Genomic DNA, 72,089 nt, shown 5'->3' with positions numbered 1-72,089 from the left:
GACAAGTGTGCCCAGGCATGTAGGAGATATATTTAACCGGCTGTTAGGAACGTGAGCATGTAGTGTCAGTATTACTGTAAGAGAGCATATTTATTTTGCCTTTGTCACCGTCCTCTGCTGTCTCGCTCTTCCTCACTGACTTCAAGGTGGTTGATGCTCCAATGCTCTGGGAATGTCATTCATTACTGCCTGTGATGAATAGCTGTCCAGTGTCAGACCGTCAGAATTAATGATCCACAAAGACATTTATCGGAAAAGCTTCAAGCTTTCAGGGAAAACAGAAACTTTGAGTTAATTAAACCTGCTAGGTGGGCGGCTGAACAATGTTTGACTAGCATGCTACATACATCATTAGTATGGCCTTGAAACCATCTTCGCAAAGGAGTAACTAAGCTCACATTCATACAGAGAGATGTATGGACAGAGACTTCATATGGATTTCAATTGTAACTTTCCATGAAATACATCAGCAAGCTAAATTCTTTCACAGAAAATGTTACATTTTACATAATTTTAACTGTATAAAGTCTATAAAATTTAAACAGCTTCTTCAATAGGGATGCACAATGTATCAGCACTATTTTTTTTATTTATTGGCTATAGTGCACACTACACAAACTGTATTTTTGCATTTAGATTAACATTTGCCGTTACATCTAACACTCTCTTAAAGTTACAGTATTAAAAACACTAATAACTTAATAACACAGTTAAATATAATCTTTAATGATGTAAAAATGAGTATCCATGAGTGTACATTACACTACTTTAAGGTAAAAGGTGCATTTTAGTACCTAAATGATGCATATTAGAGCCTTCGGAAAGGGTACCGCCCTAGTGACAGCCTTTGTACATTTTGTTTTTTTCTGAGAGTATGTAAATTTGAATTTTAGCAATTTAGATTCTGATTATTGATTTCGATTCTTAACGGTTCCCAGTTTTTTTTTTTTTACCCTCATACAATCACTGATGAACACATTTGATTTTTATTACAAAAAAAAAAAACACAATGTGACATGCTTAACAATATCTACCACCTGAGTATTATTCGTCTCGCAAGCTCCCAGAGGAGCTGAGTACATCACTGTCCTGAAGAATTTGTACTAGACTATATAATCATTTTGATGTATGGGTGTAACTGTTGCATTAAAAACTTTTCTATATGAATTCCATATCAATAAATTAAACTCATTGTCCTATTCAAATTGATTTTTGATGTCATATATGCTATTTTTGGCTTGTTTCACCAAGTGCAGTGTAAAATGCACACATCAGATACGGGTCACTTTTAAAAGAAATGTAAGCACATTGTCCAAAAAATCAGATATAGTCACAAAATCGGAATTGGTCATCAAGTCCTGCAGTGCAAATACAGCCTTTAAGACCTAATGCATGGATCCAATATACTGTTATGCATTTTCTTTCTCAACGGTTTACATTAACTTAAGAAAAAACGGACTGTGTTTATAAGGATATTTTGTGCATTTGTCCGTTAAAGCACAAGAAAATGCCAAAAAGTTCAGTATTTGTGCACTATATGAGAGGTGGCTTTTTGTGGGTGCACTTTGGTACCCAATCCTAATCATAAATGTTGTGATGACTAAAATCACTAAAATGACTGGTTTTAGTTTTTTTGTATTTAATTTTTTTCCTTTATTAAGACAAAATAATACAGTATTTATAATTATTTATCAGCCATGAAAATATCTATGAGCTTATCGTATTGGCTAGAATTCTAATATTAGTCCATCCCTATTCTTTAAAGAGACAAAAAATGGCACAAGGTGAACAGTGACATTATAAATGTCATTTATAATAAAGAAAATCTGTTGTTACGGAAGCTTTTCGGTAATCAGAACATTCCAGACAAGCAATAGGCAATTTGCCATTGACCCTGGACTGTGATCAGGTGGCAGGAGGGGTGAGCGGCTCTGATGAATTACACCTTCAATAAGACCTGACTGGAACTCTAGATTGTCTGTTTGCACAGAAGGCACCTCTCCTTTCTGTGAGCCTCCCATGGGTCTTTGGGCTTTTGGCACAGACCAGAAGTGACAATGGCTGCTTTTATGTGCCAGTCACCTTGAGTTTACAAACCCTTCTGTTGGAAAAGGATAGCAAACTCTACTTGTTTCAACAACCGGGCACAATTAACATCCGCTCTTTCTGGGTCCGTGGAGGCAACAGATGGGCTCTTTTATGGGAAATGATTGAAAGTGCAGCCGTTTACCCGATGACTCCCCAAACAGGAGTCACGGACATCCTTATCAGACGTTATAAATTACAAAGATTATAGGCTAAAGTTTGTTTGGATACACCTACTCATTCTTTGGTCATGAGTACCAGTACTTCATTACCAAGCAGATACTTAGGTGAGTCATTAAATGAGAAAACTAATTTTGCTTGAGGTCTTTGTATCATTAAAACATATTGCGAGTAAGCGTTTATTTAACTAAACTCTAAACATGGCTTATTTGGATATTGGGGGATATGTGACATCACATGGGCAAATGTATTTGCATATGATCTCCTGACATCAGTAAATACAAATAACCAGGTCAATTTAGTACCCGAATTTGTTTTTTTGAAAAATTGAGCATTTTGTTTAGCATGAGCTCTGCACACTTGTAAATCGCTTCATAATGTAAACACAATGTAAATGAGATTCATTGTGCAGTGTAGACAGTTTCATTGGTTATATTGGGAGTTTTCGCGAGAGTGTAGAAATCAGTGAGCCCCAGCTGAACTGATGTCATTGACCACATCAGTGCTTACAAAGGGAGCACGTGATTTGAGATCTTCAGTGATTTTGTCTACAGTGTGTCCAAACTTTTGATTAGTATCATATTTTGGGTTCGTATATCTGAAACCATAGCCAGGGTTTCAGATATACGAACCCATACGCCAATAAAACCTGCCCAAATACTACTCAAAACTAGCCCAATCGCGTTTTGAGGGGGGTCCCCCGGTAGAAATCCCGTTCCGGGAGGTAAAATACACATTTCCTGGTGGAGTTCCCCTGGTAAAATTTGCATTTTAGGGACTAAATATCACATTATTGGGGTTGCTTAAACTCGCAGACATGGAAAACAACCCACGGAAACAGTGTTAGAATAGCCCAATTCCCACGGACTTGGCAACACTGACCATAGCCGAATACGATGTTTACATCGATTGTGGCCTATATTAAATGTTCATACTTATAAAACAGATGCTCACAAAGAAGCCTTGGCATAGTTAACCCACACACAAAAGAACCTTACACCACAAAAGAAAAACTGTTCACTGGTTCTCTTGTGTTTTGTGAACATGCCAAGGTGCAATATGCAGAGGCATGAACCAAATCGAAAAAGCAAGGCCCAAAGGCAATATTCTCAATGAAGAATATTTAAAGCATTGACAATTGCGCTCACCATCCATATTCAAGCAGGCCACTCTGGTTGAGTCTGAAAGCTGAAAAATGCTGCATCTGCAAGCAAGGCACATCTGAATGCAATGATTGTGTCACACAGTGTCTACTGAAATATCTCCATCTGATTGACTGTTGAAGGCAGCATAGATGTATACTATGATATTCCACTATCCTGTATGTTCAACTTTGTGACAGTCGAGCTAGATGTTGTCTGAAAATTGTGGTCGGTGTTAAGTTTGTGTAAATGCACATTTTTGATTAGATTTCCACTTTTGATATTATTTCTAGTGAAAAAAATAGTATTGTAATAATTAAATATTTGCCTAATTTTCAGCAAAGCTCTCTCTATTTGGTTATCAATCAATAAACTACTTTTCCACCTCAGAAGTTTGTCTGAAATCAGTTTCAGAGGTACTTTCATGCTTACCTGAAAAGACAGCAAGCCTAAGCTTTCAGATGCTGCATCTGTAAGACTGCCTTTCAAAAAACAAACAAAAAAATGTTTCAACTGGCATCAGGATGAGCAGATGATAACAGCTTCCTTTATCCTATATGCAACGTATTATCAGATACAAGAGCAGCATGTGTGACGCAAGAACATGTGTCTGAGGAACGCCAATAAGTGCATCAACATCTCAACGTGTGAAGCTCAGATCATCCCGCTGAATGTCACCATCCAACCCAAGCCGTCATCAGCAGCTGCGTCTAAATGACTGACATGAGCTCAGCGCTCCAGCTGGCAATGAAAGCCACACGATCCTTATGAATTACAATGCAGAGGCTGAGATCTGGAAATGTCAGTTCACACTTATCATATTGCAGCTGGTTTGGTCTGAATGTTTTTCTCTTTAAAGTGGAGAAAAGAGTTATGGCAGCTCTGTGTCACTTTAAATACAGTGCCTAGAAGCTGCAATCATGCATGACTTGTTGGAAAAGCCCTTGTGATTAATTGAGAAGATCTTGGCGATAAAAGCAACGATGGTTTTATTTGGTGTTGCGATAACACTGCAGCTGTCCTGTTACCTTCTTGATAGTGAACGGTGTGTATATTGAGGCATGTAGAAGTGTTCCTGTTCTGAGTGGATGGGTGGTATCTGTCTTTGAGTATGTACGCATGTCCGTCTGTTTGGTCCGCATGTGGGCGTATGGTTGGTGTGCTTCTTTTTCCGACAGCTCTGGTCCATGTTAAATGAAAACATACGATTCAGTCGACAGGTGACAGGTCTCGTCACACCCACTCGCCTTTGGGTATTTGGACAGATGCTCCTCGTCGCTATGGAAACAACCTGGTTCCTGTTCAGCGGCGTTCGATCATGGTGGCCAAGGAGATTGTGAAAGTGTTAGTCCATCTGAAGTGCTGTGAGGAGCACAGCTTATCTCAGAGGTAATTCCTAAATAGAAACTCCAGACACAGACATGCGCGAAAAAGTGTCTGGAAGCATTAATAGTATTTACTAAAGCAAGCTCATGATTTCTAGTTACTTTTTCAATATTTCTTTTCTTTTCTTTTGCTTATTGTTTTTATTTATCATGTTATTTATTTATTAATGTTTTTATATTCTTATGTTTTATAATCATATATATATATATATATATATATGTATATATGTTTGAAGGGTGCTATATAACAATAATAATAATTATTATAAGTTTTACTGTTTAATAATAATAATAAGTTTCTAATTCTAATTAATTTCTGCTTTTCACCTGATGACATAAAAAGAAAAAATCCAGTGAACTGGCAGAAGATCATGGCAATTATTATTATTCATATTATTATAAAATTATTATTATTAATCTCATCACTTTATTATAATTATATAATAATTATAATTATTATAGTTTTCTAAACAAACGTAATTTTCATTTAATGATAAAACCCCAGATTTGCTGCTATTTTTTACCTCTGCTATTATTATTTTTATCAACTTAATTTTTATTATATTTTTATAAACCTAATTTTATTATTACGTATTATTGTTACTATTAACATATCTGTTTGTATCATCAATCTGAAAATGTTTTAAAACAAGTAAAAATATTGCTATTTAAGTAAAAAAGGCAGCTTATTACTTTGTTGTTATAAAACAGAATACATATGGGTAATAATATTACTAATAATAATAATAATAAAGCATAAGAAACTGATTTGCATGACCAAAACATTATTAAGAAAGGTTTTTTGTTTTGTTTTTGGATTTGGAAAACAAGAATCCACCTGACAACGGCTCAGAAAGTCCGACGTAGCAACCACTTAGCAATGCACTGACAACCACTTTGAACACCTTAGCAAGTAACTGTTCATCTTTTCACTAAAACCCGCCATATTGCCATGTGGAAACAAGCATTTGTGTCACGCTTCCGATACTATCATGTGTGACAATGTGAGAAAAACTACATTTGTGAGCAGCATTAATGCGTAATTACAATGACGGGACTGATCTATTTCCACCATTATAGCTGATAAGACCACAGCTTCCCTTAGGATACTATATGCTGGCATATTTCTCTTTTTCATTCTCTCTTTTTCTACACAAATCGCAGCTTTGATTTAGTAAACAGCGCTCTGGGGGTAAACACAGACACGAATGGCACAAATTCAGGATGTAATCCAGCTCTTGGACAAAAGCATGCCGTTTGAATTAGCTCAACGCCTACATCGCAGCCAGAGCACTGACGCTCACAATGAGGCTTAACAGCACCCAAACCTCCAAGCTCCTGTACTCCTAACATATTATTCCTTCAGGACCTCAGAAAGCCACAAAAAAGACAATTGTCAACAACAAGGCGATCTACAGTCATGAAAAATGTGCTGTGACATTGGCACACATAACAGGCATTGTAATATGAGAAACTAGGCCTGAGTAACAATATATTATTTTGATGGAGCTAACAAACTGAATATCCCATCCCGTCCCTGCTGGTTCTACCCATCTCCAAGCCTTCTGTGTCTCCTCTCCCACCTCCTCTTCTGAAGATAGCCAGTTCCTTGGCCTCCATTGCTTTCCTTCAGCCCTTCGGCTCCTCCTCTAACTCTATTCTGTGGCGTGGATCTGCCTCAGGTCTTCAGGGCTCCAGCTCCGCCTTGGCAAGAGGGTCCACTGGCTCCACTTCAGTCCTCTGAGCCCTGGATTCCACCTCAGCCCTCCAAACTTTTGGCTCCCCCTGGGCTCCACGCTCCCTTTGCTCCACTAGGGTCCTTTGTCCCTCCGGCTTCACCTTGGTCAGTCGTTGACCTCCCTCCACCACGGTCTTTCACTCCTGTGGATGTGCCTCCATCCCATGTGTTATAAAACTGAATACATATGGGTATGTATTTAAGTCTATGCATATACAGAGAACATGCACAGAGATATACATGCATGCACAGAGAACATACATCATGATTTGAGTTAAAATCACTAGCCTATATAAATGTCAAACAATCTCCAGTGTAGCCGTAACACCAGTTTTAGTTTCAGTGGATGAGGACAAAGCCGCAGGACATTTGCAAGTATCCTTCTCAAATGCACCCCCACCCCGTGCCAGCTAAGCCTGCAAATTGATTGATTGCATACTCAAAAAGAGAAATGGCAGGATGACAAGGTCAATAAGAGTCATACAAGCCAAAATAAAACCATAAACCACAGCCAAGAAGAACAAAAGTCACAAGGGGTTCTGTTCATGTGGAAATACCAATGGGCTGATTCCATTATTTAAAACAGTGACTGCTTGTCAATCGTTGCTAAATCTTGAGGACAGTGTATATTTTTAGAAGTGAGCTAAATAGATAACATCTGTAATTGCACATGTGAGTGAGGTCACGGGAATGTCTTATTCACAGTTAAAAAAAATGCAATTTAAAAAAATAAAACACTGATTTAATACTTCAGTGTTAATATTTAATCAGAATATCGTATACTGTATGTCCCCATATCCTGACATATATTTTTATGATATTACATGCAACAGATGAACAACGAGTTGTTTACGCCAGCTGAACAGAGAAAATGTGTGTGTGATTGTGTCCGAATGCATGTTCACATGCACTTGTGTGTGTGTGACTCTGAGATCAAGGAATGGAGAGCCTTATTAAAGGATGCCATGTTCTGGTGGACATCTAACAAGCCTCTCCTCTAATGTCTGAACCCGTTTAATCGCCTGCACAGCAGCTGAAGATTTAGACTCCGTCTGAGCACAGAGCGCCCCAGCTAAAGACCGTTTACACTCACAGTTCTTTCACCACTCTGCTATCGCTCTGGAGAGACAGCAATTACTCGCACAGATAGGGAGTCAATATTCAGACACACTGCAGTTATTTCTTGGGTACATGCTCCAAGATAGGAAAAGCATTCGCTGAATCTACTGGCACTCGGGGACTTGTCTTTGCATCCAAATTTCACATACTATCCATCCTAAAGCATACACACTATGTGTGTGAGTTTCGATCTCACAATTCTAAAATGACATTTTGCAATTTATGAAAATTTAATAAAAAAATTATGAGTTCATAATACACAAGTCTGAGACTATATCGCACAGTGTGAATTTCACAGTGCGATACATATCTGATTCAGTTTCTCGCATTAAGTCACACTGCATGACAAAAATTCAGAACTGTGTGTTATAGACCATTTCAACGGATATTCGGCGATATAAGGAAGTGACGTCTTTGTTCCTTGGACATTTCCGGTTAGCTTTTGAGCGCATTCAAAACAATGGCGGCAGGCACTTGATGCACAGTGGGATTGCGATTAATTTATTTAATCCTGCTGTTTAAAATGTCGAAATTAAAATAGATCCTTGTTGCTTGGGTGATCCCTCTGGGCTGGAACTAACATTAATTTATAAATAATGGGAAATGAAAGGGTTAGATGTCCGATAAACGTGCCTGGATTGCAGCAGTGAAGCGAGAAGAAGAATAGACACTAGCAGCTCTAGGATATACAGCGCACATTTCAATTCAGGTATGGAAAAGTTCTTGTTTTTTCCATTTGATTCTTTGTATTTATTTACGTTAACTCTTCAAGTATGATGCAGCATTGTGTTTCCGTCATTGTTGACATGCGCCTAGCAAATATGAAAAAGTTTTATATTTCCATTTTATTGCAAGTGTTATGTGGGTTGTAATTAAATATGAGTTCTCATTAGTTGTCTAGCTATCTTGTCAGCAGATAAATGCAGTGAGTAACACGTTATAGAAATGTATTCTCTAAACTTGAATGTGGAATAGTGAAACAGTTAACTGCAGTAGTTTACAAAAGCTAACGGAAAACATTTTTCATCACTTATGCTTGTCTAATGTTAATTCCAATATGCACTGATGTATAAAACAATAATAGTATTATTTGTAAATATGGTGCATTAAATAATTTTTTTTTTCTTTTTCACTTTTATCTTTAGGAAAGCCATCATCTGTAATGTAAGACACCTAAGACAGTGACTGCTACAGGGAGACAGGACATTGCCAAACCACATGTGACCATATGAACACCCAGATGTGTTTGAGAACTTGAGGATGAAATGCAATGTAGTACTCAAAGCTGCTCATGGTCAGCCTGCTGCTTTTGATATTGATCACATGTTAATAAATATGCTGGAAACAGTCTGTCTTTTGTTTATATGCAGTACTGGTCAAATGTCTGGACACATTACTATTTTTTATGTTTTTGAATGAAGCCTCTTGTGCTCGTCAAGCCTCCATTTATTTGATCAAAAATACAGACAAAATCAGTAATAGTCAAATATTACAATTTAAAATATTTTTTTGTTTTAATATTCTTTTTGTTTACTTCTGTGATGCAAAGCTGGATTTTGATCAGCCATTACTCCAGTCTTAAATGTCACATGATCCTTCAGAAATCATTCTAATGTGTTGATTTGATATTTGGTTATTGTCAGTGTTGGAAACAATTGTGCTGCTTAATATTTTTTCTAGAACCTGTGATACTTTATACAGGATTGATTGATTGAATCCTGACAGGGATTTTCAAAATTATAGAAATCTTTCCTAACAGTATGTCTTTACTATCACTTTTTAAAATCAATTTTAAAAATTGCTGAATAAATGTATTCATATTCTTAAAAAAAAACAAAAAATTAAAAACTGACCCCAAACTTTTGAACAGTAGTGTATGTTGTTACAAAACATTTCTATTATAAATAAATGCTGTTCTTTTATTCAAAGAATACTAAAATTATCTCAGTTTATAAAGAAATATTAAGCAGCACGACTTTTTCCATCACTGATAATAAATCAGCATATTAGAATGATTTCTGAAGGATCATGTGACACTGAAGACTGGAGTAATTATTAGAGGTCGACCGATATGGGTTTTTCCTCTGGCCGATGCCAATATTTAGAAATCAGGGCAGCCGATGGCCGATATATAATGCAGATTTTTTGGCCGATTTTCTTTCTCAGGTATGTTCATTTTTTTTCAGTAATTTATCAAAATATTTAAAAAGGTTTGCTGCATGGTTAAAATATGCTGTGCATATTAGGGGTCGACCGATATGTGTTTTTCAGGGCCGATGCCGATTATTACAGACCAAGTAGACCGATAACCGATATATTGAACCGATATATATGTCTGGTGTAAAAATGAAAATGAATGTCAAAATTAAGAATAACAAGGGCTCTGACAAAAACGGCCTTCCCTAGTGTTGGTTGCACTTCTTACTCTTGTCTTCCCCCATGCATCCATCTACAATAAGGGTAATATATAAAGAGAGAGTTAAAAGTGGGGCCACTGCATGCTTCAGGATTAAGCCTATGAATACTAAATACTACAGCTAAACAGCTTGGGGAAATGTAAGTATTTGGCTTCAATAATTTACATGTTAGAAATGTATGTGTAATAGCATAACCTCTCATAATTCTTCATTAATTATTTTCGGTTGACTAAATCATAACCTACAAGAGGTGACTATTCAATTCATCATCTAATGCACATCAGTTGATTAATTTAAAAAGCGCAATGTATATAATACGTGTAAATAAATTAATTGTCTTCATAGCTCCATTGTAGAAGTTGCGAAGAAGACCGCAACTATTTTAATGAAACTATAACACTAATAGCCTGTTATAGGCTCACTTGGTTCAATAGCCTATTGAAATGTCCCAATTTCCGTCATCATAATCTTGGCCTATGTGACAGTAACTTAATCTTGGCGTATGTGACAGTATCTTAGTCTTGGCCTATGTGACAGTAATTTCCATTAGTTTTCATTTACAGAGCAGTGCAAATGAAGGCATAAAACATTAATTTAATTTATCTTTTAATCAAATGAGAGTTGAACTCTATTTTTTGGCAAACAAATGTGTTTACTATTAAAATTAAAACATGTAAGAAATAGCGTATTGTGTGATTGTTCTTTTAAACAAAAGTTGTAATAATTGTAGTAGCATTAGTAAATAAACCGAACTTTTATTTTGACGGGTTGCCATGAGGACCTCTTAAGTTTCTGTAGCCTATTTATGATATGACGATCGTTTTACTCAAACGAAACAGTCAAATGCTCATGAAGTAACTCTCAGAGCAGTTCTTGGGATGATGTTCATGTATTTATGTCCTCATTTAGTGACATGGCAGATGCGGAAAACACCGCGAGCGTCGCGCACTTCAGTGTGTGTGTGTGTGTCAAAACCGCGCGTTTGTGCCTTTCACATATACAGAGACACGCCGAACATGCAGAATTCATATTTAAATAGTCTTTTAGCAGCTTGTTTACAAATAGTCCATATCATGAGTCGATTTAAGTGTACTGACCTACTTTTGATTAATTCATCCAAACTTTGACTAATTCCGTGACTCCGCCTTATACAGTAAATTCCATATGACTGGATTCGAGTCTGTCCTCGCTGCAGCCTGTAGCACGATGACGTACTGGATCAGATCCAATACGTAGTGGATGTTTTACGCGCATGCGCAAAGTGGGGCTGTCATTAATGCTAGTATTAAATATAAATTAAACTGTAATTACGAGATGTATAGGTGTTTTACAGGCTTACACAAAATATAGTATACTGTGATTTTAAACCTGTAGTGCAGGCTATTGAAACTTTTTTTACTCAAGGATGGAGTAGTTTTGAATGAACGAGTTTATTTTTTATTAGTTTGATTCGTTTTGGGAATACAAATCTACTAATTACAATGTTGTTTCTTTATGAAAAATGGCTTCTATTGTCTTCTTTTTTTCCATAATCGTTTTATAGTTCTGTCAATAATTCGTTCATAAATCAAATATTATTTTTCGTTCTCACTCTCTGTGCTATATAGACCTACGTGACAGAGTATAAAAGTTATAGGCCTATAAAATATGCGGACATCCTTTTTTATACCGTATAAAAATAAAAAGAAGAAAAACAATCCTGTCAGTCGGGGTTCCGTTAGCCAATAGACCCGTTATCCCGGATTATACCAGGTTTTTACAGTCAATCCTATGTCCTACAAATAAATACACACACGGCGTGGACAAGGTAACAAAGCTGACCATTTCTATTTTTTTGTATGTTATTCATATGCAAGTTAAATCCCTGGAGATAGATCTATTAAAGACATACCATCCATTCCGTTACGAGAGCTCTCTCTCTCTCTCTCTCTCTTTATGAAGGCTTTTTTTTTGTGTTTTGTGTTGTATCATCAGACGATGTGTGAAAAGCAACTAATAAAACATTTATGTTACCAGACTGAGGCGTTATTAGCGAGGTAAAGTCTTGTTATAAATGTAATGGTTTTTAAAAAATTATTATTAGCCTATTGAAAATGTATGTAATAGCTATATAAACAAAATGGATCGGCATTAATTTAATATCCCCTATGAAATTTAAATAAACATGACGGATACAATCAAAAAGACATTCAAGCTAACTCTGTCAGACTGATGTATATCTTTATAATTGGCTATTTACAGTGCAACATCTGCATAATGAGTTAATTTGCAAAAACAGATAACTATGTTTTTAACAATTCTCAGAAATCATGTTTCTTCATTGTGCATTAAAATTAATCTCAATCAAACTGCAGTTGGGTTATTTTGACTAAAAAACAAAACAAAAAACAGCTAATTAACAACAAAACACAATACAAATTTTACATAATTAAAAACGTGAGTTTTGAAAAACGGAAAAAAGGTTTAGGTATCTGTTTTTGCAAATAAACTCTGCATATCATGTTACAGTGCTTATTGTATCCTTCTAATAATGGATACAGCACTGATGTGGGTATCCTGGCCATAACATATGAAATAATAATAATAATAAAAAAAAACGTTGAAGTCGCCAGTAAAGACAAAAACATCGTGGATGAATTTAGACATTAAAGTTTTTACATTGTAATGTAATGTAGGTCATCGCGTATTGTAGTGTAGATCAAAAACCCTTAATTGCTACATACTGTTAGAATTCACTTAGACTAAGTCGCTTTGGATAAAAGCATCTGCAAAATGATTAAATGTAAATAAAAATATGAATTTATTCGTGACCTATACAGCGCATGCGCGTAAAACATCCACTACGTATTGGATCTGATCCAGTACGTCATCGTGCTACAGGCTGCAGCGAGGACCTCTTGCTGGATTCCGCGATTCCCCCTGCGTTTCCCCCATCTCGGAAATCATAAATAGATAATATTGAGGTTTTTACAACTTCAGTGTAGTGGATTGTAATTTATTGCAACTTGAGCAACGTCTGCTGCTGCCTTTGAGAGATAACTGATGCGTGATGAAGCAGCACCAGTTAGCAAGCGCTTTCGGTGTGAGAGTGCCTTTAGTCTTCCACGTTGATTGGTCGGACTCCTGACTCTCAACAAATCAGATGCGCGGTGGGCGGAGACTGCTCTAGGCCACAGAGTGGTGAGTTCTGACAGGCTGCATCAGAGCCAAATAGCACGTTTCATAATTAAATAATTTTATCGGCACATCAGTTTTGAAAATGACCGATGCCGATTATCATAAAAATGCTTAATATCGGTGCCAATAATCGGCCAGGTCGATAATCGGTCGACCCCTAGTGCATATATAAAAAAAATGTTTTTTAGAGAGAGAGAGAGAGAGAGAGAGAGAGAGAAAAGTCACGTATAAGTCGCATTTGATTATTTAATTCAGAAATAGGCCTAATGCCAATGCAAAATGTTTACAAACATTATAATAAACACTGTAAACATAGCTAGGCTATTTTAGTTCCCTCACTCCACAACAAATTCTTTCAATTAACAGTATTTAGAAAAGAACAAGAATTAAAAATATAAGAAGCTAGCTATAAACGGCAAGCCAAAACGAATTAATTTAGGCTAAAACGAAACTGAAACCAGCGTTGGGTCTCTCATTCGACACAAAATCAAATGTTTCCGTATTTGCTATGTATTTGAATGCTAAAATATTATTTATTATGTACAGGTGCATCTCAATAAAATAGAATGTTGTGAAAAAGTAAATTTTTTTCTTGTAAGTTATTTCAAAAAGTGAAAATTTCATATATTTAGATTCATTACATGTAAAGTAAAACATTTCAAAAGTTTTTTTGTTTTAATTTTGATGATTAGAACTGTCAGCTCATGAAAGTCAAAAATCAGTATGTCAAAATATTAGAATATTTACATTTGAGTTTCAATAAATGACCATCCCTACAGTATAAATTCCGGGTTTCTCTTGTTCTTTGAAGCCACAATAATGGAGAAGACTGCTGACTTGGCAGTGATCCAGAAGACGAACATTGACACCCTCCACAAAGAGGGTAAGTCACAGAGGGTCATTACTGAAAGGTGTGGCTGTTTACAGAGTGCTGTATCAAAGCATATTAAATGCAAAGTTGACTGGAAGGAAGAAATTGGGTAGGAAAAGGTGCACAAGCAACAGGGATGACTGCAAGCTTGAGAATACGGTCAGTGTCAAGCAAAGCCGATTCAAACACTTGGGAGAGCTTCACAGGGAGTGAACTGAAGCTGGAGTCAGTGCATCAAGAGTCTCCACGCTCAGACGTCTTCAGGAAAAGGGCTACCAAGCCACTTCTGAACCAGAAACAACGTCAGAAGCATCTTACCTGGGCTGTGGAGAAAAATAACTGGACTGTTGCTCAGTGGTTCAAAGTCCTCTTTTCAGATGAAAGTAAATTTTGCATTTCATTTGGAAATCAAGGTCCCAGAGTCTGGAGGAAGAGTGGAGAGGCACAGAATCCATGTTGCTTGAAGTCCACTGTGAAGTTTCCACAGTCAGTGATGATTTGGGCTGCCATGTCGTCTGCTGGTGTTGGTCCACTGTGTTTTCTGAAGTCCACAGTCAACGCAGCCATCTACCAGGAAATTTTAGAGCACTTCATGCTTCCTTCGGCTGACAAGCTTTATGGAGATGCTGATTTCATTTTCCAGCAGGACTTGGCACCTGTCCACACTGCCAAAAGTACCAAAAGCTGGTTCAATGACCATGGTGTTACTGTGCTTGATTGGCCAGCAAACTCGCCTGACCTGAACCCCATAGAAAATCTATGGGGTATTGTCAAGAGGAAGATGAGAGACACCAGACCCAACAATGCAGATGACCTGAAGGCCACTATCAAAGCAACCTGGGCTTCCATACCACCTCAGCAGTGCCACAGGCTGATTGCCTCCATGCCACGCAGAATTGAGGCAGTAATTAAAGCAAAAGGAGCCTCTCCCAAGTATTGAGTACATTCAGTAAATGAACATACTTTCCAAAAGGCCAACTGTCATGAATCTGGTATCCTTCTCTGTCTCCCTCTTCTGATTACACACACACATAACCTCACGCACCTTCACTCACCCTCAGCTGTAGTTGCAACTTATCACGCTCATTCTCTCACCTGTCAACACAGGTTGACACAGGTTGAAACCGGACACGAGACCGTGAGTATAAAAGAGCATTACGAGACAGGCTGCGTGTGTGCGGTTCGTCCGTGAGACGCGGGAGACACGCAGCGTGGGGCAGAGCGGAGCGAGTATGAGAAGCATTCAGAGACACGGGCTGTGTGTGCGGTCTTCTGAATTAGCGAACATGCAGTATATATATGTTTTCTTTAGTTTTAATTTGCCTAACTTTCGATCTGACCCTTTTTAAATGGTGGGCGTATACGCAGTTGGCTAGAGCAGTGCTGATCGGAAGATTGTATTGTGAAAAGCGCTGTACAAATACAAAATTAATGCGTAGACATATAGACTGGCCCAGCAATGCAAGTGAAATGTCCACCAAAAACCTCCCCGGACATCTTAGCACAAACCATGATAAGCCCGTAAGTAACAGTTTGTCTTGCTTCAGTTTAACCGAACATAAGACTGATGTCATCCATTGTACAAACAAATGATCCCAACTTTTCTGTTGAGGAGTTAATTGTAAGCATCCAGACTGCCAGACGCATTTACCGTACACGCATTTTATGTACGCAGCATCAATCAGAGCCGTCTGGAACACTACTTATTGTGTTCTTTGTAAGTTTGCACCTCAGTCATATTTAAAGGGTAATTCTAATTTTTTTTTTTAAATACCTAACTATTCCAATAATTGTGATATTTATAATCTTGGAACTACAACAACTAAAGATAATATCACAATTCCCATTTGGAGCCAGACTGGTCTCATTAATAATTCATGCAAAAGATATGATGCACATGTTTGAAACTTAATTCACACAAAAAAATATAAATTAAAACAATTGTTAACATTGTTATGTTAATATGTTAACGTTACTACTACAAGTTCACTCTGAAATCCAATTTATGAAAACTTGAATATACCTTGAATCTAAGTACATTAACCTTAACTAGATTTTTCGAAGGCAACAATTCTGCAAGATTTTTTAAATGAACGTTGACAAATTGCAATTTACAGTGTATGATAAAGATTATTGTATCTTTATTAACAAATGCAAAACACAATTCACAGATATAACGGTGCACAAGAAGTTTTGAATGTTTAAAATCGATGAGTTTATTACTGAATTCATGAGACCACTCTGGCTCTATATTAGCTTTTTATTTATTTATTTATTTTGTATTCTGTGGCAGAAACGGGCTTCCTTATATTTTTCCCTATTGTGACTTCTGTAAAAAAAAACATACTTCCTTTAAACACAGAGGTCATGACACACAACACTGGCTGGTGGTTTTCTTTAAGATGTTATAAAGTGCATCTCCATTCAGCCTTTTTGTCCTTGGCTGTGACACTTATCTGAAGGCTCAAGTGTATGTTTGTTTGTTGTGTAAATGCACCTTTTGAATGATATAAATATGTGAAACAGATCCTACATATGCATTGTGTGTGCCGCCTTTAGACTGTTGTACACATCACTTATCCATAATGGTTTGTCCTACATGTGCTTTTTAAAAAATAATTAACAATAACTACAAATTCTTTTGGATAAGTTCTGAATCACGACGCATCAATATGAATCAATTTTGCTTGTTAACTACAAAAAACAGCATCATAAAAGCGAGGGGACAAACACTCATCTATTCTCTCAGCTCTTTAACAGGCATCTATCAATCTCCACCTGTCTGCCAGTTCTTTTTATTCGGTCTCTGAAGAGGAGACGACCTTGACTCTTATGTCTCCTGGTTTGTGAAGCCAACAGTGAGCCAGTAATTTTCTCAAAATTATTCCGTTTGTACTCTTTCCCCTCTCGACATTTCAGTATATCTCTGTCTCTCCCTTTGTGTCTCTCTCCAATTTTCATATTCTCAGGATTTTATTACCCGTATAAACTTTTATGAAATGCTCAGTTGTTTTTGTCAGACCCTGGGAATAGGGGCACGGGGACGAGGTAGAGTGCTCTTGCATCTCTTCTGAGTTAATTGTTTCCAGAGCTGTGCTTGCGTGAAATCATTTCTCAGGCACAGATGAGCTCAGGGGGCTGTTTCTCTTCACCTGTGCGGGACCTGTGACTGCTCACAGACAGACCTGAGTAATAAATCTGCACTTAATCAAAGTCTATAGGATCTCGTTATAAACCTGTCAGTCACATTTCTGTCAATATTTGCATTAGCAGTCAAATTTAATGTTCTTCTTCTTTTCTTATCTAAGTACACATTGCTATAGGATGTAATAGGTGTACTTTTGTAATTGTAATTTGTCATATTCAACCGCTGAAATATCCAATGAATGCAGTTTTTTAGTTTATTATATTTTCATTACTGTACAATTATTTTAATGTTGTATTCTGTAATCACCCTAACCTACCAACCACAGAAAAAAATCCTACTACTTTTATTTTTGTAAGTTGTATTTTTTACAATTAAACAAATCGGCTGTATTCATAGAGTCAATAGTTATTACATGCCCTCATTTTCATCTGAATGAATCCAATCTGATTTCATATTCTGAAATTTCTGTTTATATGAACCCTAAACTTTCACAATCAGATTCCCATATTTGTTTGCAGTTCATGTATTCTAAACAAAACCTCAACACAAGCGCAGTTGCCATGTTCAGAACCAGATAAAGTGAATGTTACCGGAGCTGACATACATTAAAAGAGCTTTTTAAAAGGGTCATTTGATGTTGCTAAAAAGAACATTATTTGGTGTATTTGGTGTAATGCAAAGTATTTATAAGGTTTAAGGTTAAAAAACACATACTGTACATTATTGTTGCTCCTCTGAAACGCGATTTTCACAAAGCTCATCGTTCTGAGAAGCAAGGCGTGCTCTGATTGGCCAGCTATCCAGTGTGTTGTGATTGGCCGAATACCTCAAGCATGAGATGGAAATGTTACGCCCCTCACAGTATTGTGATGCGCAATGACACAAAAACAATAAAACCCATTATAAACGAGGCATTCAGTGGGGACATAATTACTGATTATAATGACTTATACTGTCTTTTTACGTTTAAACATTACCATGTCTGCAACAACAAACAACAAGCACTACTCTACACCGCTCAAAACTCGCGTTTGAATCGTCAATGGCAAATTTTTTAAATAAGCAAATGTACTGCTGAGTCAGAAGCGCCAGACTGTCCTTGAAAAGTTGGAACTGCCCCACTTTATAGAAACAGCCTTTGAGCATAGCTGGCAGGCTACTCTTCCAGGTTCAGGAAATAGTCCTCCGTAAAATGCGCTGCACACACTCTAATATTTGGGTTGAACTGTTCTGGAACAATGTTGTAAATACAACTTAACCACTGATTTCTAGTTGTGTCCTCTTTTGGAAGCCCAAACAAAGTACTTTCGCTTTCACAACAAAACACAGCATCTCTATGACATGGCGCCGGCGGTAGCAACAATACTACAGCTAGAATAATAGTTCTTCCTTCTTTCTTTGCGTATACGTTTGGTCAGTGTTTTGCAAATCTTCCCACACCGTGACGTAGACATGAGCCATTTTAGGAGGGCGTGGTCGAGGCTTAACTTTCATAAAGAATATCTCTTTGGTTTTGAGACTTTAGTCTTTGCAACTTCAGGAATCTTATCTATGCACAAACAGCTTGTTACACTCCAAAGAGAAAGGAAAACTTGAAATCGCATCATATGACCCCTTTAAGCAAATATTTAGTAAGTATTCAGTCTCCATTTACCAGTTTGTAACACATAAGACTTACATAAACATACACATGTTCATAAGACATAAAACGTATGAAACCTCTACATGTACCTCTACAGGTAGGTTTGAATTTGATTGAGAAAACTGTCAAATTCAAGTGTTTATGTGCTTAAATTCTTTCCTATTGATCACATTACTTCAGATCTGCACCACCCTTTCCAATCCTATTGAAATTTTATTCAGATCTATTGATTGAGGTGTTTACATGAAGGATTTTCAATCCAATTGAGCCATCAATCCCATTACTAATGGATTATCTGGTTGCATGTAAACAGCTAATGTTTAAGACTGATAACCATATTCCATTTTTATACCAGGTGTGACTCTCAAATCGTCCTGTATATATAAAGGGTGACAAGAATGGATCAAATAACATCTGCATAGACAGGCATCAGAGACAATCCTCTGCTCTAACTCATGAATAATGCATGTTACCACAGAGAAAGAAAACCATATAACAGTAGCAAATAACAAAACTTATTGTCTTCATGGATTTGATTCTTATTCTCAACTGTTTGGCATTTCTGGTTCCCTTTCCAAACTCCCCAGTCTCACAATATTTTTACATTTTTCATAACTTGAGAGAGGTTTATAGCACTCACATTAGTGACAGGCAGGAATGATATAGCCACACTTATGTAACATGTACTGCATATCAATGATGTGACGACAGCAGGTCTATTCATACACATATTAACTGAACTTCCTCAGCTGTGACTTTATATTTCAAGTACTGAGTCTGATTATAAGTTTCTTTCATAATCAAACAAAACCATACCCTTGTGAAAAAAACACTTTATCATACTTTTAAAAACAGTACTTATTATGGAAATAACTTTAAAGGAATAAAATGAATGTAATGTTTTTAGACACTTAATTGTATGTTATAAATAAAAAAATATTATAGTGTAAATTTATATGAAATGCAATTAAGTAAACTTTAGTTAAACAGTGGCTAGTTTTTGACCCACTGAAGTAAGTCTTAAGTGCATATTTATATGTAATTTCATAATGACTTATTTTGTCTTTTTAGATTACTTCTATGTTTTTTTTTTATTATATATTTTGTAATTACACATTTGTAATGATGAAGCAGCAATTTAGTACATTTAAATTTATTTACATTAAATTTAATATCAAATAACACTACAGTTACAATTATAATCAAGTACTTTACATGCGTTTTAGTATGTTAGTCAACTCATCAATTACAATTTATTACAATTTTTGGTCACACTTTTTATTAGGTGGCCTTAACTACTATGTACTTACATCAAAAAATCAGTATGATGTATTTATTGAGGTCATATTGTATTTCAAATCACTTTTGCTGCTATAGAGGTGGGATATGGTTAAGGTTAGTGACAGGTTTGGTGGTCTGGGTAGGTTTAAGGGTGGGTTTAGGTGTAAGGGATGGGTCAACAGTGTAATTATAAATGTAATTACAGAAATTAATTACAGATGTAATTACATATAGGTATTTTTAAATATATAAGTACAATGTAAAAACATGTACACAATAAGTGCATTGTATCAAATGATTAATTTCAATGTAAGTACATAGTAGTTAAGGCCACCTAATATAAAGTGGGACCCGATTTTTTAAATGAAAAATTTGATATTATTACAAAGTGCGCAAAAGTGTACTCTCTTTAAGTGGCCTTTTACTTCAACGATACTATATTATAAATAATAAATTATATAAAAATATACTTTTAAGAATCAAAGTACACTCCAAGAGCAAATTCAGTACAATTAAGCACACTTCTTTTTCACAAGGGTATGTATCGTTCCAAATGGGATTGGCAACTGTATTACGCTGCTGTGTGAACATAGTTGTTTTCAGTGGAATGTGCTACAATAAATGACAACATGTAACAAGTCCAAGCCAAAAAAATTAGATGAGCTTCTTCAAACCAATGACAGCCAGACAATGTGAACAAGAGCTTTTCATTTGACAAATGTGACATCTAACATCAGCCTGTCATTAGTACTTGACATCGTTTTCCCACCCCACCGAGTGTCACACTTACCACGGGCTTTCTGGCTGATCTCCCGGAGCAGCACTTCATAACGAACGGGTTCATGATCCTCATTAAACAACATGTCATCTGCCGTGATGTTGTCCTCGCGCATCTGTGTGTACGGCCCTTCCACGGCAAAGTAGCATGGTCGGTCGTCGTTCTTATTATCGCTAAACATGAGCAGGGCGTGTTTGTGCCACCCGAAATGCCGGTGCATCCTGACCACAAACTCGCCCAGCTTCTTGTGTGTGGGGCCGATGTTGGTGATGGACGAGTACAAATTGAAACCTAACGCTCTCGCTCCACCCGTGATCATCGGAACCTCCCAATGTGTGGTGAAACGGGCCACCGATGAAGACGAGTAGTCACATCCCGGCCCGATGAAAGCCCAGGGGTTGTATGAGAACTTCAGGTCCACGGCCACGAGAGGAGCCACTGAATCTGAACACACACCTTCCTTGTTTTCGCTGCTGTTGAAAACAAGTTGTAGATGGAAGCCTGGCAGCAGGTTGGGGTCAGAGTTCACCTTGTCCAGGGCCCAGTGCAAGGCAGGGCCGACACGGGGCCATGCCCAGGGGTACTCAGTGTTGTGTAGAGGCAGGATGACTGCCAGGGTGATGTTCTGTTGAGGTAGATGGGGACTGAGAGACTGAGGCTGGTTTTGAGCGAGGGGCTCCAGTTCAACCACTCCAAATGACACACCGCTCAGCAGAACTAGAAGAGTGAGCCTCAGCGGTCCCATCAGTAACACTTCCATTCTCAAAATGGATGGGAAGGACTAAGACTCTAAAAACATCAAGACAGAGACACACTTGAGACATACTTTCAGCAGAACTGAAAATGTCCATCATTCACAAAGTTACTTGTTGACAGAAATGAAACGAGAAAAACAATAAGCAGAGGTTCTTCAGTGGACAAAGATTATTTCAATAATTAAAAGGTTCTTCACACTAAGAAAAAAATGCTTCTCTTAAAAACTGTGTCATGAAAGGTTCTTTGGAAACCCATAATGGTTCTTTAGTGGCTTTGCTATGGGAAAAACAAACAAACGTATTTTTAGGAGTACATGTATCAAATATAGCCTACATATAAAGTATATATTGATAACACTTTAGTATACCAATTCACACTATTAACTAGTTGCTTATTAGCATGCCAATTATTAACATATTGGCTGTTTATTAGTATTTAGAAGCACTTATTCTGCATGACCATATTCTACATCCATAATCCTGCCCAATACAACTTAACAACTACCTTACTAACTATTAATAAGCAGCACATAAGAAGTTTATTGAGGCAAAAGTCGTAGTTAATCTTTGATAAAAGCGAGAATTGGACCTTAAAATAAACTGTGACCATATGTTTTTGATAATTGAGTAGACTATGCTATGTAATGTTACATATGAAGCGTTCTGGCGTTCAACGACATCTGGACCGAGCGCAAATGAATTAAACTGAACCAGGGGGTTTTCTAAAAATTTAGCCTATTTTCATTTTACACGTCTTAAAACGCAAAGCTGAAAAAAATCCCTTTGAACTTCTTAAACGTGACGCAAGTACAGACCTAGTCGCCTTCACTTCAACCCTTCAACCTAATATAGGCTATTAATACACACGTTTGATATAAAACATAATTGAACAGTCAAAAACAGTAAAAATAGTTTAAATATTTTACCACAGATCAGATCGTCATTTGGTGTCATAATCCCTCTGCAATCCTAGCCTTCCTCTGGCGGCAAATCTCCTGTTCTTCCAGAGAAAACGCGTTGATTTTTACAGGATTCTTACAGGAGTGAAACTTTAGTATCTTGACCCTCTCTACAGAAACCAGCATGAATTCTCAAGATCCCCTCTGTCTCTGATTGTGCTGAGGAAACGGGATTCGCAAAGAGGAAATATTTCCCTTTCCTGGTGCGCATGTGAATTTCTTGTAAACTTTGTTAATGAGTATTGAGTCTTCTTTAGTTAAAAACTGTTGAACATGTCCTCTTCTCCTTGCTCTTGTCTCGACTGGAGAAGATGGGCAAATCTCAGAGTCTTTGATTCAGTGCGCGCGCGATCTCACAACAAAAAGTGAAGTCAAAATAAAATCCACGTTCTCATTTGCATCTACAAAACTCGACTTTTTTATTTTACAAAATCAAATGAAAGGGTCTATGTTTGAAGGCTGTTCTCCCCTCAAGCTCATCCGATGAGTGTTGGGTCAGTCAAAGCGACGTGAAGCTCAAGGTGGGAGGAGGAGAGAACTGAGAGGGAATGACACAGTGTGCTAGTAAGTGCAGGAGGGAGAGGAGGAGGAGGAGGAGGAGAAAGAGAGAGATGTAGAAAGAATGTTTACAGCACTGTTGCGCAGCCATGTGGCATCATTACCTCATATAGATAGATAGATAGACACATAGAACAGCTGACTGAAAGATAGAACAATTAAAAGAGAGCATATAGAACGATTGATAGATCAATCGATACAGATAAATAGATATCTGATAGCTGATTGAACTATAGAATAGACATAACTAATATTTTTTATAACAAAAATAGATATACAGACAGATGGATAGACCGAAAGATAGACAAATAGACAAAACAACAGAAAATTCACTCTTCATTTTTAAAATGTATTTCTGTTTTTAAAAACTTAGTACAATTTAGCATTTTTACATTTAGTTGCCCCAAATGGTTACAGCCATATATTTTTATGGTCATATATATTTTGTGTGTGAGTGCGCATTTTAAATGAATACTGAGTGATGAGGACATTTGTGGCTCTGTGATTGTGAATGAATCATTTGTTTAGGAATTACATTGCTGCTTGACATATGTTTGTTGTAGCTACAAGATGACTGTGCCCTACACAGGATGAGAAGCTACTTTATCATTGTGTAACAATGACTTGACCTCTTGCATGGGAATACACAGGAAAAACAGTTTGCTGGATAGATGAGAAAGCAGGACTTGTCGTGTTGTCCCTGCCACTGTGCGAGTGTTTGGTGTGAGGTGAGGTGAGGTGGGGTCCCTCTCGACCTCCGGCATTTTAATCACATGCCTTTCTTCCTCCTCATTGTTCCAGTTTTTTCGCCCCCTTCCTCCCAATTAAAACAGTTTATTTTTGTGCAGTCCGTTACGCTTTTATTGGCTTCTGCTCCATCCTCTCCTCCGCTCTGTTCTTTTCTCCGTTCGGCCTTCTGCAGGATCGTCTCATCTTGCGCGTCAGCAGCACTCACCCTGACAAACAACTTCCAGATCAATAAAGCACAGGGAGGACTTCAGCTGCTGGCTTCCCGTACACAGAACACGCCGGGAAAGACATGCTGTGCACCAGGCCAGCACCTCCCGGTTATGGCTGGTCGTAAATAAGCAGCGTAGGGAGGGACTGACAGCCGATAAATTGTGAGCCACTTTCTATTTCCCCGCCTCCAGGAGGGCCGATGTGTTACTTTCAAACTTCTGCCACCGTCCTTGTGACCCAGCTGACCAAATGCCCTTCCATTCATTCCCTGATTGCCCATGCTGGTTATCCGGACCCCCCTCGCACCTTTGACCTCATCTGGTCAACCACACACATACCAGTGGCTACAGTTTCCAAAACAGGATATGTTGCACCCTTACTCATTCTGTCACTCGCTCTTTCTCTGACAATGCTCGATTACTACCATGTTACTCTTGCTATTTCTGCAGTATATAGTACAGTCAAACCAAAAATTATTCAGACACCACATATAATTTTTGATATCATTTTTTACTACTGGGTGCAAGACACTATAGTTAATTTATGCGAGTGAGGATCGCAAAATAAAGTGACATATTATACCCAAAAATTCTTCATACAGTGGACTACCAGGAAAATTAATAAAAACTTGTAACCAAAAATTATTCAGACACTTTCACCTGACCTGAGTGTTTTGCTAATGCAACCTTTTTACACCACAGACTGAACAAAATTAAGCATTGCTTTGTAACTGGTTGACCTACATTGGTATTATCTAATTGTGTACTGAAATTTAACAGCTGACAGCTATTCAACCTAATTCATTACATACCTTTCTATCAAAGTTTTCTGACATTATCAAGATGATTTTTTTCCGATACAGTTTAACTCTGAGTTCCATTACTAATTCATTACATTACAAATAACAATAGCATGACATAACTAATATTTTTTATAAAATAGATGAACAGATAAATAGATAGATACAACCTGAATTCCGGAAATGTTGGGACGTTTTTTTTAATTTGAATAAAATGAAAACTAAAAGACATTAAAATCACATGAGCCAATATTTTATTTACAATAGAACAGAGAGAACATAAATTTTTAAACTTTTAAAATTTTACACTTTTATCCACTAAATGAGCTCATTTCAAATTTGATGCCTACTACAGGTCTCAAAAAAGTTGGCACAGGGGTAACAAAGGGCTGAAAAAGCAATACATTTTTGAAAAGATTCAGCTGGGAGAACATCTAGCAACTAATTAAGTTTATTGACATCAGGTCTGTAACATGATTAGCTATAAAAGGGATGTCTTAGAGAGGCTTTCAGAAGTAAAGATGGGCAGAGGCTCTCCGATCTGTGAAAGAGTGCGTAAAAAAAGATTGTGGAATACATCAAATTGCTAAGGCTTTGCAAATCTCATCATCTACAGTGCATAACATCATCAAATGATTCAGAGAAACTGGAGAAATCTCTGTGCATAAGGGACAAGGCCGAAGACCTTTGTTGGATGCCCGTGGTCTTCGGGCCCTCAGACGACACTGCATCACTCATCAGCATGATTCTGTCATTGACATTACTAAATGGGCCCAGGAATACTTCCAGAAACCACTGCCGGTAAACACAATCCGCCGCCAACTAAAGCTCTGTCATGCAAAAAGGAAGCCATATGTGAACATGGTCCAGAAGCGCCGTCGTGTCCTGTGGGCCAAGGCTAATTTAAAATTGAGTGTTTCAAAGTGGAAAAGTGTTCTATAGTCAGAGTCCAAATTTGACATTCTTGTTGGAAATCACGGACGCCATGTCCTCTGGGCTAAAGAGAAAGGAGACCTTCCACCGTGTCATCAGCGTTCAATTCAAAAGCCAGTATCTATGATGTATGGGGGTGCATAAGTGCATACGGTATGGGCAGCTTGCATGTTTTGGAAGGCACTATGAATGCTGAAAGGTATATAAAGGTTTTAGAGCAACATATGCTCCCCTCCAGACGATGTCTATTTCAGCAGGACAATGCAAAACCACATACTGCAGCTATTACAAGAGCATGGCTTCGTAGTAGAAGAGTCCGGGTGCTGAATTGGCCTGCCTGCAGTCCAGATCTTTCACCTATAGAGAACATTTGGCGCATCATTAAATGAAAAATACATCAAAGACGACCACAAACTCTTCAGCAGCTGGAAACATATATCAGGCAAGAATGGGACCAAATTGCAACACCAAAACTCCAGAAACTCATAACTTCAATGCCCAGACATCTTCAAACTGTTTTGAAAAGAAGAGGAGATGCTACACCATGGTAAACATGCCCCCGTCCCAACTATTTTGAGACCTGTAGCAGGCATCAAATTTGAAATGAGCTTATTTTGTGCATAAAAATGGTAAAATTTCTGTTTAAACATTTGTTATGTTATCTATTCTATTGTGAATAAAGTATTGGCTCATGTGATTTGAAAGTGTTTTAGTTTTTATTTTATTCAAATTTAAAAATGTCCCAACATTTCCGGAATTCGGGTTGTAGATAGATGATGGATAGATGGATAGATAGATATCCACAAATTACGAAGGTGACCCTTTTCAAACTTTTAAAACTGTCATTTTGCCCTAAAAGATGAGCAATTTGCATCTCTTTTTAAAAATGTGTATGCATAATGCATTGCCTTTCACATACTACACTTAAAAATTAGTAGACATTAGTAGCACAGTATGCAGTAGGCCATTTTGTACACAGCCTCTCTCTTTTTAGCATTTGCAGGGTTGTTATTACGGGTAACCTCCTCTCATCTCTTCTTTCTCTCCTACGTTCTTCTGTATTATTCACTCAAACTTAGAGTTCAACCTCCAATAAATCCTCTACATTCAAACTTCTCTTCTCAGTTACAAACAAACACAAGTGAGCTTTACCAGTGGTGTATGTAATCACTATATGGTAAAAACGGAACAGCCTACACACATTCCTGTGCGCGCAAAAATACGAACAAACCGTTCTTGCTTGTTTTGTTTTGGTCTGGATTCTTCATGGCCTAATGAAACTGCTTCCTCCCTCTGTTTCCAGGATGTTTGATGTTTGGAGTGATCTCTCATCCTTTTTTGTGGTCTTTGGTCACTGGCCTTTAAACCTCACGATGCATCAAGGAGAGGTCTGGAATCACGGTGCGGAAATGAACAAGGAGGACATGCCTTTGTGTGAGAGTGTGTCAAGTGTCTTGATCTTAATAGCTGTGTAAACATTTCATTTGCATCTCATCTCTCGTCTGGATCGAGAAGTGGTCTGATGCATTAACTCAGCACAGATAAGTCAGCCCCATAATGACGCTTTGCATCTGCTCAGCAGTGACTTCCTGCGTGTGTACGTGGGAGGAAACTCTCGACTCTCTCTCCCTTTTCCTAACTCTCTTTCTTGCTCTGTTTCCCGTCAAAGCATCTTTACCAGGTCCCTGTATTGAAAAACACAATGATTTTTCTGTGGAATAATCCTATCTGATCCTCTGGTTATTTTACACTACAGATCTGGCATTTGGTTAGATAATCACTGCTTTCACACATCCTTATTTTGCCGCTTTGGTAGGAGATCATTAGGCAGAAGTGGTGCAAGCATACTTTGGGAAGATAGTCAGTAGCTTTTGGTATAGCCTGAATCACAGTACATACACAAAAATAACCTGTGGCCTCTCTTACAGCACGAGTCCTACTCATACTCAAGTTTACCATGGCAACCAGTATCAGCCAGTTGCCTTGTTACAAACCAGAAGTGATCAGATTCGTAGATAAATTCTATAAAAATGCCTTACTGTCACAGAATAATATTAATAAAAACAACAGCTACCACATATGTAACCAGATAATTACATTTTCTGAAGGCACTTGCGTAATCTCTATGATATTCTGATCTCTAGGTATAACTCAGATCAATGTAAGTCTAAAAGTGCAGCCACATTTACCATTGCATGTTCAGGAATTTCACATAAGGGCATACAAATTTTGGTTTAAAAGTGATTTCTGTGTGAGTACTTTGTGTATCACTAAACCATTGACAATGGACTTTTTTGCCGTAAAAACTGGCTAATGTGACTGTGCCTTAAGAGTGGTTCCCCCAACTCTGCACATTTTGTATGTCTCTCTAATAAAACACAGATTCAACTCATCAGCTCATAAGTAGGGACCTCAAGACCTGAAATTGTTGTGTCAGTTGGGAGAGACACCTGAAGTAAACATTGTTGGAGGTACTCCTGGGGGCTGTTCCATAAACCAAGATTAGAGTATAAGCCAGGCTTATTTCGGTTAGTCAGGCTTATTTTTGGTAGATTCGGTTTCATAAATCAAACTTAAAAAAGTACAAACTCAGTTACCCCGGCAACTTATGCTGGCAAACTAACCTGGGGGCTGTTCCATAAACCAAGATTAGAGTATAAGCCAGGCTTATTTCGGTTAGTCAGGCTTATTTTTGGTAGATTCGGTTTCATAAATCAAACTTAAAAAAGTTCAAACTCAGTTACCCCGGCAACTTATGCTGGAAAACTAACCTGGTCCGGAGCAGGCTAACTGTCAGGCTAAGCTGAGCTCCTCTAACACTGACCAATAGGAACGCATCGATATTACCACTGACTCTCTCACATACAGTCAGTTTAATTTATTATCGGTCCAAAAATAAAAGTATACAGAAAATACACCTTAAATAATCAAATAAATAAAAAATAGGCTACAACCAACTGTATTTAATGTATTGTGCCCAAAATGTAGGCGAATGACATTTTAACAGTTAAATCAGAAGTTGATCAGAAGTTTCTATGCAGCCTTTCTCTCTGAATTTATGACAGCTGTACCTTTTATGGTTATTAGAACATTAAAACATTACAATCTAAAATGTCTCTTTAAAGCATTAAAGCATAAAAACACAATCAAAAGTTAAAATCACTGAATTAAAAATGTAAATTTATAATAGAAATCAGAGTACATTTTAACTGATAAGAGGAACACACATTTAACTCATTTGAGCTAGTGATTAACAGTTGCTGCTATCATAAAAATACACTTATATGTAGTAAAATTCTATGTGTCACATTTAATGTCCAACAACAAATATTTTAGCAGAATGTATATTTTATTCAGAATTCTTGTGCTAGTATTCTATTCTGCTCCGTCTGTGTAGCGCGCATGCGCGCCGCAGCGCTCGTTCTCTCGCATAGGCCTCGCCCACTCCTGACAGCTAAATGGATATATTTGCATGGCTTTCTGACATTTACAGATGTAAAAAATATACCTGTGACGTATCAGTTATGCACTGAGGAAAACACAATGTTTCAAATGCGTTAAACAGCACAAATATTCGCTGTTTGCTATGGTGGATCGATTTGATCCATGATCGACATTAAGGGCTGCTTCAGAATAAGCGTGTACGTCACATTATCCTGACTCACTGAACCTGGATAGCATTAGTCAGATTGCGTGAACTTGAATTGTCGTTTATGGAACCGCTTTAGTCCCGATTGATTTGTTAGGTTATTTCAAGTCAGGTTTTGGACTTTAATCCCCGCTTTTCTTAGCGTCTTTTATGGAACAGCCCCCAGGACCAGGTGTGGAAACCACTGGCTTAGGGGATTTTATCGTCCACCAGGCAAAACACATAAGTCTGATTGCTTAAAAACTTTGCCTAATAAGCCACACAATATGAAGTATCATCCATGTCCATAGCACACACGTTTATGGATTTTATTAAATATTTTTGTGCATTATCTTGTAAAGAGTACTGTTTTAAATACGGCAAAACGTTGATTATAATAATGTTCCTGGAATAAAAATATCAAGTACAATATGAATGATAAATGTATGATTTTAAATACAGATCAGACTTCTACTGTCTTCACTTTAGGTTTAATTATCAGAATTTCTTGTCATTTTACTTCAGGAAACCGTGATTCAATTGATTCAATTTGAAAAGAGAATTAATAAATTGTGGCTGTGTCTTCAGAACATCCACTTAATCTGATATGAGTTAACTACATGATCATGTGAGAGATAACTTTGGTCAAACCCAATTTGGAAAAAGAACATGAACAAAGCCAGTTCAAGTGAAATAAGCATGAATTTCTGTGAAACAAAAGCCACCACTGAATATGAAGTTTGTTAAGGACATGGCCACCAATTGCTAGGCTCAAGTTTTAAAAGGTGTAAACCAACTGATAGTGATTCAGAGAATCAGCTCGATTTTGCTCTTTATAACCTCAATGAACCACAAGCCTTCTCTATTAGTGAAAATACTGGAAGGCAAGTAAGATACAGCTTCCTTATCAGGGAAAATGCCTGACTACTATTTTACCATCATTTTATAAGCCCTGAGGAGCTGCTGGATATGGATGAACATCATCCATGCAACTGTTAGCTGATGTCAAACATTATCCTGGAAATCTTTGCTCTGCACACCTGAATGAGGCACACTATAAGAACAGTGTCATAGCTCTTGTAACCACAAACTCAAGCACAATTCATCTCTGGATTTACCCAGATGTATGCAATTAGTCTTTGTTTACTGGCACTATAGGTTCTTATAAATTTCTTATATTATAAATTCTAATTGTTGTTTGTTTTGAGGAGTTTCTGCCTTTACTCTCCTCTTCAGCTGGTGAAATTCATGTTCAATCGGATTGAACATTAAAGACTTTCCATTTCTTTGCTCTTATAAATTCCTTGACTGAACTGGCAGGGTGTTTTGGGTCATTGTCCTGATGCAATATGAAGCACTTCCTAATGAATCTGGTGGGATCTTCTTGAATATTGGTAGGCAAGATGGTTTTGTACCCTTCCAAATTCATTCTGTTACTGTCATCATACATTAAGTCATCAGTAAAATTGAGAGGGCCTGTTCCAGAGACAGCCATGCATGCCCATGCCATGACACCACCTCCAGGCTCCATCATGCTTTACAGATGAGGCTGTATGCTTGGGATCGTTTGCAGTTCCCTTTTTTTCTCCACATTTTTGCTTTCCCATCTCTTAGATCTTTGTCTCATCGGTCCATAAACACAGTTCCAAAACTCTTCCGGCTCACCTTTGTGCTTTTTTGTAAACTCTAATCTTGCCTTTCTATTTTTGGTGCTGGTCAGAGGTTTGCATCTTGCTGTGTAGCATCTGTAATTCTGTGTCAAAGTCTCCTGAGGACAGTAGATTGTCAGAGCATCACCCCATGCTTTCTGGAAGTTGTTGGTGATTTTACAGACACATCTTTTAGGGTTCATTTTCACAGCTTTTATGATTTGTCTTTCATCAACTACTGTTGTTTTCTCAGACGATCAGGTAGTTGTTGGTGTCGCTGGTGGTTTCCAATCTCTTGATTTCTCCATGTCCTTTGTTTTTGCTATAGCTCTAATTGACTTCCTCTTTACTTTTAGCATCCAAATTGCTTGCTTTTCTCTCAAAGTCAGCTCCCTCATCTTCATCCTGGTTTGTGTGTCATCATCGAATGCAAGATTCAGAATACAGAAGTAATGGATATAACTGATACAACACATTCCCTGCTTTTAATATCTGAAGAATTAATGCAACAGGACACAGCTGATCACTTAGAAAGACCTGTGAGGCAACTGATCCAATACTTATGCTCACATCAGATATAAAAACATCTATGTGTTGAATCACCCAATAATAAAATGTGACATTCTGTAGTTTTGTCTCATATTCATCTTTTAATCATATTTGTAAATGTCTTGAGCAATTTTGTCTTTACTGTCCCAATACTTTTGGAGGGCACTGTATATACATTTTAGCTAAAGTTGCTAGCTAATGAGGCTGTAAAACCTACAAAGCCCCTAAAGCAGGGGTGTCCAAACCTGCTCCTGATGGAAAACTCCCGAGCTGCAGCCCTGCAGAATTTTGCTTCAACCCTAATCAAACACACCTGAACAAGCTAATCAAGATCTGAAGGGTTACTAGGAAGCTACAGACAGGTGAGTTTTTATTAGGGTTGGAGCTGAACTCTGCAGGGCTGCGGCTCTCCAGGACTGGAGTTAGCCACCTCTGCCCTAAAGCAAGGGTGTCCAATACTGCTCCTGGAGGGCCACTTTCCTGCAGAGTTTAGCTTCAACACATCTGCCTGGAAGTTTCGAGTGATCTTGAAGACCTTGATTAGCTTGTCCAGGTGTTCAATTTGGGTTAGAGTTAAACTCTGCAGGACAGTGGCCCTACAGGAGCAGAAATGGAAACCATGTCCCTTACGGTGCGTTTCCACTACAGCATCAAATCTGCGCTCAGTGCTGCTGGTAACGCAACGGCACTGCTTTGGGGTGTGTCAAATTTAGGGCAGAGCACGCCTCTAAAAACAATGTTTACACCCTGTTCGCGTTTCATCTTCCTCTTTTCACAGCAATTGGTTGTCGCCCGGCATTTTTCACTCGATATTTGTATAAAGTCAAGGAATGCTCAAACTTTTTGACGCGCTCGGCCACTCTCAACGCTTTCTCTGCACTGCGTTCAATCCCATATTGCACCACGCAAGCGTTTAAGCTCAACTTCTATAAGAATGAATTGATAACGCACGCTCCACTGTGCTCACTACGTGCCAGTGGAAATGCACCATTAGACCACAGGTGTCCAATCCTGCTCCTGGAGGGCCACTGCCCTGCAGAGTTCAGCTCTAACACTAATGAAACACACCTGAACCAGCTAATCAGGATCTTCGGGATAACTAGGAACTTCCAGGAAGGTGTTTTGAAGCTAAACTCTGCAGGACAGTGGCCCTGTATAAACCAACCAATCTGCGGCAACATCTAAAACCCAAGTAGTCTTCAAAAATTATTTTGAAAAAAGCCGAAGGAGAACAATAGCTGTAAAGCCTCAGAAAAAGTAATGGCTAGCAATCAGGGAGGGTGTAATTTTACCTGCTGACACAACTATGGTCAGTGTTATGCTGGAAAAAAAAGCAGTTAAGCAACTCTATTTGATTGCTCAGTTTAATAATGTAGTTTAACATGGCAGAAAATGCGTTAATTCTTTAGGTCTGACCATGATGGCAAAATCGAGGAAGAATTTTTTTTTTTTTCAAAACTTTAACAACTAATACAACTGTTTGTGGTTTCCAGCAAAGATGAGGCTCTAGTCTAGTAGAAACACAAGTGACCAAGCATTGGTCCCAAATGTCTGTGTTAGATTAAGCTGTCACAAAGACGAACTATATCAAATGTCACCTTTACAAACACGCCAGTTTTCATCATTCAAGGACATAGCATAAACAATGCCAGCTTCCATTACACATAGAAATGCAACAAGTTCTCACTCATCTGTTTCATCTGCATGATGAGGTGAGAACATTTTTCATGGATTCATAGTTCAACCTTGAATACCAACTCTATGAATTCAGTTGGAACACCAAGTCTGCCTATACTTGGCTGACATTTTCAGGTACTTAAATGGTCTGGCCACCAAGACAAAAGGCAAAAGCCAACAATGACTCCTTTAAAACTATCTGAAGTCTGGCCAAAAAATTTGTACCAGCTTCTATCTGCTTTATCAGAATTGGAAAAATTCAACTGCAGAACTTCTTCCCTGACTGTATCCCTGCACAGCAGGATACAGAATCCCTTTGCTTGCCGCAGTGATGGTGTCATTGTGGGTATCAGTTCCAGATAACCAAGGCTTTACGAAATCCTCCGATATGAGGGTAAAAGAAGCCTCTGTGAAATGTTTAGGTGGTTGCTAGAGTGACGTCTTCATTTGGCAAAAAACAGACTTCTGCTCATTTATTAGTAAATGTCAGTTCCACTCTGCCTGTCCTTGCACTTTGCCAACCCTACCTTCAGACATCATTATTCCCACAAGAGGCACCATGACAGAAAAAGGCAGTGGAAAAAGCTCAGCTGCTCATTTGTAACTTGAACTTAACTCCTTTTTTTATGTGAAGACTCATTCACTCCACTCAGTCTAGAACCACTGAGACCAATATTATTTAATAAAAACTGAATTATAAATTAAACTTTTTTTGAAAACAAAACTGCAATATTTATAGACTTTGACTATGTAAATACACTGATCAAAAAATTAAGGGAACACTTAAATTACACTTTGGATCTTGAGGAACAAAAATCTTTACTCATATACATGCACTCCTAACAACATTACTGCATGCTCTTGATGATATAGCGGATGGTGTCCTCGGGATCTCCTGCCAGACCTGGATCAAGGCATCAGTAAGCTCCCGGACAGTCTGTGGTGCTGATTGCCAGCTCTGAATGCTGATACATAATGTCCCAGACCTAATGGCAGTCAGGGTGCCATTATCTAGCCTGTAGAGGTCTGTGCATCCCTCCATGGATATACCAAGACCATCACTGACTCACCACCAAACCGGTCATGCTATTCTCCATGGCTTCTCCAGACCCTTTCAGGTCTGTCACATGTGCTCAGGGTTAAGCTGCTCTCATCTGTAAAAAGCACAAGGCGCCAGTGGCAGACCTGCCAATTCTGGTGTTCAATGGCAAATGCCAATCGAGCTCCACAGTGCCGGGCAGTGAGCACAGGGCCCACTAGAGGACGTCTGTTTCTGATTGTTTGGCCAGAGAAATTCACACCAGTGGCCTGCTGGAGGTCATTTTGTAGGGCTCTGGCAGTGCTCATCCTGTTCCTCCTTGCACAAAGGAGCAGATACCGGTCCTGCTGATGGGTTAAGGACCTTCTACGGCCCTGTCCAGCTCTCCTAGAGTAACGGCCTGTCTCCTGGAATCTCCTCCATGCTCTTAAGACTGTGCTGGGAAACACAGAAAACCTTCTGGTAATGGCACGTATTGATGTGCCATCCTGGAGGAGTTAGAATTGACTATACATATATCATTTATATATAACGGTACACGTACCGAACCGAAATGGTTCACATGGCAAATTCCAAATGGAAGTGACCATCCCTATCCCCTTGGAGTGGGGACTTGGAGTGAACAGGGCACGTGCCATTATGTAGTTGTTTGGAATGCACTTGGCAAAGGGAGAGACGTAATTTTCTCATTATCTGCAGCTGGGATGTTCCCATGACAACGCAGCACAGTGTGCGTCAGCAGATGTTGCTGTTTTAATGGCATAGCATAAATGTCTTTTTAGTGTTGTTAGCATAACTGTTGCAAATGAACATACATTTTATATTTTAAACCGTTTTTTTTAAGTTTTTTGCTATATAATATATAAAAACTAATATGTATAAAACTTTTTAAAATATAAAATGTATATATGTATATATGTATATCTGTACCTAAATGCCTATATTAAAGGATGGTTTAGTAGGTTATTATTATACTAATCAATTTAATATAAACGTGCGACTAGTTGACTAGAAAAATCTTTAGTCTGGGGCAGGCCTTGGCACAAGGAACCGATCCATTTTTAAAAAATAAAATGCTGACAGCAAATCACGTTGTATTGCATTGCATATGTATTTATGCATGTGTAATGAGTCAAATGTTTTTATTTTATTTTATTTTTTATGGGGGTGCTTTGATTTTTCTTGGGGGTGCTGGAGCACCTGCTAGACCCTCCCTAGTGCTTAAGAAGTACTAAAGAATAATTTCTTAGTAAATAGGCTTTGTGCTTCACTCGCATCGATCATCATCCTTCGCATATCAGTGGTCACGCTGAACGCACATAGCACGGCCTGGAACGCAGTACTCATTCCCATATCTCAGGGAACCGAGGTTACTGTAGTAACCGAGTACGTTCCCTTTCGATATTCCACTCGTACTGTGTCGTAAGATGCTTGTATGGGAACCAGTACAATCACGCCATGCTATGACGGGAACAACTCAAAACCATAACTCACGTGGGAGAAGACCCAGGGGAGTTAAAAATACACCAAACACAGGCAGAGCCATCAGGGTCATCCGTGGCCTGGGTGTCATCCCGTATAGTTGACACCTGGTGTCTCTATAATATGGACCGTCCAAGTGAAGGAGGGACTTGAACAATGTTGGTCAAGTGAACCCCTAAGAATGCTTAGCTAGCCGGAGGCGACGAACTAAGCAGAAAGGACTCTGGCCTGCAAGGCAGGGATGTCCAGGTTGTAAAACCTTATAAATGTGGATGGCGAGGACCAGCCGGCCGCCTCACAAATTTCTGAAATGCTGGACCATGCCCAGGAAGAGGCAATGCCTCTGGTGGAATCGGCTCTGACTCCAATTGGGCACTGCAAGCCCAAGGAAGAGTATGCTAGGGTGATAGCATCCATTAACCACCTGGAAATTCTTTGCTTCGTAACAGGGTGACCTTTAGCGCGATTACCGAAGCTGACAAAAAGCTGTTCCGACCTCCTGTATGAGGCTGAACGCTCGATGTATACCCTCAGTGCCCTGCAGGCCAGACGGGCTGCATAGCCATAGGCTCGTTTATCGCCACCGCCGAGCCATTGGTTCGATTTTATAGCACTGCTCGAACCAATGGACGTGCAGTTTCAATGCGTGGTTGAAAAGGCTTCAGTTGAAGACGAAAACAGGAGTTTTTCCCATACAAGCGTCTTACGATGCAGTATGAGTGGAATATAGAAAGGGAACTACTTTCTGCTGTCGTTTTCCTTTCCGTGAACTTTGGATCTTTGGATCTTCCGTGAACTTTGGTGTCACAATAAACCGAAACTTAGCTCTTTTTTTTTTCTTTCGTTTTGTTAATCTGTTAATGATTTAAGTGAAATATATTTTGTGCATATAGCCTATACATATTCCTTTTTATGTAAGCCTATAGTTTTATTCTGTTTTCTCCGTTCACAGAAGCGCTGCAGGTGCATGTGATCTGTTGAATCCATCTTACAGTATCCTCGGATAAACTCTAACGCCGGTACATTAACATTGCGACTTACATATGAGGAGTTCACAGGTGAGTGCGGGCGGGCATTTCACGTGTTGGACGTGTCAGCGCCACATTTGAAATATAGGCCGTAGCCTGCTACTTGAAATAACGTTATTAACCGATAAATGGCCATTTCAAATTTTTGATTCTGTTCGGAGCTATAAAATTTGATTTAGTTTCTGGTTCTGTTCCTGTCAAATTTCCATTCGTTTCCGGTTTTCGTTTTCATTCCTTGAACCGGTTCAGAGCCCTGCTTAAAACAAAGTAACACTGTTGACAGTCAGTTTGAAAGTCACACTTTCTCTTTGTTACCCTTCAGAGTGATTTTTATTAGCTTTTAGCCGATGGCAGTAAATGTTTATTAGACAGCCTGACTAGACAACGCAACACACAGACAAACACACAGGTGCGATGTAATTATTTGTTTGCTCAGTGTGATTCCTAGCATGTGGTTCTAGTTAAGATCCATCTGTCTTTGTGCTTGTATTTTGATTTAGATTTTATCTAGACTCATTTTTAAACCCCAAAATAATAAAAGCCTGTCCATGCATATGAAAGGCTCTAGTTAGTGGCGGTTGCTAAGCCAAGCATTGTTATTATTATCCCTCATACTTCGAGAGAGGGATTTAAATAAATGTACCTGTAAGCACCGTTGTTACTACAGTCATTATACCTCAAATCATACAGCTTGTTTCACAGGAGGTGTGCTATTACTTTTTTGGACTTTTCTGGGTTGAATTTTTGCTTGGCGGATGATAAAAAGGGCAAAAATATCCCATATATCCTATGTATACTGAAGGAGGATCTGAGTCATATCTAGAGACCAGAATATCACAGAGACTTGGAGGTAGGCTCGCAACCAGTCAGAACACCCTATAGCAGCCACATAGAAACTTATTAAAAACCACATTTAGACACATTAGACATAGCATAGCAACACCCTAGAATCATTGCATAACATTTTTTACAGGCAAAATGTAACAAATCTAATCTTAAACATGCTGTAGTCCAATTACACTCAAAAATGTGAGGCCAAGTACCATCCTATGCATTATATGAGGCCACGTACCATCCTATGCTTTATATGCATTTTACGTAAATTTACCTTGATTGGCCCTTTGCACATCTGTGGAAGAAAAACACACATACGGCAGCACTACAGTAACATTTTAAAGTTTTGCAAGTCAATGCAAACACACTAGTGATAATAAATATATTTTTCAATTTTGGGTTCTATGTTAAAATTTCTCCCATATTTTCAGAAGATCTTGAACTGCTCTGTCTGGTTTCAATATACTGAACTCATGCACAAAATTGAATACCAAACAGTGTTTGTGGAAAGCAGACTGCTTCAGAAAATAAAGCTAAAGGAATTTAAACTCACAGACTGTAAGGTCAAACAGAAAAATATCTCACCTTTTAAACACTCTTATACTCTTTTTAGGCACTTGTAGACATATCAGCATGGTGGCACAAGCAGGTAACTGAAAGAGAACATGACATTTGTAATCTGACATTATAAACCATGAACAATTACAGTTTTAACATATACTTTTGTGATTTTTTTTAAAGTGAAAATTTACTGGAATGCTGTATAGAACATTTGAGTGGACATGGATCAATGCTGTTTTCTGTATATAGTTTGTTTGTGTAGTTCATAGAGAGAAGTGCATAGAATCTGCAGATCTACAGGTCGGTACTGGTGGAGGCAGGAAGGAAATCTGAAAGACGAGAATAACAATGTATAGACTGACAGGTTTTGTAGTCAATTACACACAATCATAGATTGTCAAAAAGCTTTCCTCAGCTCATAAAGAGTTGGGCTGCCTCTTCACTAACATCTACGGCATCCTTTTTTCTCCTATCTGAAAATGACTTGCTTTCATTATCTACAATCACAGCTTGGCATGTGGACACTTTGATGTAGCTATACGACCCAAAACACATAGGGGAAAAAGCAACCGCTGTGCAGAGACTCATTTTTTTTTTTAGGTTAATTTGCTGTGATTACATGGACTGTGCTTCAGTGTGTGTGGTGGGACCAGTGCGGTTCATAAATGAAAGTGTCTGGAAGGTGATATCATGGCTTTAGCTCTTTTTTTGTACATCTGAAGGACATGTCAAACAATACACATAATCTCAACTTCAAATCACATCCAGTCCAGTTCTATAATATCTTACAACTAGCAACATAAATCCTTTTATTCTCTAAGCTCCAAAATAAATTCCACTTACACCATGAAGCTAAATCCTGTATTTTGCATTTTTCTCTCACACTGAACTGCAGAAGACATCTCATAGCAGACACAGTTTAACATTCACTTGTAAAACAGCAGACACAAATGCCCACTACCTGCAAGGAACATAACTTTCATAAGCAATCAGTGAGAGAGCTGATTATGTATGGCACTTCAGCCAAGATTTTGATACAAATTGCCTATAAAGTAGCTCTCTTAACAGCTGAAGGACAGGAAGACTATGTAACAAGTTCTCAAAAATCTTCCCAATTCCCACACCCTATCGGAAAGTGTTTTGGCTAATAACTCTTGTTTATAGGGCTGTCAATCTATTTAAAAATTATCAGATGCTGCAGATATAAAAAATGACCAGATGCACGTAATTGCTCAAATTAGTTACAAATAATCACAATTATTATAGACCCTAAATGAAGATGGCAAATGAATAAATAAATAGCATAGCAAACAAAATATAGTCTTAGAAGTTAATATATTATTTAGTTTACTTCATATCAGTGGACATAAGCCAAATACTGAACTACATTCCACACCAATTATTAATCGAGTTTGTCAGTCCGAGATACAATAAGGATTCTTGTATTCCATCTACAATATTTTAAATTTTTGGTGTAATCATCCCACACACTGACCTCTTGGCCGTAAATGGCTGTCCCACTGCATTGTGTTGTTTTCAGCATCCTTGAGAGACAACTTTTAAAAATCTGGTTGCATCCAACAGTTGGTTCTTTTATTAAAGAAGAATTTACTAATGTTCATCAAGTTTGCCATGTGACCTACCAACTTACAGTTGCACTGCCTTAATCACAACTCATGGGACAGTAAAGTGGCCATTGGATGAACACTTAATTAAAAATGTTGTCAAGTAGGATCTAAATACATTTCCCTGCTGTTTTATGAACACTATGAATACAGACATTCTATTTCACACATACTGTTTTTGTTTTTATATAGCAGATATTTGGATGCAGACACTTCTGTCAGTAGCTTGGTTTGTTTTGCTGCTGCTTTGTGTTATGTAGCCCCGCCCACAGCGACATCTCATTGGTCTCAATGGTTTCTCGGTTAAAATTTCATCTATACATGTGAGGGCATATGTGACTCTGGACCACAAAACCAGTCATAAGGGTCAATTGTTTTTTAAATTGAGATTTATACATCATCTGAAATCTGAATAAATAAGCTTTCCATTGACGTATGGTTGTATGATAGGACAATATTTGGCCGAGATGCAACTATTTCAAAATCTGGAATCTGAGGGTGCAAAAAAAAAAAAAAAAAAAAAAAAAATATTCAGAAAATCGCCTTTAAAGTTACCCAAATGATGTCCTTAGCAATGCATATTACTAATAAAAAAATAAGTTTTTATATATTTATGATAGGAAATTTACAAAATATCTTCATGGAACATGAGCTTTACTTAATATCCTAATGATTTTTGGCATAAAATAAAAGTCAATAATTTTGATCCATACAGTGTATCTTTGGCTGTTGCTACAAATATACCCATGCCACTTTAGACTGGTTTTGTGGTCCAGGGTCACATATAAGAGAGAAGTCTCTGAAAAGTTTGGCAAACCTGTCAGCAACCTTCAATATCATTTAAAAAAAAAAATATGGCTAAATCATAACACATCTCCATTATTGACCTGTTTCTCCTGCCTACCTTCAAACGGTCTAGTCTAAAATCAAACTCTGCTCTCACACTGAAGGCAAATGCACTTTAACAAAAATAATGAACTTTACCTAAACGGGAGACCATCTGCTCAGCCACAGGAGGGTAATTGGGCTGATCTGGTCTTGTAAACACTGTGGATAAGACCGGCATAAATGTCTGGTTAGAGGCAATTCAGGTCCAAGCAGGCACACTTTATGTTTACGGAGCCTCTGCAGAGCCCCTTTATTGAATCAAATGTTTTTTAGTGTCAACCCATCCATATTACACTGAGCTTAAGCAGAGAGAGCTCTATGGAGGTCACCAGCAGAAGTTCAACCAGTTCTCTTTAAAAAAAAAAAAAAAGCGGTTGAACCAGAAATATCTGCAACTTAACCACTTTTGGTCATATCAAACCTCTCTATCAAACAAATGACTTATTTAATAACAGCTGTGGTTATATTTTTGTGGTTGCACTTGGTTTATGGGGGTACAGAGATGATTCATATTGTTAAATTCAGACAAAATGCCAAGAAAACATAGAGGTGATTCATATTTTGAAACATTGGCGCCTCCTGCTGTCTAACAGTTTCACAGGGACCCAGAAACTATAATATTTCTGAAGTTACTCACATGCATTGTATTGCTCCATACAGGTGCTGGTCATAAAATTAGAATATCATGAAAAAGTTGATTTATTTCAGTAATACCATTCAAAAAGTGAAACTTGTATATTAGATTCATTCATTACACACAGACTGATATATTTCAAATGTTTATTTCCTTTAATTTTGATGATTATAACTGACAACTAATGAAAGTCCCAAATTCAGTACCTCAGAAAATTAGAATATCAATTAAGACCAATGCAAAAAAAAATATTTTTAGAAATGTTGGCCAACTGAAAAGTATGAACATGAAAAGTATGAGCATGTACAGCACTCAATATTTAGTTGGGGCTCCTTTGGCCTGGATTACTGCAGCAATGCGGCGCGGCATGGAGTCGATCAGTCTGTGGCACTGCTCAGGTGTTATGAGAGCCCATGTTGCTCTGATAGTGGCCTTCAGCTCGTCTGAATTGTTGGGTCTGGCGTATTGCATCTTCCTCTTCACAATACCCCATAGGTTTTCTATGGGGTGAAGGTCAGGCGAGTTTGCTGGCCAATCAAGAACAGGGATACCATGGTCCTTAAACCAGGTACTGGTAGCTTTGGCAGTGTGTGCAGGTGCCTAGTCCTGTTGGAAAATGAAATCTGCATCTCCATAAAGTTGGTCAGCAGCAGGAAGCATGAAGTGCTCTAAAACTTCCTGGTAGACGGCTGCGTTGACCTTGGACCTCAGAAAACACAATGGACCAACACCAGCAGATGACATGGCACCCCAAACCATCAATGACTGTGGAAACTTTACACTGGACCTCAAGCAACGTGGATTATGTGCCTCTCCTCCCTTCCTCCAGACTCTGGGACCTTGATTTCCAAAGGAAATGCAAAATTTACTTTCATCAGAGAACATAACTTTGGACCACTCAGCAGCAGTCCAGTCAAGACGCTTCTGACGCTGTCTCTTGTTCAAGAGTGGCTTGACACAAGGAATGCGACAGCTGAAACCCATGTCTTGCATACGTCTGTGCGTGGTGGTTCTTGAAGCACTGACTCCAGCTGCAGTCCACTCTTTGTGAATCTCCCCCACATTTTTGAATGGGTTTTGTTTCACAATCCTCTCCAGGGTGCGGTTATCCCTATTGCTTGTACACTTTTTTTCTACCACATCTTGCCCTTCCCTTCGCCTCTCTATTAATATGCTTGGACACAGAGCTCTGTGAACAGCCAGCCTCTTTAGCAATGACCTTTTGTGTCTTGCCCTCCTTGTGCAAGGTGTCAATGGTCATCTTTTGGACAACTGTCAAGTCAGCAGTCTTCCCCATGATTGTGTAGCCTACAGAACTAGACTGAGAGACCATTTAAAGGCTTTTGCAGGTGTTTTGAGTTAATTAGCTGATTAGAGTGTGGCACCAGGTGTCTTCAATATTGAACATTTTCACAATATTCTAATTTTCTGAGATACTTAATTTGGGACTTTCATTAGTTGTCAGTTATAATCGTCAAAATGAAAGGAAATAAACATTTGAAATATATCAGTCTGTGTGTAATGAATGAATCTAATATACAAGTTTCACTTTTTGAATGGTATTACTGAAATAAATCAACTTTTTCATGATATTCTAATTTTATTACCAGCACCTGTATGTTTAGATATGTAAGCAATTGCTTTTGTTTTTAATTCTCATAAGACATTTCAGAAGAGACATAATTGCAATACTAATAATATGTCACTTTGAAATGGGCAAGCTTGATTGAGTAATGTACAATATTCATATGTAAAAATGACTTGCAAAAAATATTTTTTGAACCTTCAACATCATGATTGTTAATCACTTCACGTATACAGTACACACTCCTAATTCAGAGCATTGGTAGACTGGAAGAACCAAATAGTTTTGAATCAGTGAGCAGAAATAATGTGTACTGGGTTAGTGGATGTGTTAAGTCAGACTCCAGCAAGCCGGCTTGTACAGTAAAACAAGTGTTAGCATATATTATACACATATTCACTGTAATTTCACATTCAGCATTAGAATAAGAGTCTCTTTACCCCAAGAGGGCGCTGTAAGGCTGTGTAAATCGCCATAGATGCCCCTTGATAACATATTTGGCCAGTTATGTTACATTTATGATTATTCTTTAAGAGTTAGGTTTATGTTTTCATAAACAAGAAGAACCAGATCCACACGATTAATAAAGTATGAAACAGTACGCCGTTACCTTATCAAGACTGTCTGAGATTACGCAAATTGATTTTGTTTGCCATATTGAAAAAAATATGTTCATGATTGCAACTCAAATTCAACAGAAGTTGGTAAGGTGCTGCTGTTGTGCACATTTGCAGAGGCAAAGCACACTGACATGACTTTCTAAAACATTACCTACTACACTTCATTTGAATCTGATGGAGACGCAGGATTTGATTTGCACAATGGCAGTGTTTAGGCCTATATGCACAGGTCATGTGGGTCAAAGCTAATTTCCCTTAGGCAGAACTGTGCAAACAAAGAGAGATCAGCTTGAACAAGGAATATCTGCTATATACACATGCGGTGATGCATAAAGTCTCTGATTCACAAAGAAAGGGGTGAATGAAAAATAAGGATGTCTAAGATAACTATAAATTAGTCAGCAATGCATATAAGCAACAAAACTGCATTAGAATGTGTCCTGTTTAATTTTATTTGTCTAAGCAAAAATAACGACTGTCATATATTTTTAGCATTTTTACAGAGGACACACTAAGTTGTTGTTCAGTGTAACATTTGTCATATATAGTTCATATAACAAAAAATCTCATCAGGGATATTTAGAAAAACAATCATTAGGTGACATTGAAAGCCCCCAGCCCCCAAATACTAATAAACTACAATTTTAAATCTTTAACCATCTTTGCCACTATCCTTCAAACTAATTGATTTTACCCATTTGTCAGGTTTAATCATTTAAAAAATAATACAATATATGATCACATATTCTTTTATATATTTTAATAAGTACAGGTCAGAATAAGTATGCGGTTTCATTTTTACATTAATATACAGAATGATGATTGAACATTATATCACCATATTTGGACATTTTATATTCCCAAAAGTTATTTGAAACAAATGTATACGCTTTACTCGAATTTAATATGCTTTTAATTCGATGTAAAATTTTGAATACTTTTTCAACCATGAATATCATACGGTTTTCTTGGTGTTATGCAATTTTAAATCTAACATCGTTGTGTCTTTATTAAACATTTCAAAACAAAAACTTTTTAAATCAAGCAAAAACAAATTAGGTCAAATTAAATAATGATTGTGTTAATAGATGTTCTCCTTTTCAAGAATTCATTTCTTGAAGACTGTACCAGCTATCTTTTTTTAAAAATCCAATAAAATAGTTGAAAACATGTTCATTATAATCTAATAGATCTAGATACCAAAAGTACCACATCATGTCTCCCTGTAATCAGGCACTCGACAATGTAAAAACGAGGATGTTTGGTCCATGAATTGTTGAGAAAGCCAAAGGTTAAGTCTAAACTGATCACATACACCCTCCAGTGTTGACAACCTATATCTACTCCAATCCTCACCATCAATCGAACCTGAATTCACTGAGACTTTTGCCTTTTTCAGGCACTTTTTCTGTGCTCTGGGAGGGTCAGAGGTCACATTTTGTGTTTGATAACTTTTAACTTGCAGTTTATAATATACCCACGTAAATGTATTACTAGTATATTTCCAGGCAAAACAAAGCAGGAAACTAGGACACTGTTTGACAGACACATAGGCACACGATGTTAGTTAAAAAAACAGCTTTATTAATACCTCTCGTTCAAAGAAATATAAAAGATTGAGAGTCACTTCTATATTTACAGAGCATAGATTTTGCTTCAAACAAACAGAAACAAATCCTACTTGTACAAATTGAAAAAATATCTCCTGCTGTGACTGTTCGATATCAGATAGTCAGCAGTAAAGAAAATAGTCCTCTTCATCTCTCAATAATAGTCTGTGCAAAGAAAGAATGCATATCAAACACACCGTGTTGCTGCTACATTAAGGCAAACCCCTAGGAACAATACACTTAGGAAACTCCCTGGTAAAGTGACAGTGTCGATTAGATCCCACATCTTCCACAAAAACAAAAGCATAAAAAGGTCAAAATCTCTTAAAACGGTTAGCATTGCACTGAGAGATCATTCAGTACCCTTTAAATTCAAAGCATATCACTGGTTGACCATAACTGTGAAATAAAAGCTTTAGAAAGCATGAACTTCTGGGCCTCAAAGAGTGTTTGCCAGTCGGGTTTGGAGTGCCGGTTATGGAAGCGGTGAATCTACATACGAATAGAGGATCAGTAGTTTGACGACTTCCTCTCTGCTCAAAGTGCTGCGAGGGTTTGTGCCCCTCGCCATAAATACCTCTTCATTGGCATGGAAACTATGAAAACCTCAAAACAAACTCAAATCCACTGCAAAAGAAACAAAGTGGACACTGCATATTAAAAGCAAAGCGTAAAATTCAATTAAATTAAGGAAAAGAAAAACTAGTTCCTAAACACATTTCCTCATGGCATACAGATATGTGCAGGTTAAGAGGCAAAAAAAAAAAAAAAAAAAAAAAAACCTTCTGCATGCTGCTGCATGTACAAAAAAAACAACTCAAAAATACATTTATCAGATCAACTGATACGATTCATTTAAGAGACAAAACATTCACAAACATCACACGAGGAGCAACCCAACCAGCGCGGCGCTCGGACTCTTACTCGTCCACCACGTCAACTGAACTCAAAGTCCTGTGGAAGAGCGGCAGGCAAGCTTAGTTTTGGTAGATCTTCTCCGTGGTGTTGTAGTCGTTGGTAGTGCAGGTGTGGGAGGCCATGTCTCGGTGGATGGGTTCAGGGCTGTTATCGCCGCCAATGGTCAGGTTGAGTAGACTGGTGCATGTAGGCAAGTAGACGTGCTGGACATGTTCCACCTCTGACCGACACACTGGGCATGACTGTACAAAGACAACAACAGACTTGATCAGTAAGCATTCACCACAATACCATGCTAGGAATATTTTTATACTGCCTGCAAATAATAACATAAGTCATATGGTAGATAGTGGCAGTTAAGGCTGGCTTATATTGTGATAGATGTATCTGCACAGCAATTAGTAGCTTTATTTTAAGTCTGAGAGTGATAAAGAAACATGTGGTAAAGGTCTGACCTGTAATATGATGCAGAGTTTACTTGTTTATTGGAATGAGCTTTATTTACAACTTTTATGATGTTAAATGTGAAGTCATTTTGCACTGATGTCATTTATTATGAAAAAATGTTTTGGTTTATTTCCATAAAATTATAAGTTATAAGAGAAAATAATCAAAAAGTATTTAACTAACTGGATTATGCTAAACTAAGCATTATTACATAGTTATTTCATATCTAAATGTCAAATAAGTGAATAATTTTACTTTAAGAAAGTTTAAATATATATATATATATATATATATATATATATATATATATATATATATATATATATATATATATTATTTATTTATTTATTTTTTTTTTTATTAAACACTGGATACATGCTATTTTTTTTTTTAAATCCGAAACTATTAAAAACTGGTTATGGAAACTGAAATCAAATAAATATTACATGAAAAACCAGCTTATTAAAAATGTCTAGAAATGTTGTTTTGACAATTGACTAAATTGATTAAAATAGAAATAAAATGAATTAAATTGAAGCTATAGAATTCAAGAAAAACCCACAAATTTAAATGGAAACTGGAAAATATAAAAATAAAAGCCAATTTAAAATATTAAACTATAATACATAATACTAAACACTGCATGTGAATGCAGATATCTTAATCGTTTTATTCAAAGTTTTTAAATTTACAAGAACATTTTAATTGATGTATTTATTCATTTATCTATCTTTTTAAACAAATAAATGAATTCATAAATTACTACACTTTTGATGAGTCACATCACATGAAATTTTGCAACCTGAACTAGCCTTGCCTGTCATTTACATTTATTCATTTAGCAGACGCTTTTATCCAAAGCTTATATATATATATATATAAAAAAAAAAAAAACACTTTACTTTTCTTCATTATACCCAACATTGTCAAAAATGTCAATATTATAAAGCGCTTTAACCTAATGTTCTCTGACCTGCAGCTGTTCAGAACAGTTCTGGCAGCACACCATATGACCGCAGGGGCAGAACGCAGCGTCGATCTCTTCCTCGCAGCACAGCATGCACAGCAGTGCCTCCCGCAGTTTCTGCAGCTTCTCCTGCAGCAGCCGGCTCTGCTGGCAGCCCCCGCAGTCCAGTGCCCCCTCCTGCTCACGTGACGGTGAGCGGGACGACGGAGTGCGCTCCCCCGGCCTCGACATCATGTCCACGATTCCAGCGTTGTACAGCGCGCGTCTGGCGTAGTCGTACACTTCCTTGGAGGTCCGCCGGATGTCAAATACATACTTCTTGCCAAGGTTGATGTTCTCATTGAGGAAAAGCGAAGCCAGGTGACCCTTGAAATCCCGGCTGTATTGCATCATGACGGCGTTCGTTACAGTGTCACACCTGCAGACAAAAACAAGAGCGATTGGTGAGCGAGACTGCATATTACACACTAACACATTATCTGCTCGGCGTCTGCAGCTCAAAGATCCATTATCCATCACAGATAATGGGCTACTGGAAAGGTGCTGTAGTTGTGAAAATGAAGGATGTTGCCGCTTGTTAGAGTTCAAGGGTAGAGAGCAGTAACTGTTCTTCAACGTCTTGGTAATAAAAGCTCTTATCGGGGGCTGAGGAAACCCGGTTTCAACCACCTTTAAACAGGCATAAGCTGTTTTATGGTCAGTCTGTCTAGAAGAGTCTTTAAGCAGGCACAGAGCAGCATTAACTGCTGTGCAAAGATGCAACATTGTATAAAAGCTAGATTAAATTATGCCAGCCCTGACCCACTTTAGCCAGAGTAGCAAAACATATGGTTGTGATTGCTGTGTAAATGCATTTATGCCTCCTCAGAACAGCATTAAATAATCTGTGTAAAGATACATAAATGACACTTCAGAAGCACTTCTGTGCCACCTTTGCAGTGTAAATTTGCCATCGGTTGAATAATGGGAACACATGTTGCTACAACGTCTCCTAAGATTTAAAATGTTGGGGTTCGTTCATTGCCTGTTTATCAGAAAGTTCCAGGTCATACGTCACCCTAAAAACAGAAATGACCAAAAAAAATCATTTTGCTTAAGGAGAAGCACTTAATTATGTTCTGTGACATTTCCATTACAAATCAGCACATTTTCCCCATCAAAACATTACTGTATTACAATGAGAATTATCAGTGAAAATGAGAAAGAAACAAAATAATGAATTTAAGAGGGAAAGAACACTCATGAAAATTGGAAGCTTGCTTTTATTAATTGATGGGATTTTATTTATAGATTTGATTTATTGACTGATTGCATTTTATGTATTTATTGATTCATTTGGGATATTATTAATCGATTGTATTTTATTAATCAGTCAGTCAATAAAAACAAAAAGACAACAAATGCATATAAAGTCCAATCAGTCAATAAATAAAAACCCCATAATAAAAAAAGTGATTGAATGGATTGATGTATTGTATTTTATTAATCAGTCAGTCAATCAATCCATTCATTCGTTTTAAGGAATTTATATTTTATTAATTTTTAAAAATGTAATTTTAGAATATTTCAGAATTATGCAACAACATACTTTTTTTGACCCACTTGTGCAGCTTCCTTGTTCTTAGTTACTTTGTAACGTGTTTAACAGTGCAAGACATTCTCACAGCTAGCTGTTTACAAAGAAAAGCTGAAGCTGGTTTGCAATAAACTATGCTCGGAGAAAGTCCAAAACAAAAGCACATAATCCTGTACTTTTCTGACAACTGCATAAAAACAAGAACAAAACTGCTGACACAGAGGCTTTCTATGAAGAAAATACAACAGAACATTTAACAACAGCCACGCCAAAGAGAGATTATTTCCTTTCTATCATAACAGTGTGTAAAGAACATCATATGTTGAGTGGTCTAGACAGGTAAACTAAAGAATGCTAGATACTCAATGTCACGTAACGGAAGTGGTGTGCACAAGATGTGTAGTGTTAAGCCTGGCAGAGCTGCACATTAACAAGAAAATAAAATTATGTTTTAGAACAGGGGTGCCCAACCCTGCTCCTGGCGAACGACTGTCCTGCAAAGTTCAGCCCCAACTCTAATCAAACACACCTGCCTTTAATTTCCACACAATCCTGAAGACCTTAATTAGTTGCTTCAGGTGTGTTTGATTAGAGTTGGAGCTAAACTTTGCAGGACAGTCGTTTGCCAGGAACAGGGTCGGGCACCCCCGTTTTAGAATGTAATGATGCATTATTGTACTCAATGAAGGGTTTTATGGTGGCTCACCTGTAAAAGGCATGCGTTTCTGTGATGGCCCGATACAGACCGCTGGCTGCTCTATTACTGATTAACTTGAACAGCAGGACCACGCTGTCGCTGGTTTCCTTGGTGACAGTCAAGTACACGCTCTTCCCTGATTGCGTGGCAATTTGTATTATGGGATAAGATATTCTGCATTGAATGGAAAATATGACGTATTACTGAAAGGCAGCGATGGCACAAATTGATTTCGTGTTACATGACTGATTCTAATGTGAGCTAGGCGTTATTTTATGACACAGTTAAGCCATCAAGAGCACTTTATCCCATGCCTAACCTGTTAACCAGGCTGAAGTCCTCTCGGCAGATAGCGATGCCGTCTGGTCCCACACCGATAGCCAACCTCTGTCCTTCAGCGTCCCGCACCCAGTGCCACTCCACCCCATAATGCTCCAGAGACGACACCAGCTGCAGGGCCTGGTACTCCACCGACGCCTGGCTCAGACCCTCCAGAGCCTTGTGCTTAGCTATAATACTGCCAAAAAACAAGAGACACATTGAGCCTAATGCTAATCCTGTGAAAAGTAGGACAGAGAAAGGAAAATCTATGTTGTGAGATTTAATTTTACTGTGTGACATAAGAAAAGCCTTAACTAATAAACTAATAATCCCTCTTATTACAGCTAGTAACACATATAACATAACGTCAATTACTTGTATTATGGCTAATGATTTGTTTAAACTGGAAACAATACTTAATAACTGATATTATCTACTTCCAGTATCAGCATATAAAACAGACTGGTAGATAATTTTAAAAGTACGTTAACATGGGCGTTAACCAATAGAATTGCCAATATATTGTGCATAAACAAGAAGGCTAAAATAACACACAAGTCACTGACAAAGTCCATGGCTTCGTGTTCCCCTGTATGAGGCCCTTTGATTTTCTTGTACGCATTAGTCTTTATTTGATTCAGTGACGATGATAATTAAATCACTACAGACAGATCTCATTAATCCTCTTTGATTGGGTTAGATAACAGACGACCTAATCAACTACAAACAAGCTAAAGAGTCTGAACAGAACTCTATAAAAGGAGCAGTGTAATTAGTCAAACAGATTTGTTTACATCTATGCGGCTCTGGATAAGATGTTCACAGGAGTGCGCATATTACAGCTCAGCTCCCTTGACTTTCTCTATTAAGTAATCACCTAAACAGCAAACAACCAGTTTAAAATGTATTTGAGGGTAAAAATCACAACTTTTATACTAAAGTAACATTAAGAAAGTACACCCACTCACTTCTCTCGGATGACAACTTGTTTTATTTTAAAACGACTTGAGTTTCAGTTTCATTTATATTTTTAATATTTCCTTTCAGTTTTATTTTTAACAGTTTGTGTTCATAACAGATGAACATTGTTCTTCGTTCATAACAACCCAGTGAAAATAATAATAATATCAGCCCTGCAATGTAGTTGCAAAGATTTGTGCACACTAAATGTGCATTTGCAAACAGTTGGGAATATTTTCATACTAACTGCATGACTATATGCATTTACATATATTTTATCAGTTAAAGTACACGACCGCTCCACAGTTTGGGATTTTGTTTTTTTATAAAAAGAAATGAATACTTTTATCAATCAAGGACCCAAAGTGACCATAAAAAAAACATTTATAGTTTTGCAAAGACTTCCATTTCAAATAAATGTTGTGCTTTCAAACTCTTTCAATCATAGAATTCGCACAGTTTCCATAAAAATATTAAGCAGCACAACTGTTTTTAACCGTTTTAACATTGATAAGAAATGTTTCAGCATATTAGAATGATTTTTGAAGGATCGTGTGACACTGAAGATGCTAAAAGTTCAGCTTTTTAAAAATCACAGGAATAAATAATTGAAAAATATATTCAAATAAATAAATATTACTTTTATAATTTTACTGTACTTTGATCAAATAAATGCAGCCTTATATATATTTTGTGTCATTTATTTTCCAACCTCAGTTACTTTATTCTCTCTAATCGATTTATGAAATGGATAACCTAAATGATCAACTCCAAAAAGGAAGGTTCCGGGTTCAACACGAGGAAGATAAACTCTACAAACAACCATTTCTGATTTCTTGATTACCACAGCAGATGTTTGTAATAGAAAAAAAAAATACCACACACACGAAGTTGAAGGTCACAGAGATAATAGTGAGTGACATTTTATTTCTTTACCTGTTGATGGTGGCTTGGCTGGGCTCTGTGGCACACAGTTCGGTGTACCAGTACTTGGCTGTGTTCTGGTTATAGTCCCCGAACTCGGCCTGTGCCAGGAGGGCGCTGAGCTCTTCGGCCTGCTCCGAGCACATCCGCAGATGTCCACGATGCAGATCCTCTTTCACATGCATAAAAAACAGGTGTCTGTAGAGCAGAACAGAAAGACAAAGAAAGTGAGAAAGTTAGTGACGAATGGAAACAGGTGGCTGGTGGTACTGTGGAAAGTGAGGGAAGCACATATGGATGTCGACAGGTGGTACGACAGGAAAACGAGAGCGATCCACGCAGACTGAAACAGCTGACGGGGAACTTTCATTACAAAAACATCTTGCACATGCTCTCATGTGCTGGATCCAATTAGCATTTTAGTATGATCCATGAATAGAGATCATTTATAGGTGAACCGATCCTTTAAAAAGGAACAGTGAAAACCAGAAGTGGCAAAAAGTCAATTGAAAATAACAAAAGGCCAAAGGAAAAGCAGAAATGACGGTTTCAATTCGAAATGGTCACTTTCACTTCAAAAACCAAGCAGGAGAATATTGCTACTGCGTTGTGTGTGTGACTGGTTTGACTTTGGCGCAATAGGCCTCGCCGTTATACGGCTCTTAATGCAGAACGCAGTCGGCGTGTTTCCAAACGATAAGCATGCCGTCTCATACAAGCATGAAAACCACACTCACTACTCACTGCTGACATAAATCCCTTTAGCTGTAATTCAGGTGTGCCAATTGTGTGTTTTAATGAAGACTGATCTCTTTTCAGCTGTCTGTGGGACTGTCAGTATTTATTCTTTGATTGATCAATGACAGGAGAAGTCAAGGATGAAACTCGACTTTAAAGTCACAAACCAGGCTTGCAGCCATGAGAACTCTGGTTTGTTATTGACTGATTCTCTTTAAGGGAATGTTTTTCACTTTGACTAAGTGTCCGGATACTTCCTGCTCTGCTGTAAAATGTACAGATAAATGGAATTGAATTACACTGTAACAGCAAACATGATTTACGTGATTAGTCAATAAATGCCATTCAATAAATGATTCTTAGAAGAGCAGGTCTGAAAACTCTGGAAGTTACTTGTAAAAAATAAAAAAATGGACATGCATTTTTTTTTAAATGCACTTTATAATGATGTTAAATTAAAAGTTTCTTTAAAAAGTACATTAAAGAATGAAAAAATATTTAAACAATGATTTAAAGTAGTATGCTTATTTTGATGTGTTGCATAGAAAAGCACAGGTAAAGTAATTGAATATAATTTTAATGTGTCATTCAATATATTTTGAGTATACTAAACTGAAACTTCATTACAAATGTGTATTTACAAATATAATCAAATGCGTAACATACAAGTTTCAATAGAAATTACAAATATTTTAGTTTCTCAAATACTTGTACGTACATTCAGCATTAAACATTAACTAGATTTCAAAAGACTAAAGTAACGAAATAAAAAACAGAAGTGAGTCTGCATTGTGCATGATTAAAAAAAAAAAAACTGAAGAAAATATAGAAAAGACTATGTAAATAAACTATGAAACAAATGCTAATTGCATGTCTGCACTGTGCATGATTTAAAAATAATTAAAAGCTAAAAATAGAAATGTAAATAAACCTGTGAAAAATTGTTTGTATTTCTGCATCATACTAGAGAGGTGAAACAAAATACAAATGTTATGTTATTAACAACTACAACAACTTAAATACAATTTTTTGATTTAACAATTGTAAAAGTTATTTACTCACGACACTACCACTTTTTTTTTTTTTTTTTTTAACAAACATGTTTGTGTGTGGTTTTGCGTCATACTCCTGTTCAGTGAAAAACAACTTGAATTTGTCTGAACTGTATCAGCTGTTAATCTTCTCCCGTGGTTCTTCACAAACCTGTCTAGTAGCATCATGGGTGAACTACCACCTAAACCTCCCTTCTTCCTGAACCAACCAGCTCTAGCAGGTTTCTGTATATCTGACCCAATGTCCTTATGTCCCCATACCCTAATGTCCATTAATATCCAGTACAGGACACAGTGTCAGATTTTGCAAGTCCCCCGAGACTAGATTTGGAGACCAAACAGGGCTGATGTTTTCCCCAGCATGCATCCGTTTCCCCAGCCAACAGAGGAGCATGGGAACACCAAAAACAGGCTGGGAGATACTCCTGCTCTGCACGCAGGCGATGGGTCTTTAGAAAAACAAACAGCGGCATATCAGTTTGTGCAGCGCTGCCGACAAAAGCCCCGGGCTGATAAACATTGACTTTGGATGAAAAAAGACACTAGAAAAAAAGGCGGAGAACGAAGATTGAGGTGGATTCATAGGCCATACAAATAAACAAGACCTGCCGCTTGACAAAGGGAGTCTCGCCCGGCCTGACGAGGCACTTCCCTGTGGTGACATCAGACTCCTGTGATGAATTACCTGGCAGGCAAAACAAAGGCGGCTGATAGAGGCAGGGAGACAGAGAAGTTACTAGCGGTCAAACTTCAGCTACTCCAGGACAGAACATGTGGCACCGGTTCAGTCAGGATCGTTACAAGACTAATCTTAGAAACACGCAGCTGCGCTGATGCAGCCACTCATCATCAACAAACACCACCACACAATCTGATTTTACCATGGTTAACAAGGGGAATGTGTTGCCAAAAACTTAACGACCATTGAAAATCTAAAATTGAGTCATATAAATGTCCCATATTGGGCACACACTTTATAAAAAAATAAAATAAAAAATAATAATAATAATAATAATATAAAATAAAATAAATGGATAAATAAATAAACAATTATATTTTCTGTACTTTGAGATAATACAATATTAAAGAAAAAAAAAGGTGTAAGTAAGTGTACTTAAATTGTGCCAAGACACTTAAATTGTACTTGTAACGAAATGGACACTTGTATTTTCTTAAATGCATTGTACTTCAAATCATTGTTTAAAAATTTAAACAATTCTTTTTTTTGTTGACTAACATACTAAAGCACATATAAAGTAATTGATTATAATTTTAAGTGCATCATTCGATTTTAAGTTAATATTTTAAGTGTGCCAAATTGAAACGTCATTACAAATGTGTATTTACTAAATTTAAATCAAATGCATGAAATAAGTCGTTTCAATAGATAAATGCTTGTCAGCACATTCAGCATTAAACACTAACTATATTTCAGAGACTAAATTAAATTTATGAAATTGCATTTAAAGATAAAAAAAAAAAAGCACTAAAGTTAATCTAAATGCATTTAATATAAAATTTAGCTAGATTTAACTAGAATACATCTCCATTTAATTGCAATTAACATTCAGTTACTCGTCCAAAAACATTACACTCAGTTCACACCAAGTGCACTTATGCAAATAATATACTTTAAAAGAGTGCAGAAAGTTTTTCCCCTTCACAAGGGAAAAGACTTTATCAGCTATGAGCAGCTGAGACCAGCCGGTTGTGGAGGAGTCTAAAGTCTTAATGCTATCAGATTAGTGGGCATGAGAGAGCGTCCGGGGGCCACATATGGGCCCCACTCGCTCTCACTACATCTCACTTCATAGCCTTTTCAGCAAAGTGAAAGTAAACACGGAGTGTGTGTGCGCACAAGTTCAAGCATTCATGTTATAAAAGATATGATCCTGTCTGTCTGGAACCTTCATCAGGAATGCCACTGCACCTGTCTGAGGCGATAAGTGAAACTAGAGCACAACGCAGTCAGTTTTTCCTACCATTCAACTCTACATGTTTTGGGTACGTTATCTGCCTATTAAGGCACCTACAGCCCATTAGTTTGCATTTACTACATAAATTTACACTAATAAACAAATGTTTCAAATATTATTGCCACACCTCAACAACAAAAGTAAAACTTTCCACTAATACCCCTTTTCAACCAAGGCAGTTTGAGTGCTGGTTCGGAGCCAGAGCCTAGTTTCAAACCGGTTCTTTGTTTTTCGACATCCAAAGCACCAGCTCCGAACCAGTAAAAGTGGTTCGTAAGTAGCACCAAAACATTGCTGGGCTAGAAGAAAGAACCACTTGCGTCAGGAGCTGGGGGCGGGGTTACCGTGACCAACAAGACGAACAGAAACTTGGACCGCCATATTTGAAATAGCAGCTAAACGTGAACACGTTTGATTCGCCGTGTTTGGATGCCGATGTAGGTTCGCAAAACCATGAATATCAATAGCAACGCCACGTCCCCCATTGCTGATAGTTTGTTTAGGCTTGTTCGGGATGGATCGGCGCTGCGCAGACCGTTTGGTGCAGGCTTATCGGGGTGCTGCGGGGGGCGACTGGAAAGCAGACGGCTCTTTATGCTTTTGGATCGCTCTCACGGTGCTTTAGTGTGTTGCGTGCCGATCGATCGATCTGCGTGGCGCTGATGCTTTGTACAGATGCCTGTTGTGCCACGCTAGTGATCCGAAACATGAAACTTATTCAGTGACGTTCGCCCTGGCTCTGTATTGGCTCTCTAGCTTGTGGAAAAGCAACCGGTTCTTAAAGCGCTCGCCAGTCGAACCAACTAAGAACCGGCTATAGCACTGGCTCTGAACTAGCACCTGGAACTGCTTTGGTGGAAAAGGGGTATAATATCTTCAAAACAAAACTAAACAGCACAAACACGCAACTCTTTTCTTTGAGGGCCCTAAATTTTCTCAGAAGTAAAATCTCAGAGTTCCTCACAAAAAAAGACAAAGAAATCCTCACTTTGCAGAAGGAGCATTTGATTGTGTAACTGGAAGAATACAATTAAAACGCCTGTACCGTTCTGCTGACAAGAAATGGGTCATGGCGTGATCTCTGAGAGCTTGAGCTTTGCGAGGGAGGGCTTTTATGGGTTTGAGGTTTTGCCTTCAAATGCAGTGCACTTTTTGCAGAATTTCCTCAGATGTCTGGCAGGAAAGTAAATCTCACGACAGGCAGAAAGAAAATAATCTGAATTACTCAAAGTTCACCAAATTTATGGCATCGTCAAATCAGATGATCACTTTGGGAGACATGGAAGGGTTTAAATAGATGGGCTGAAGGTTGGCAAGACTGTAAATGGGTTTAAAACATGTGAAAGTAGGTTTCCAAAAAAAAAAAACATTTTCAAGGCAATCCTGTTTAACTGAAATGGAAAATAAATAATTTAAATATTACAAATAAATTAAATTGGGAAACATGACGTGTTGTAAGATTAATCCTCTCCACATAACCTTATAAGTCACTGTTTTTGTTCTCACTAATTCTTTCCTTTCTAATTGTTTCATCTTCGTTACAGGCACTCATTGTTGGGGGGCCAGATATTTCCTCTGAAATGAAATGAGAATCTTCTGCCCGGAGACAGCAACAAAGAGGCCAATCCGCACAGGAGTTTCATTATTTTCAGGCACCCTTTGAAACAATGTGGTTTCAGAGTTAGTCAAATAACATTGCGGTGAGCCCTGTTGCGGGGGTTACTTGCAGTCAACGAACTCTAGTAAACCCTGCCACCAGCTCCATGCATCACAGGTAAACACCTCCTCGCTAACCCACAAAGTGTTAATCATGTGCCCAAACATGCCGATAAAATTGGGTATTCAAACAAACAAGACCTGCTTTGTGAGCAAACGCCTCTGGTAAGTGATGCGTTCTGCATCAACTTTGCAAACGGTAATAATGCCGTAGGCTGAAAAAACTCCCACAAAATTTAATTCTGCGCAGAGACAACCCAACATCATTTCTGAGTAATACACACTCAGCTCAAGAGAGGTGTAGGTTACTATAGTTCATCCACAAATGTGGTTAAACCTGTTCTGCTGTCATCGAAGCGCATGCAATCCAGTAACACAGTAAGACAAGAGAGCTTTAGTGTTTTAATTCATAATATGATCATTAAATCAAGAGAAAGAGAGCTAGATGTAAACTCAAGGCTTAACATGAACATCTTTTGATAGAATTTCACACCTCAGGTTTGCATTTGAACATCTATACTGTTAAATATTACACTAATTAATGAAATAAGCCTCAGAAAATAATCAAATAATTCAGCACTGAATCAGAGACATGACTTTACAGGGGAACGGCACAGTCATTTTTTTTTTTATAGTTTATTTTTTATTTTTTGCCTTTTGTCACTTACTTTCAGAAGTGAAAACTACTAATTAACGTTTGTTTATAATTTAATGCAATGCCACGTACCACATCTATATTTGTGTATTTGTGGCAATTTGTGTATTTGGGGGGGGGGGGGGGGGGTTGTAAAAATTACAAAACCCTAGCAAAGTTAAAACCCATCACAGCCCAAAATATGCCTCAGAGATATTGGAGGATTTTCATCCACTTTACCAACAAAAACTTGAGATAGTCTAGAGCAATTTCTAGAGCAAAAATGGACATTTCCTTCCAACCATTGGACAGGACTGATTTTGTGCTACACTAATGGCCATTTTTGAGGATATCAGCGTTAACAACGGTTTTGAGGTGAAGTTGGAATAGGACAAGAATGGTAATAAAGGAATGAAAAAAAAATGTGAATGGGATATTTTGTTTGCAAACCATTTCCCATGTTATCGTCACAGCTCAATGTTTCAACATGTGCTATTCGCAAAGCTAAGGCTTCTGTTTTGTGATCTATACATGAAGCTTCAGGAGGATCTTGCACGTCATAGTCTTCCTGCGGTAAGGAGGTAATCAGGAGCTTAATGGGATTGCTGGTGACCTTGTTGTTAGGATTTGATGTAGGGCAAGAGGTTTGTCTCTGCAGTTGTCTGTTCGTGTTTGTGTTGACCCCGAATAGCACCCGCTCACCACCAGTTCCTGCTGACAACACCCAGGGCTCGGACTGTGAAGATAAGACCGGAGATCACAGCAGCAAGTTTTGCATATTTGCAGGTGTAAAGAAAACCAGAGTGTGGATGGATGTTCTCATGTTTCTGAACAAGAACCAAATAGCCAAGGCAAGAGCATGTGCACGACTTAATCTTAAAAACATTATTCGCTGCTCTTCCCAATGGGATGAAACTAAACCAGTGGACAAATTAATGTTTAAAAGAGCCCTTCTCTTATTTAAAGTGTGCTGTGCCTCTGCTAATGGTGCTGGCCTCTGTGGATCAACAGGATCATTCAGTCCTGATGAGAATGCTAAACACTCAAGCCCTCCAAAACAATACAGGCATCTTTACACAAGCCCGGCACGCATAGCATGCCATAAAGACTAGCTAGAGCATAATCATGAGTATGCCACCGTGCTGACTACTCACTAATGGCCTTAATTCTCCCCTCATAACAACAAAAACAGTGTGCATAGCCAAACCAATGGCTTTTCAGCCAAAAGTGGCCTCTAGTATGGTTTAATGAGGTTCAGCAAGGTAAGGTATCTACACATTACGCAGTGTCAGTAAACACTGGCAAATATTGATTTTAATGGTGATTGCATGAAGACATGAAAAGTGCAAGGACTTGCCACAGCAGCGCACACACACACACAATTAAAAAACAAAGGCAAAAAAAAACAAAAAACAAACACCAAATACTTTGTCAGAGCTTTTGCTAGTTTGTAATGCCTTTGGGGGGAGAATTTTGTTTACTCTGTCACATGAAGCTGCACTTGTCTCCGAATCTGAGATAGGATGTGACGTTGCCAGAAAGGGTTTTAAAAACACGTCAGCTAGCTAACATTTGGCTTGACGATCACGTCTGATTATGCATATTGAAAATAGAGCAGGACAGATTAAGGGTGTTTTCACACCTGCCTCATTTAGTTCGGTTGAATCGCACTAGAGTTCGTTTTCCCTCTTGGTGCGGTTCGTTTGGGCAGGTGAGAAAGCAGCAAATCGCACTCGGGTGCGCACCAAAAGCGGACCAAACAAGCGTATCGAGACCTCCTTGAAGAGGTGGCACACTTTCAAACGAACCCTGGAGCGGTTCGCTCGTGGTGAGAAAGCAATCCAACCCAACGGACCAACGAACCAAGCGGTATCATAATTCATAACGGGAAATATGTTATATAAAAAGCAGCAGTCAGTGTCTAGCAGTCAAGCGCTATATAAATGTAACAAATTATTATTTTTTGAATGCAAGTGAGAATTTGTGAGAAACTTTGATTTTGTTAGTGAGAGTATTTGTTATTGCAGTTGAAAACCAAAGAGCACCTCTTCATATTAAAATGCTGTGTAATTAATTACTCTTCTCCACGCATTACAAGAATGCTGTCCTGACGAAGGCTCGATTCCCTCTTGCTGTAACACATTTATGTTCACACACACACACACACACATTATATATATATATATATATATATATATACACACACACACGAGAAAATATAATTATATATAGATAGATATATTAGAGCGGAATGACCGCTACATTCGTTTTGAGTTTGCCAGGACAGCTATAAAGCCGCAATAAGCCCGCGGAGCAAACTTGTCAATCCATCTTGATGAGTGACGCAGAGGAACGTAAACAAGTGAACTCTGACCAACAAGAGGACAGCTTTACTCACATGTGACTTGCATAAACACAGTTTGGTACGCTTTGCAATGTTGCCGTGTGAAAGCGAACCGAACCAAGAAGAAAATGTAACAATGTTAATCCCTGTTTCGGAACAAAGCAAACGATCTACAGGTCTGAAAGCGCCCTAAGAGATGCATTTTTGGGGTGGCGCTTCTTTAACATGGGATTGTTTGTGGTTGGGAGAAGAGGTGGGGAAGCTCTGATCCTCAAAGGATCCAGTAATTCTGTAAGCAGGATAAAGGCCCTCAAGGCCGGTGGTTATCTTTAAACTGCACCGTTTGAGGATTTTCCCCAGCTCATAATTAAAACAGAAACATAGATGTCCAAGCACTGGAAGCAATCATTTGTACCGAATCCCTTTTGCTGTACTAGTAAACATTTCTTCTATCTGGCAATCATCCACCAGCACTCTCCACCGAGGAAGTATAAGGATCTATTTTTGGAAGATGCACTTATACTAATGAACATGAGGAACGGTCATAATAATGGACTACAGAAGCAAAAGCTGTTCCATTCGGCCCGCTCTGGGGCTTATATAAGCAGCTCTTCGGCATTCAGAGGCATGTGCACTGTTTAGTGCATCTTACATAACAGTACAGACAGAGATAGAAGGTAGAGAGTGTGAAAGCCCGAGCAGAGTTCTAGTCCGGAACTGGAGCGGAGGTGCAGCAGGGGTCGGTGCATGGCCCTTTCTCATTTCAACATTTCGAACTCCAGAATCTATCAAGGTACAGTTTTTTTTTTTTTTTTTTTTTTTTTTTTTTTTAAATGGGCCAAGGCAGAAAGTACATTTATCATATTCATAAAACCCCTTGACTTGACCAAAAACTTCCATAGTAATGTCATATAAATAAACCATTGATCAGTAATACCCACTTTAAGATAAATCCTAGTCCTGCCCCCTTTTTTACATTGGAAGGCCAATTTCACTCAGAAATGTGCAACATCATAGAAATGACTTGTGAAGGTTGCTCCATGTTGACTTGAGTATGTTGCAGCAACATGAATACGATAATCAAACATTACCACGGAATTACCAACTCTAGGCCTATACAGTCAGTGAACCATAGTTTTGTCACAGTACTTTTTTGTAACTTCCAGCAAAGGTTGAATCGACCCCTCTTGCACCTGTTTGTAATATGCATGAGTCTTCATGAGCTCACTTTCAGTCGTAAATCAGCACTTCGGACCTCTGTAATAGTTTTACCGGGATGTTCAATCCAATTACAGCTGCAATATGTTCACACATTTTCTAAGAGGACATCAAAAGTACCAGACACAAAATGATGAGAGAGAATGGCAGACTTCATGCGCATACACAATTCCACTTAAAAATTCTCTGTGGGGAAAACCATGTGGCTTCAGGCTGCATTTGTATGAGTGTGTGGTGAATATATGCCAGAGCTCAATGCCAGTCAATGCGATGAGCAGTGGAACGCAGTGTTGAAGTAGGGCAGAGGTCATTGCACAAACAAGGTTAGGGAACATGACCCTTGAGGCTGGGTCGCATCATGCATGCATGTGCACACACACAAATCTACAACAGTGCCAAAAAGTTAACAAAGGACTGTTTTCATGTGACAGCAGCCTGCATTACACTCAGAAATGCCAGGCAGCCATTTATATTCTGCTATTGGCGTCAGTTTCTCCATTTAGTCTATTACTCTTGTACTGTTCCTTTGACAAAAAGAGAGCGTTTTATACTTTGTGTTTTTAGAGGAATGCAAGAACATAATTCTGGCTGATATGATAAGTTGATAATTATTTTCAAATGGCAGATACAATTCTATGATATTTCATCTAAATATTCAAAACTAAATACTAAAATACAAAAATCATATAAAATCAGACAATAACCAATTCTAGTAGAAAACAGTTGTTTTAAACTGAGCAAGAGAGACTTTGAAAAACATTTTAAAAATCTTTACTACTCCAAACTTTTAAAACGTTTGTTTTTTAATTTTTTCTGAACAATATAAGCCACCATTTATCTTTTTCTGGACACCTTTGGATGTCACTTATGTATGTGTATGTGTTGGGGGGATTACAATGAGGTCATGTGACAGTAGCATACTACAGTTTGAGATATTTATGAATGTATAATCATCCCACATTCTATAAAAAGGCATTATTCCGTGTACACTCTGCAGTAAGCAATATGCTAATGTTCCATTCTGAACACTGCCAGCTTCTGCCACATATAGGGCACAATGACTGTATTCATTGTTATTCAGTGTGCCTCACATTTTCTCTTCCAAATATTCAATCTCAGCCTGATCAAAGCTTTGCTCTCATCCTGATTTCTACAGAGAAACAAAGTCTCAACCCCCACCATCTCAGATTTTCCTAGCACGTCAGTCTTCACACTTTCACACCGTAAGCTGTTTTCGTGCCCATTTGGAAGTCTGTTCAGGGTGCCTTAACAGCTTGAATGAAATTACGTGTGGCGGCTCTAGGGGTGCGACGTCCCTCCACCTTGCGTCAAGAAATATTGCGTAAAGCGCAACACGTGCAAATTTTAATTACCAGTCCAAGTTTCTCCCTCCCCCCAAAATCCCTCAATCTTTCTGTCCGCCATCTGTCAGTGACCCCTGCTAATCTCCCTCAGGTCAGCACAGGACCATCTAAACCAAAAAAAAAAAAGGGGGCTTTTAAAATTACAAATCCTTACAAAAGGACACGCTCCAGAAACGGAAGCACACATGCATGCCCATGCTGCCCTGTCAGAGTCGCTCTGCCTAGAGGATGCATGGATGTGGGAATGCCTGCGGGATCTGGCACGCCATGCCATTTCATTTTATTGAAAAGGACCCAGCAGAGCTTGGAGAGCACAGAACGCGGGGCTCCAAAACAGGCCGCCTATCAAATAACGGCACACAGCAGATACCGGAGGAGGACAGAGAGTTCACTGTGGGGTTGAAAGTGGTACACTGCAGGTACATACTCACTGCAAAGTTCAGTTAATGAAGTACGAATGAGCATGTGACACTACTTATAACATCACACAAGGAGAGAGAGTGAAAAAAAAAAAAAGAGCATGAGGTGGTGGTGACTCTGCCAGCTGTCTCTGTGGGTCAGAGCTGTTGAGCAGGGGGATCGCATTTCCTGCTGCCGCTCATAGCACAACGACCTACAGTAACCCACAGGGAGCAGGGTTACTACAGGGCAAACCACTGTACTGAGAGGGAAAAAAAAAAAAAAAACTTTACAGGCTACTGTGCAAAGTGCTCTCTCTCTTTCTCTACCCAAGACACATGAGTTCAGCTGATGTGAAGCTGAAAGAACACTCAAAACCAGCATTGTTAAATGAATATTTAATATGTAACATGCCCTAGATTTTTTGTGGTTATATCTTAACACGGTCACACTTAAAAAACAAGATATAGCTCAAGTCGGGCGTGGAATTCATTTTAAACACAGTAAATGGAAGAGAAATGGCTTTACTTCCACTAATATCACACAAAACATGCTCAGTTGCCTTTCTTCCTGTCGTTCTTCTTCTGAATTTTTTTCTCACTGTGTTGGAACGGAAGTTTAAAAATGTCTCTACTCATAAACGATGATGAAATGTTCTCAGTCACAACTTCCTCAAACAATATCCATTTCATTTTTGTAATTCACATGGTTTTTTGTGTGTACATACCTCGTCTGCTCCTGCAGAATAAGGTGAGGCTCCACGAAGAACTTTACTCGGAGCCGTAGTCTGCAGGGCGTGAGATTGTCCATCTGATGGGAGATTCTGTTCCTCAGGTTCAGCCACAGATTCTCTCCCTTACTGCCAGAAAACTGCAGCCCAAAGTAATCCACCTCAATAATTCCCAACTTCCGACATACCTATCACCAACAAAGAATGAGTCTCACTGTTAAACATCAGAATTGGTTTCCTTGTCCCCTTCAATTTTCTCTGCGGCGAAAAAAGGAGCTGGACATTATGCCCAACATCTCTTTTTGTGTTTGCCGTATAAGAAAAGCATTTTCTGTATTTATTTATTTTTTTACCTGAGAATTTTGCCATCATTTACTCATCCTTATTTATGGACAAACGACTCCTTTAACCATACATTTAGCTAAATGTATTTGTTTATAATATAGTATAATTAGCCATGGCTTTACTGTAGTTAAAAAAAAAAAAAAAACCCGTAGTAACCATGTTTTTTTGGCACACCATTTGTATAACACAGTTTTACTACAAATATCATGGTTAAACTATGGTTAGTGTAGCAAAACCATGGTTAATTTGCAGTTACCATGGTTTAACTATAGTAACCATGGTTTTATTTGTAGTAAATCCATGGTTAATTTTCAATGTTGTGGTTTATTTGAACAAATCAAGATCAAAAACAAACTATGGGTTAGATTATTATTTTTGAGTTTTTCAGGAGGCTATTATTTCTCCTCGAAGTCATAATAGAGAGAAAACCCCCTTTAAAAGGGCAAATCTGAAGTCCAGCGAGGCAAAATGACGCCTTTAGGCACTAGGCTAAAGAGGGAAATAAAGTATGTACAGTTCATGAAAATATCCTGAGATGACATGCTTACACAAGCAAAATTAATTCACTAATTTAAGCCTTGTTACACCGCCATAAAAACGCAACATTCATCTCCTTCAATTTTATGTTTTCAAAATTGGTGCTAGAGTAAAAAGCAACATAGCATTGGTGCTAGAGTAAAAAGTTTGAGGTTTGTGTAAAAATCATACAATACAACTTCAGAGATGTCCCCAAAACATTTATAACATGTAGAAAAAGCATCCACTTTGTCATTTACATTGGAGGAGGTGTAGTATCTCCATGCACGAGCCAAACATCTGCTGCTGAAGGAATGAACTTTAGTAACCTCGAGCATGCCATCACACATGCATGCACTATTGTTTAGAATAACCAAACATTTTTTTATATATATTTTTCTGAAAATAATAACGTAAACGTTAAACACGGTGTTTGTTAATTATCATGCAAAATAATTTCGTTTGTTTTGAAACAATACAATATATGTGCAGCCTAACATTTGACTATTTGTGTGAATGATCTAACGAAAGAAATGTTCAAACGTGACTTAAAAATGCTTTAAGAACATGCATAAAATAATTAGTCATATTTACCCAAATAAACGCGTGAAATCGAAGACATAAACAGACTGATGTTGATATCAAGTTTCCATGTGCTTCATATAAACTCAGGCTCAGGCTATAGATTTTGTTTTTCAAAATTTGTGCTTCTTTTCTATATGTAACGCACGAGGGCTGATCGTATACATGCACGCTTCAGAAACATGTAGTAACATTTCACATTAAGACTTTCATTCATCATCTTACCTTATTCAGACAGTCCTCTCCGTTCGCCTTCGCGTCCACTTCAATCTCCATCACCACCGCGTCCGGTCGAGTTACATGGCAGAGCATTTTGGAGAGGTGTTTTGTCTTTGGTCTACCCGTCCAGTGCGAAAAAAACAGTACAAACAGCTCTCACTGTTGTCTTCTCTAAGCACCCTACATCAGCCCTCCCTCACTTTCCTCAAGCCTTCTGTTTCTGTGGTTGAGCGTTTCCTGCATGTATAGATATATATACAAATGAAGCGCTGTTTAAACCCCGCCCACCCCCACCACAGCCAATCACACGAGGCGTATCAAAATCTACAGCGAACGCTCTGACAGCAACAGAAAGCCTGCCATGTTCACTTAGTAGTGAATACTGTGGACGCTACGAGCGTCCCCTTCAGGTGCGTTATATTTATGAAGATGCTCGAGTCAAGTTGATTTAATTCAGATAACAAAAAAAGTATGTGCATTACTAATATAATTAGCCTACACATGTACAGTACATATTCTATCTATCTATCTATCTATCTATCTATCTATCTATCTATCTATCTATCTATCTATCTATCTATCTATCTATCTATCTATCTATCTATCTATCTATCTATCTAAAAAAAACATTGTGCACACACAGCAATAAATAAATAAATTAAATTAAATATGCATGCTTTAATATAAATTAATGTAAAAAAATAATAAAATTAAATACAATGTATGAAAATACAAACCAATTAAATACTTATTTAAAATAAATAAAAATATAAACAAATAATACATAAATAAAAATACAATTAAACAAAATGAAATATGTTTTCAATATAAATTATAAAAATGAATATATCTCATAATATAAATATAGATTTTGTGTGACAAAATGAAACCTCGCAAGAAACTTTACTTGAAGTTCGATTGCTTGTCCTTCTGAGACACTATTTTCTGATCAGATTTACACTCGAGTACGTCCTAGCAAATATCTCTTAAGTAAGAATGCGGCCCGACGCCAGAGCCTGCGGTCTCGTCCAAAGCCAGAAGACGGATGGAGTGAGTGCCAATGTGTTACTGAGATTACACTTCACATATATTATGCATGTTTGCTTACAACCCTCCCTTGAGGAGTGTGTTGACACTGTGAGTGAGACATCGGCCAAAAAGCTTTTGATAATGAAAATTTGAACAGAGAGGGGGGATAAAATAGCTATTGAGCTATCAATGCATTTTCCAGTCATGTCAGACCAGCAGCAGTCCACAGGGACTAACTAGATTGTGTAGGCCTCAGAATGACCTTGCATTGAGTCGTGCGAGACAGCCCCGGGACAGACACCCAGTGCTCCAACACCTGTCCCCAAACTCCACTCAGTGTTCCCTGAATACATCACATCAGGAAAGCAGTGTGCTTGAGGCTGCTTGGAGAAAACAGCAAGCGTGAAATGCCAAGACGGATCTTTTCTGCTCACCGTAGCCTGCACACACATTGCCAGTTTGAAACTTTTTCTCCACAAGCATTCACAGCCAGACATGACAACAGTCTGACTAAAGTTGGCTGCACAAACAGCAGAGAGTGTCAATGAAGTAACTGTTTCTGTAGGTGTACTTAAAATTGTTTACAGATGATGTTATGAATAAAGAGGTGTACAATCTATTCATATAAAACTAAAAAAATGTGGTGTTGATGGTCCTGGCTCTTAAAGGTATAGTCATCTGTTATCATTTACTCACCCTCATGTTGTTCCAATCCTGTATGAGTTACTTTCTTCTGTTGAACACAAAAGAGGATAATTTGAAGAATACTGGTGAACAAACATTTGACGGCAGCCATTGACTACCATAGTAGCTTCAACATGTTTTCCGCTGAACATTTGTTTTGATTTGTTTTTAGACTTTACATCGAAAAGTTCATAGCATTTTTATTAATTTATGTGATATTCACAAACAGCGAGTTACTGTCGCACAACTCTGACAGAAATTCAATGATGTCATGATTAGTTATCAAGGCACACGTGATCCAAGTTAGCTGTCATGCTTTCTCCAATGGTAGACTCGCAGATCCCATATGACCATCTTGGGTTCAACTAAAAATCCATTTTTAGCGCAAAAAATGGAAAAAATTGTAAAAACGCTGTATTTTGCACAGATAATATTTTAAATTGTGGCCATGTTGTACTAATTTGTTCCCTTGATTTAGTTAAATTATGACCATTGTTCCCTTATTTTAGGTTCAACTGTGGACATGTTGTACTAATTTGTTCCCTCAATTTCGATAAATTGTGGTCAGGTTTTTGTGAACTAAAATGAGAGAATAAGTCATGAGACCAAATTATGGTCCCATCACGATATCTTGCTTTTACACCACATGTCATGGACAGAAATTATATTCTTTTTTTCCTAGAAAAAACCCTAAAATATATTATTAAAATTTCAGAACAAAATGCAAGTGATGTTTGTCCATACAAAACTTGCAGCCATGATATTTAGGAGTTGCAGGTGGTTGTCAGGGATCAGGGTAATGCTATGCAGTGGCAAAGATATTCAAAATGGTTGTAAGCATGTTGCTATGTGGTTGCTAGGCTGTTTCAAGCGATCACTTATTGGCTCAAGTGTGAAGAACTTACACTCAAGTCCCTGTGATGTTCTAGTCCAGGCATCCTCAAATCTGGCCCACTCCTGCAGAGTTTAGCTATAACCCTAATCAAACACACCTAAGCATGCTAATCAGAGTCTTCAAGATCATAAGAAAATCACAGGTAGGTGAGTTTGATCAGGGTTGGAGCTAATCTCTTCAGCAGATTGGCCCTCCAGGGAAATATTTGAGGAACCCTGTTCTAGTATATACAGTAGCTCAGGTCATTCCTTCAAAGTAAGTATATAGATTTGTACTCATTTATTTATTTATTTTATTTCAGCTTGTTGTGGCAAGCATAAATAAAAATCAGCTCATGAATGAGAATTTTGAGTTTTCATTTGCTTTATGAATGCTGATATTCATCCATCAGTGACAATTCATGGATGTAGAGCTGAACTTCTCACTCTCCCTGTGGGACTGGGAAGAAATACATGATGGGTGTTTCAATAATCTCATAGAGAAGCATGTAAAAATCAAGTCAAGAATCAAACCATGCACATATGATAAACTGAAATAATTATGCTTTCTTACATTAATCAGATTAGCAGCCTGCCACAGTTCTGCTTGTATCAGATTGAATGAACAGCTTTTAATGCATTATGCCGACACAGCATTATACAATCTGTTGTAGCGCATGGTTGAAAAGATGACAAACACTACAATAAATCAGTAGCTTGTTAAATTTGTCATATTTTGCATATTAAATCAAAAGCTTACTTTGGTACTGTGGTCTTTCATCCTTAAGCCGATGTTGGACCACAGGAAATTTGGCAGTATTTTCTGTTTTATAGCAGATTAGATTTTCATACAAACTGTTCTAATTGGCAAATGATCAGAATGTCCAATCCTCAATCATTATGCTGCTTGCACAACGCGATTAACCCAAGCAGCACACGTTCCTGGATCAACATCCTATGTTCAAGCAGTTATTTCCCTTTGATTTCAGGTTAGGGTTGGAATTGTTTGGAGTAGGAAAAAGTTTTAATGTTTTTGAAAGAAGTATCTTTTGACCTTATGCATTTATTTGAGCAAAATTATAGTAAAAAGAGTTCAATAGTAAAAATAGTAAAAAAAAAAAAAAAAAGTATAGTAAAAATGGCAATTTAAAATATCTGTTTTTGTGAATATATTTTAAAATGCAGTTAATTACTGTGATGCAAAGCTGGATTTTCAGCATCATTGCTCCAGTCTTCAGTGTTGCATGATCCTTCAGAAATCATTCTAATATGCCGATTTGATGCTCAAGATATATGATGAATAGTAAGCTTAAAACAACTTTTCAGTCACAACAACACTTGGAATAGTTTTAGCATGTTAATTTTTCTTGGTGGACTAGATCTGCTACACTGCTGCTGCATACTATTTATTTGAAGCATGGAATTGTTACTGCCAGTAGATACTGTGACGAGTTGGCTGCCTCCCCCTTATTATCATCACCACCCCGTCCCTTATTCACTGCCCTTCACCAGGCTCCCGACGGGAGTGGGTGTGTGAGAGGAGGGGCGCTGAATCAGCCAGGGATGGCGGCGTGTGCTGAGGCGCACCTGGACCGAATGGAGCCTCATCACCGCTGCTGTTTAAATGCCGAGCGTGCCTCTCCTCGAGAGATCGGTCTCTTCCCCATGCATGCACCTTGGTGTCCTCGTGGGTCCAGGAAGGGAGCGTGGAGGGATTTCCATGCCGCCAGAGACGTGAGCTGCAGGACCCGCGGTCCGGACGAAACAGCACCCGTGATATGGCCGTCGGGCCAGGATGCCGGGCCGACCAGTCCCGTCGAGTGCCGTGGGCCAAAAGTTAGACAAAGCCTCTGGAGAAGCCACCGCCCCTCGCGCCCCGGACCTCCGCCCCTTACCTGGACCCTTCCTTCCAGAACACTGCCCCTCCTTCACAAACCCCGCAGCACGACGAGGACACCAGCTCCCCTGTTTATTTTGGACACTTTATCCCCTCTAGACACTTTATTTTATTATTTCTGTTCAATAAAAGCCTCTCCGAGGCCTGACGCCACACCCACTGTGTCTGTCTCTTCCCGCCACAATACACAGACCCATATGCTATATGCATGTAAGACATGCTACTGCTGCATAAGTATAGATTTTTCTATACTTATTATAAATCCATTAGTAGATCTAGACAGGTGGAGCTGGGGGAGGTGGAGGGTTTCAGAGGAAATCTGATAGCGTGCTGCAGGACCAGCTAAAAGTGAACTCTGAACTAGACTATTTAAATGTTGAGCAAGCAATCTCATTGGCTGCAGAATCAGCAGAGACCAATCGGCTTGCCATGTAATAAATTATGTGATTGCTAGCAGGTTGCATGTACACAATCTTTCAGTTTCATGACTGAAATAGATATTTATTAGAAATATAATTGTTAACAGTATTTAGAACTGTTAAACAGAACAGTATAAAGTCTTTACTGTCACTTTTGATCACTTTAATGGGTCCTTGCTCTGAAAGAAGCATCAATTTCTGTACAAAATCTTATTTCTGAAAAAACAATAACAAAATAAATCTTACTGATCTCAGACTTCTAAATGGTTTCAGGATCAGGACAATGGTTTTGATGTTGAAGATTTTTGAAGAACCAAGTCGACAAATCAACACCAAGAAGAAAGTTACAGAAGCTTCTTGTGATGAGAGCCCTGCAGGTAATAATCCCAGAGAAGATGAACAAAACATCTGAACAGGAACATATCTGAGGAAAGACTCGTCATACTCTGTAACATTGAGTTTGTCTCTGTGAGTCTCTGATATATCTTCTTTGAGGTGGGGTGTGACAGTAAGTGATTTCTGTAAAAGCCTCAGGGGCCGTGTGAGATTGTGCGACTCAATGTGCTCAGACAGAGGTGCAATCTGACTATAATCAATTATTTTGACAAGGATGGGGCTCATCTTGACACAACATCATATTTATCTTAAAGAAACACACTTCCTATATGTAGAGTGGCTTTGCTTATAAAAATTAGGCCACCGTTACATCCCACATCAGCATGAAGCTATGAGGAATTCTGACGGCTTGTTTATTCCCCTTCTGGCTCCACACTTCCAGCTGATGAAAAACTCAGTCCTCTGTGTGAATGCTGTGCCACCTTTTAGTTAAAGGAGAATACGACTCTGGTCAAAATAATCCATCTATCTATCTATCTATCTATCTATCTATCTATCTATCTATCTATCTATCTATCTATCTATCTATCTATCTATCTATCTATCTGTCTATCTGTCTATCTGTCTATATATCTATCTGTCGATATGTCTGTCTGTCTGTCTGTCTGTCTGTCTGTCTGTCTGTCTGTCTGTCTGTCTGTCTATCTATCTATCTATCTATCTATCTATCTATCTATCTGTCTGTCTGTCTGTCTGTCTGTCTGTCTGTCTGTCTGTCTGTCTATCTATCTATCTATCTATCTATCTATCTATCTATCTATCTATCTATCTATCTATCTATCTATCTATCTATCTATCTGTCTGTCTGTCTG

At 38.1% G+C, this 72,089-nt stretch overlaps 2 protein-coding genes across 2 annotated transcripts in view; both read right to left on the bottom strand.

Annotated features, from left to right (window-relative positions):
* The window catches only part of LOC306884944 (atrial natriuretic peptide receptor 1-like), a 103,543-nt gene extending 80,289 nt beyond the window's left edge, over window positions 1-23,254 (bottom strand). The window contains exons 1-2 of the mRNA XM_079441204.1: window positions 22,645-23,254; window positions 20,976-21,752 (exon numbers count right to left, since the gene is read on the bottom strand). Of these exons, the coding sequence (XP_079297330.1) occupies window positions 20,976-21,723 (748 nt within the window). The 5' untranslated portion in view covers window positions 21,724-21,752; window positions 22,645-23,254. The remainder of the gene's footprint in view (window positions 1-20,975; window positions 21,753-22,644) is intronic.
* Window positions 23,255-44,159: 20,905 nt separating this feature from the next.
* LOC306885189 (E3 ubiquitin-protein ligase MYLIP-A) lies at window positions 44,160-66,207 on the bottom strand. The gene is made up of 7 exons (XM_079441567.1): window positions 65,986-66,207; window positions 64,315-64,505; window positions 52,159-52,344; window positions 50,261-50,458; window positions 49,951-50,115; window positions 47,675-48,086; window positions 44,160-46,496 (listed from the first exon to the last, which is right to left on the bottom strand). Exons 1-7 carry the CDS (start codon window positions 66,070-66,072, stop codon window positions 46,314-46,316), a joined length of 1,422 nt encoding a protein of 473 aa, XP_079297693.1. The 5' UTR covers window positions 66,073-66,207; the 3' UTR covers window positions 44,160-46,313.
* Between the last annotated feature and the right edge of the window lie 5,882 nt (window positions 66,208-72,089).

The sequence above is a fragment of the Barbus barbus genome (genome assembly GCF_936440315.1).
Source record: "Barbus barbus genome assembly, chromosome: 19".
In the NCBI taxonomy this organism is placed as follows: Eukaryota; Metazoa; Chordata; class Actinopteri; order Cypriniformes; family Cyprinidae; genus Barbus; species Barbus barbus.
This window is presented reverse-complemented; position numbering and strand designations above follow the sequence as displayed.

Bases quoted from the DNA above. Each gene is read 5' to 3' on its own strand.
- LOC306885189 (XM_079441567.1), bottom strand. From the start codon at position 66,072: ATGCTCTGCCATGTAACTCGACCGGACGCGGTGGTGATGGAGATTGAA. The intron at 64,506-65,985 runs GTAAGATGATGA...TGTTGGTGATAG, and splicing joins GAGAGGACTGTCTGAATAAG to GTATGTCGGAAGTTGGGAAT. The intron at 50,116-50,260 runs GTTAGGCATGGG...CATTCAATGCAG, and splicing joins GACTTCAGCCTGGTTAACAG to AATATCTTATCCCATAATAC.